Genomic DNA, 57,768 nt, shown 5'->3' with positions numbered 1-57,768 from the left:
TTAAGGTCTGATCAAACGTGACTTTTTATTGGACCAACTGCCTCTGCTAATACTTTTTGCCCGCTTCAGTTATGTTTTTGAGTAATAATGCATCTTCATCTCAATCAACGTGTCTTGAAGTGGATTGAGGCTAAAATTAGTTTTGGTTCAACCTCAATACATATAGATTGTGATATGATTACATTTAAACAAAACATCATCAGTCTACTTCAAAGCCCCGGGCCACGATTTCTTCCACGCTATGCCTAGAGTACCATTACTGCTATGTACGTAAAACTTTAAAGAATTAATACGTATAGCTAACAACAATATCTAGCATCTTCCCAAAGGGAACAAGAGAACACTGTCAACACTGTCCCTGTCGAAAACCTTGGGTGCATCACGCAAAAGCTTGAAGTATCTACTGTACAACTGCTCTTGCTTGCGAGAAGTGAGTGTAGTATAATGCCTTTACTAAGTACATGTACCTTGCATTAAGACGTGTCCACGTGGATACGCAAAAACACCCACCAAGACATTCCACCAATGACAATGAGGCAGCCAAGGTAGGTAGAGCAAGCGGCCAAACGCAGAGCGAGCCTGGGGAAACCGGACTCGGATCTCCTCGACAGCGTGGCCAATCCAAGGTCCACACATCGCCCGGGCCCACACTTGTTTTATGATACTGTTATCCCAAATCGCCCTCTCCAATCTGCTCCGAGCACCATGGCGAGGATCAGGGGCCCGCGCCTCGCCGTCCTGCTCGCTCTCGCCGTCCTCGCCGCCGTGGCCGTGGCCGCGGTCGCCGCGGCGGCGGCGGCAGAGGAGCGCGCGCAGTCCACCTACATCATCCACCTGTCACCAGGCCACCCGGCGCTGTCCGCCGCGCGCGCCAACGGCGGCGGCGAGGCGGTGCTCCGCCGCCTCCTCCCGCGCCGCCTGCGGGCGCCGAGGCCGCGCGTGCTCTACTCCTACCAGCACGCTGCCACGGGCATCGCCGCGCGGCTGACGCCCGAGCAGGCTGCGCACGCCGCGGCTGGGGAGGGCGTCCTGGCCGTGTACCCCGACAAGGTGCGGCAGCTGCACACCACTCACACCCCGTCGTTCCTAGGCCTGACCGAGACCGCCGGGCTCCTCCCAGCCGCGGCGGGAGGCGCGTCGTCTGCCGTCGTCGGCGTTCTCGACACCGGCCTCTACCCCATCGGCCGGGGCTCGTTCGCGGCAACTGCTGGGCTCGGCCCGCCGCCCGCGTCCTTCTCCGGCGGATGCGTCTCCGCGGCCTCCTTCAACGCGTCCGCCTACTGCAACAGCAAGCTCATCGGCGCAAAGTTCTTCTACCAGGGCTACGAGGCTGGTCTCGGCCACCCCATCGATGAGACCAAGGAGTCCAAGTCGCCGCTGGACACTGAGGGCCATGGCACGCACACCGCCTCCACGGCGGCTGGCTCGCCGGTGCCCGGCGCCGGATTCTTCGACTACGCCAAGGGGCAGGCCGTGGGCATGGACCCCGGCGCGCGCATCGCGGTGTACAAGATCTGCTGGGCGTCCGGATGCTACGACTCGGACATTCTCGCCGCCATGGACGAGGCCGTCGCCGACGGCGTCGACGTCATCTCGCTCTCCGTCGGCGCCAACGGGTACGCCCCTCGCTTCTACACCGATTCCATCGCCATCGGCGCTTTCCACGCGGTGCGCAAGGGCATCGTTGTCTCCTGCTCCGCCGGCAACTCCGGCCCCGGCGAGTACACCGCCGTTAACATTGCGCCGTGGATCCTGACCGTCGGCGCGTCCACCATCGACCGCGAGTTCCCCGCCGATGTGGTTCTCGGCGACGGCCGCGTTTTCGGCGGCGTGTCTCTGTACGCCGGCGACCCCCTGGACTCCACCCAGTTGCCGCTGGTGTTCGCCGGGGACTGTGGTTCCCGCCTGTGCCTGATAGGAGAGCTCGACCCGAAGAAGGTGGCCGGCAAGATCGTGCTATGTCTTCGTGGTAACAATGCTCGCGTTGAGAAAGGTGCGGCTGTCAAGCTCGCCGGTGGGGTCGGAATGATCCTCGCCAACACCGAGGAGAGCGGCGAGGAGCTCATCGCCGACTCCCACCTCGTGCCGGCGACTATGGTCGGGCAGAAGTTCGGCGACAAGATCAGGTATTACGTCCAGACGGACCCGTCGCCGACGGCGACCATCATGTTCCGCGGCACGGTCATCGGCAAGTCGCCGTCGGCGCCGCAGGTGGCGGCGTTCTCGAGCCGAGGCCCCAACTACCGCGCGCCGGAGATCCTCAAGCCCGACGTCATCGCCCCCGGCGTCAACATACTCGCGGCGTGGACCGGCGCCGCCTCCCCAACCGATCTGGACATCGACACGAGGCGCGTCGAGTTCAACATCATCTCCGGGACGTCCATGTCCTGCCCGCACGTGAGCGGCCTCGCCGCGCTGCTCCGCCAGGCGCACCCGGAGTGGAGCCCCGCGGCGATCAAGTCGGCGCTCATGACCACGGCGTACAACCTGGACAACTCAGGGGAGACCATCAAGGACCTCGCGACGGGCGTGGAGTCGACGCCGTTCGTCCGTGGCGCCGGCCACGTCGACCCCAACGCCGCCCTCGACCCGGGGCTGGTGTACGACGCCGGCATCGACGACTACGTTGCCTTCCTCTGCACGCTCGGGTACTCTCCGTCGTTGATCTCCATCTTCACACAGGACGGCTCGGTCGCCAACTGCTCGAGGAAATTCGCTCGCTCCGGCGACCTCAACTACCCTGCCTTCGCCGCCGTCTTCTCCTCCTACCAAGACTCGGTCACCTACCACCGGGTGGTGCGCAACGTTGGCAGCAACTCCAGCGCGGTGTACGAGCCCAAGATCGTCAGCCCGTCCGGCGTGGATGTCACGGTGAGCCCGAGCAAGCTCGTGTTCGACGGGAAGCAGCAGAGCCTAGGCTACGAGATCACCATCGCGGTGTCAGGCAACCCGGTGATCGTGGACGTCAGCTACTCGTTCGGGTCCATCACCTGGAGCGACGGTGCGCACGACGTCACCAGCCCCATTGCCGTGACCTGGCCGTCCAACGGTGGAGCAGCAGCCATGTAGACTGATGCTGTTGGCCTGTTGCTACTGGCTACTGCTGTGGGAAGAAGAACAGGGCCATCAGATCCGAGATCTCCACGCATCATGCCTGCCATTGTTTACTCGACTTAACCACGGAATAATTCAGCTGCCCCTACCATGGTTGTGTGGACCAATGGAATAATTCAGTTGGTTGGAGTAGTGTACTTATGTGATTGGCTGCTTGCAACTTGCAAGGCCAGAGAGGGTGACATTATGGCTGATGGCGATTGCATGTATGAACACGTTTATAATGACGCAATGATCATTGTACCATCTTCTTTTAAACTGGCATGTTTATAGCTCTATGCTTTGTGTGTGTCACTTCAGTGTTCCTATCCAACATCTGATTCTTTTGGGCCATCTGATGAAGACTGAAAGTCATGTTATCTTCAACCTCCGGAGGTCCTCTTAGCTCTTCTTGGACAACAAATAGCAGCACTACAAAAGAAACATCCTTTGGAAAGCTCGGTCTCATTCCCTCCATCAGATTCTGGGAGCTTGTCGCGCAACTGCCGAGCTGTGGAGCGTCAGACTTTCTACCAAGAAGAAACGCATTGCTTCGAAATGGTGTGTGCTGTTTGATCAATGATCAGGCTAGAGCAGATTAGTCTCTCACCCCTCCCAACTCTTATGTAACAACCATGTAAAGAATACTACGGGCCGTTTTGGGCCACAATATATAAAAATTCAGGTGGGGAACGCCTCCCCCCGGTGAAAATTCAAAAAAAAAAACTCAATCCGAAGAAAAGTGCAGATTCTTTGCTTGGTATGTGATCCAAAACAAAACTATAATGGCGAAAAACTTAGGCCTCACATCAAAATTTGTGTCCCTATCCTTATAAGTAGAAAAAAATCTCTTCTTTGGTGGCATTGATTCAATTGCCACTATGAAGCCCCTACCCAACTGGTGGTGATCATGCTTAGTGGCATGCCTGCCACCTTGCTTAGGCCTTGTTTGTATGCACATGTATCCATCTGAATCCATATATGTTGAAGTGGATTGAGTAGAATTGGACTAAGTTCGATGCTAATCCAACACATATGGATTAAGCTGAATACACATGCATCCAATGTTTATAGTCGCATATTATTTTCTTTGCCCCTCATTACTCCGTCAAGGCCATAATTTGGTAATGAGTTCTCTTGTAAAATGGAATTGGCTTGCTGTTGTTAGTGTCGATTCTGCAAGTGTGCAAAGGCATAATCAATGGGATTACTAAAAAAACTTCAGATTTAAATAGAATGTTCCTCTTTTTGGTTGATCATCGAAGAAATGTCCTAGTTAGTGAGTCTAGTAGTGTCTTCTATTTTTTTTTTTATCAATTTAGAATAAAATCCATCAAGCTGCAGCTTGAAAAATTCATTATTATCACTGTGCCATCTCTTGTCATGCTTTATTTGGTTGCGGCATTATCATTGGTCCTCCAAAATAAGAGTTGCTTATGACTTGAGGAAAAGAATGTAGGGATAGGATTATAGAAGCTAAGACTGTTTAGCAAGCAGTAGCAGAGGTAGAGCATGTGTGGCGCCAACATGGCACACATGCAGTTGTCATTTAGTTTGCCCCTAATTAATTTCTGTACCTTATGTTTAAGCATAGCCTGATGTTCTGCTGTTATGTTATTGGTCTACCTGTTCTGTACTAGCATCACTTGTTCTGTACTAACGGGCACTACAAATCCTGTCACACAAATTTTGCATTTTGGACAAATTCAAGCCCTTATACAGACTGCTTGGTATGACTAATTCAGGGAATAGTCTAAGTATGTTCTTTTTTTGATTCTGACAACCAAGGCTGAAATCAGGGCTGAGCTAGTGCCAAAATGCATTTAAATCTTACAAACCTATATACAACTAAATTGTAATATATGTTAGGTACAATTTAAATTTGTGATACAGTTAAGTGGCTTCCTTCTTTTGATGTATAGCACATTAGCGCTTTCTATCCGTAGAAGAAGCAAACCTAGTTACCTAGCTACGTTGTGAATCTAAATTTTATATATTATGCTTAAGACCAAAGTCTAGTGGCTGAAACATTTGATTACGAGTTATTAGGATCCATCCTTAAATAAAGCATAAAACAAAGACAACAAAAGTGCAGCTGTGGAAGCTTATTTGATTTTCCTTTTTGAAATAGATTTGCTAACGGACAATCGGTTATTTTGCCCTCATCTGGCAACCGATATTTTTTTTTACCGCTGCTGGACGTGCATATGTTGTTCCGCCGTCGTCGTGTGCGTTCAATTTCATCCCGGGGCGGGCGGCCGCCCGGAGCCCCGGACCGACGCTCGATTTAAAAAAACGTGATCGGAGGAGGAGAGGCCCCACCTCCTCCCACCCATATTTTATTAAAACGAAAGTAATTCTTCACCATCGTGAAAAAACTTTTGAATCCCGACTAGATTTTTATTTACACCCAACCTGAAATTCGCTCTCACACCCAACCTGAAATTCACTCTCAGGGGAATTCACTCTTACGATTGGACCAGAACGCTCTAACCAATTGAGCTACGCTGAAGAAATCATTGTAGTCTATATAGAAAAAATCTAATTGTTGGAATGGGCTAAAATAATGGGTTGTTTGGCCAAACACTTCCTCTTGAAAACTATATGGTCGGATAATAATAAGAGCGGAGTTTGGTAAAACAACTTTCTATCTTGACTTTTTTTAAGTAAAAGAAGAAAAAATCTCCTCTAATAATTTGATAAAAGAGATACTTAAAAATTAAAAATTTGTTATATATCCTCCTTAACTCATAAGTTTGTAAAGTGGAGAGAACTCCTTATCCCTCTAGTAAAAAATATGATCAGCTCTAGTAAACCAAAAAAACAAATAGATATGGACCCTACTATAAATTTTTAATTTTTAGAAAGCTATTATAGGTTACTGTTGGAAAAGAACAAAATTTTTATTAGTTTAGTAAGTAAATTATACCAAACTACCGAAGATGCTCTAATCACGTTCAACTCTCATAATGAACCGCAGGCCCCCTAGCCTAGCACTTAGGTCTTGTTTAGTTCGCGAAAAATTTTAAGTTTTGCTATCGTAGCACTTTCGGCTTTATTTGACAATTATTATTTAATTATAGACTAACTAGGCTAAAAAGATTCGTCTTACAAATTATAAATAAACTGTGTAATTAATTATTTTTTTTATTTATATTTAATGTTTTATGCATATTCGAGGAATCTTGAAAATTTTTGCAACTCAACAAGGCCTTACATCACAAATCGGATTGAACAATGAACGCTACTAGAACAGTAATGTCGTCCGGCTTCCCCCTGCGCAATCGCCTTGATCTTGTTTGTTTTGACCTCTCGTAAGCGACGCCGGCGATGATGTCCGCCATGTTTTTGGGCGAGAAGCTCAACTTGGTGCCCATCTGCACGACGACCTCCAGCTGCTCCTCGAGAATGTTGTCGAACAACCCGTCCGTCCCGACCACCACGACGTCCCCGGCCCTCACCGCGAACTGCCCCGACTTGGCATCGGCGACACTGTCGCTGTTTACGGCCATGGCGCTGAGCTGAAACGTCGGGTCCCTAGAGGAGAAGAGATGTTGTTTCCGCAGGGCATCGGTGGAGGCGAAGCGAAGCAGCTTGGCTCGCGTGGCGAGGGACAGGTGCCGCTGCGGCGTCGACAGGAACACGATCTTGCTGTCCCGGAGGACGACGAAGCCACTGTCGCCGATGTACGCCCAGTCCAGAGCGTTGCCGGCGAGCGACAGGATCACCGCCGTCGACGCCCCCGTCGCACCCGACTCGGCCGTCCCGTCGTATGCCCGCTGCAGCAGCGCGCAGGGGCTGACGTGCGCGCCGGGTTCCAGCCCCGCGACCTCCGCGGAGGCTCTCGTCATGAGACCGCGGGCGAAGGCGCTAGCGTCCACGCCGTCGTCCGCGTACGCGCCGACGCCGTCTGCCACGCCGAAGACGCCGGCTTTGGCGCTCCCGAAGTGCGCGTCGTGGTCGTGCAATGGCACGTAGCATGACGCCAAGTCTATCGTCATCGGCGCCGACGCCGCCGCGGCGTCGGGTTCCGTCCGGCCGCGGTCATCGGCATCGGCATCCGGACCGTCACCGTCCTCCGTCGGCGGCGGCGTCTGCAACAAGGAAGCGGCGAAGTCGGCGACCTCGTCGTACTCGCCGGGAGCTGGCGTGGGGGACACTCGATTGCCGAGCCCCAACGCGACGCGGAGTGCGTCAGGGACGCGGGCGTCAATGTATTGGAGGGTTTGACGGATCTGCTGTAACTTCTCCATCGTCGTTGCCTGGTCCGTTGCCTGGTTTCCGTGATTTACTCGTATATACTAGGTCTTCTTCGTCTCCGTCTCCATCTCCATCTCCATCTCCGATTGCGTCTCCATCTCCGTCTCCGTGTTGTAGGCCAGTACTTTCTCTTTTTTTTTTCTTTTTTTAGCAAATGTGGACCAGTACTTGGAGAATCAAGGAAAGGGAAGGCCATAAAATCTCCAACGAGGCCTTTACTGGGCTTTATAATTACCTTAATTATGATCAGGCCCATTTGTTCTGGTCTGATCCGCTGCTGGTTTGTTGTCTCCGAAACCTGGAAATCGAAAAGGGCTTCTTTATTTTTTTTCTTTGTCTTTGGAAAAAAGTCTACTTTTCCTCCCCCAATTTTCACAAAAGCCCGTTTTTCCTCCTTCAACTTCAAAACCGGGTAAATTATCTCCCTTAGCTTTTCAAACTGTGCATTTTATTTCTCTGGCCGAAGACGGTTTTGCTACAGTAAACAATGGTTTCGCTACCGTGACGGTGGTTTTGTCTTTTCTTTTTTAATTATTTTGGCTGAATTGAAAAATTATAGTAAATCACAGAAAATTATAAAATATAAAATCCAATTTTGTTGGACTCCATATAAGTAGATCCACACAATGAACATATAATATGGTATATTTTAGTACAAATTTTTTGCTATACAGGTTGTGTCTTTTTCTTTTTTATTTATTTTGACTAGACATTTGGAAAATCATAGTAAATTACAGAAAATTCATAAAATATAAAGTATAATTTTGTTATACTCCATATGAGCAAATCTACACAGTAAATATATAATATAGTATGCTTTAGTATAGTTTTTGTTGTAGCTTTAGATATGTGCTTTTCTATAATTCATTGAAATAATTCATAGCTACAACTTCTATAATTATTTTGTCGAACTAAAGCATACGTATACATATATTTTATGTTCGTTGTGTATATATACTCATGTGGAGTCTAAGAAAATTATATTTCCTATTTTATGACTCTTCTATGATTTACTATGATTTTTTAAAGATTCATCCAAATAAATAAAAAGGACAAAACGTTTATAGCAAAAACTTTGTACTAAGCATACTATATTATATGTTTATTATGTAGATCTACTTATGTGGAGTCCAAAAAAATGGATTTTCCATTTTATGATTTTTCTGTGATTTACTATGATTTTTCAAATATCCAGCCGAAACAATTAAAAAAGAAAAAGACAAAACCACCGTCATTGTAGCAAACCACTATCCACTGTAGAAAAACCGCCTTTGAAACTGTTACAGGGAGGTAAAATACATGGTTCAAAAAGTTGAGGGAGGTGGTTTATCCGGTTTTGGAGTTGAGGGAGGAAAAACGGAATTTTGTGAAAATCAGGGGAGGCAAAGTAGATTTTTTTCTTTTTCTTTCTTTTAGGTTTGACTGGGCCGTGTTGCGACAGGGCGATAGTGGCTTAGCAATCGAATGGAATCGATGAATCCCAAAGATGTAGCCCCTCACTGAGTTGCCTAATGGTGACTATCAACATAACATTTTTTTTCCATCCAACTCAATGGTTTCATAACATTTTCCCAATGAAAAAAAAATATTCCATCTAATATAAAAGAATTCTAGATTTATGATAAAAATGTTTTACTTAATAAAATGTTCCTGTTTTGTATGAAAAATGATCCAGCTTAAATATAAAATGATCTCGCTTCACTAAAAAAATTGCCCCAACTTAAATAAAAAAAGTTACAGCTTCACGACTACAATATTCTAGATTAAATAATTTAAAAATATTTAATCAAGTCTACTGAAAATGGTGAAGAAAATTTTGCAAAAGGCTTAATCAAAATTTAAAATGTCAGATATACCTGAAGCAAAAAAAAGTGCTTTTCCCTACCAAGCTGCTGTGGGTCGTGACTGTTTGACAGTCGAATTTTTGTGGACTTCTTGGGCTGTCTTGCAACTGGGCTTCCTGGAGCAGGCGAGCGCCATGTTCCAGATGCACGTGTACACATGTTCGTGATACACGTGTACACATGTTCGAGATGCACGTGTGCCGGGCTGCTGGACGGCGTCTACTTCGGCGGCAGGATCGTTAGCCGGCGTGGCGGCAGCCGGCCGGATCCAGGGAAGAAGTACAGGAACTACGATGTATATTAAGCAAGTGCGTCGGCGTCGCAGCCCGGGCAGCTTCACGTTAGGGGCCCTCTTCTTCTTGGGCCTGGCGACGACATCAGGGAGCCCAGGATGGGGTCTGCTGACACGGAGGATGCAGAGATCGACAAGGCGCAGTGGGCGCGGGATATTGAGTTTGTTCGCTTCTCTTTTAGCTAGCCGTGTTTTTCTCTTAAAATAAATCATCAACAATAATTTTAACTACGTATGTCTTTTCGACTAGCGAACATGCCAGTTCCTGGTCAACCCGAAGTGGGTCAAGACGGCGAGTTTCCGGTGGCGCTGACAGGACGAGCTGAGCTTGCGTTACCGGTGAAATTTTCGAATCTGCTGTAGTGACAACTAACGTCGTGCATTGCTAACCTTTGTGTCTTCGAGAATGAATGCTTCAGATCGTTTGTTGAGGTTTAGTTGTTTCAGCCGAACTTGCATTCAGTCACTTTCAGATGTGCGACCGCAGCACCAAGTTTGAAACTATGAAATCATCTCATCTTGACGCTGTGCACATTCTATTGTCTGTTGCAATGCACTTTTTTTTTGACAAGTGTTGCAATGCATTTAGTTTGACTGAGTTGCACTAATATATATATTGAAATAACCGTCGTCAATGTCCCCAAATAGTGCATAACTAAAGTCGTATTTGTAGGATTTGGACATGGATATCTATTGCTCTACCGACTGATTTCAGCGTTAAGCATTCGATCCAATTGACATTAATCTTAATCAGTAATTTTAACAAAGGATCTAACAGTCTGCAATTCCAATTGAAGCAAGAAAAAAATGTGTCCTAAAATACTGCATAGCAAGGCTACAAAATTACAAAAAAGCACTTTTTTACTACTAGTAGTTTACTCCTATAGAAGAGTTATTACAAATCATCGAAGACTAGTATTCCCTAACAACGGCGACATAGGGTAGTTCTACGGAGCCCATGTACAGCTTTCCGCCATCCCTCTCGACCACCTCCGTCGGCCTCACGCTCTTGGGCCCTTTCATCACCTGGACCACCTGCCCGTCGGCTCCGATCCTCACGGCGAGAAGGTGGCTGTCCGGACCAAACGGCAGCTCCATCTTCTCACGGTGCAGCGCCACCCAAAATCCACCTCTGCCATCGGCTCTCACATTGTCAGGGTATCCCGGCAAGTCGGCGAGGTGCTCAGACGTGCCTGCCTTGGGACCCTTGATCCAGTACCTGAGCAGTTTGCATGGCCCTGTGAGCGCGACCACGAGGTGTGTCCTGTCAGCGCTAATGGCGAGGCCATTGGGGTACGTGACGCCGGCCTGCAGAACGGTGACTTGGCCCGTCTTGGGATCGTACTTCATGAGGCGGCCAGACGAGTCCCCGGTGGCGGTCACCCTCTCGTGCTGTGACCGCGGGTAGTTCATGCTGCTGTCCGTGAAGAACACGTCCCCGGTGACCTGGTCGACGTCGACGCCGTTGGTGAAGCGGAGCGGCACGCCGTCGACCTCCGCAGCCAGCACCGTGGCCTCGCCGCCGCCCGGGCCGACGCGCATCAGTCCCTTGTACGCGTCCGCGATGTAGAGGTTGCCCGACCGGTGGTGGAACCGCAGGCCCAGCGGGCGGCCGCACCTGCTCTCGGTGAGCTCCGCCGGCCGAGTCCTGGACGCGGTGCAGGCCTCGGCGTCGTAGCCCGGGCTGTACGCGTACGTCGACCACCCACGCGCGAACCCGTTCCACTTGAGGACGCGGCCGTCGGAGACGCCGCTGTAAGGACCGGCGCCCGCGCCGTCGAAGGCCACGCTCTCCGGGCCGCGCAGCATCGATCCCCGAAGCGGCAGGTGCTTGCTCCGGCTGCCGTCGATGGTTCTCGTTTCGGAAATGGGGCGAGCCGCGCACGGCAGGAGCAGCAGCAGGACGGCGAGGCACAAGATCGCCAATGTCCGTGCAAGCTTGTGGATCGCCATGGTTTCCTTCGGTTTACACGGGGGCGCAGCGGCAGCCGGCGTTCGTATCGTGGGCTTGGTGGCTTCGAACTTGCGTTGGTTTGCCGAAGGCTTTGCGAACTGTGGTTCTGGTTTGATGGAGAAGCGCAGGGTGCCGTTCCATTTTTATTTGGCCTCGCTGGAGTAGCTTCTTTACGAATCGGGCAGTGGACTCGGACTCGGTGGTTCGGACGTTCTGATGAATCGGACTTGGTTCGATTGCTGCAGTGCTCAGTTCCATACAAATTCCGTTTGCTTGTAAGGGAAAAAAATCGTTTGCTGGCCACGTAGTCCGAAGCGGAGGAGCTTATGTCCACCTACATTGTGCACGTCCCGACGGAGCACGCCCCGCAAACGACCCGGGGCCGCGCGCGCGCTCTCCACCGCGTACCGCTCCTTCCTGCGCGACAACCTCCCCGCGTGCGTCGCGAGCCCGGCGCCGTGGGCTGCTCTACTCGTACGCGCATGCCGCGACGGGGTTCGCGGCGCGGCTGACGGGGGCGCAGGCCTCGCACCTCGCCTCGCGGTCGCGCCCGACGTGACGCAGCAGCTGCACACCACGCAGACGCCGTCGTTCCTGCGCCTCTCAGAGTCGTCGGGGCTGCTCCAGGCGTCCGGCGGGGAGGTTGACGAGACGGACTCCATATCACCGCTCGACACTAACGGCCACGGCACGCACACCTCGTCCACGGCCCGTGGCCAACGCCGCCTTCTTTGATTACGGTAAAGGTACAGGAACCGGTATGGCGCCACGCGCTCGCATTGCTGCCTACAAGGTGTGCTATACAGGGGGGGGGGGGGGGGGTGTGACATCCTCAAGGCATTCGACGAGGCCATCAAGGACAGGGTCAACGTCATCTCCGTCTCGCTCGGCTTCGCCGGCGAGTCGCCCCGGTTTCACAGTGACAACATTGCCGTGGGAGCGTTCAGCGCCGTCCGCAAAGGGTCATCACCTTGCACAGCGACCTGTTACGCCTAAGTGTGGCCTATTTTTATGTAGATTTGACCGAAGTTAGAAACAGTTTGATCTTAAACGAAGCTAGAACAACATACTTCATGCGTAGAGAGTGCATAGTTCTATTACCAACTTTGAACTTTCAAGTGATGCCGGTGGTGTGTTTTCCTGCTGGTTAACGATAGAATGTAATTGTAGCGCGAACTAATCATAGACCAATTGGTTAAATTTCCTGTTGTGGAACATGCCCACCCAAATTTAATTTGTCGACTTGACATGTGTGCTCGCATTTTTCTGGTTTTGCTCTAGGATTTGATGACTTTATGAAACTTCAGATGTGCTCGTAGGGACATGTTCTACGTACGTTTGTTTATATACCGTGTAATTTTATAAAAACCCGACTGTGAGCTGGCAAGCCAACGCAAAAGAGACCAGCGACTGTAGCATCCTGAACCAAGTATATAGTAACGATTGAAAGCAGTTGGGTAAAATATGCTACATATTTTGTTTATAACAAATTATTAGCTACAAGTTGTTGTAAGTATGGATCAGTGCTGAAAGAGTGCAACTTATCTTGTAATGCAACTTGCAACAGAAAAATAAACACAAGCGTACACATGGCAGCTCGACGTCGACCGGATCACATCTCTGCTGCTTGGCTCGCCAGCCAGATGACGGAAATGGGGCTCGTCACCTTGTGCTCCCCGTCGCTCCACACGATGGACCCGAACGTGTACTTCTCTGTCACGCTTCCCTGCTCCCGCGCGAAGGTGATGGCGTACTCCTGCGTCTGCTGCGTCGCGCTGAACTTCAGCGTCGGAGGCTCCACCGTGACGCGCACGCCGGCCGGGCTGGCGACGCTGGCCGTGTACGTGGCCCTGACGTTGCTCCCGACGTTTCGCACGATGCGGTGCTGCGTGACCTCGTCGCCGCCGGAGCCGAACAGTACCGAGAAGGCCGGGTAGTTGAGGTCGCCCACGGAGCCCGAGCGAGTCGAGCAGTCGGTGGTCGAGCCGTCCCTCGTCAGGACGGCGATCTGCCTGGCGGTGTAGCCGAGCGCGCACAGGAAAGAGACGTAGTCGTCGGTGCCGACGTCGTAGACCAGGCCTGGGTTGAGGGCGCGGTTGGGGTCCACATGGCCGGCCCCGCGCACGAACGGCGTGGACGCCGTGCCGGTGGACATGTCCTTGATGATGTCCCCGGCGTTGTCGACGTTGTACGCGGTGGTCATCAGCGCGGACTTGATCGCGGCGGGGCTCCAGTCCGGCCACGCCTGCCGGAGCAGCGCGGCGATGCCGCTCACGTGAGGGCACGACATGGACGTGCCGGAGATAATGTTGAACTTCACCCGCCTCGTGTCGCTATCGAGCTCCGTCGGCGAGTTCTCGCCAGTCCATGCGGCCAGGATGTCCACTCCGGGGGCAGTCACGTCCGGCTTGAGGATCTCCGGCGCGAGGAGGTTTGGACCACGGCTGGAAAAGGATGCCATTCTTGGGGAAGATGGCGTCCCGCCGACGACGGTGCCGATGAACACGATCGTCGCGACGGGGGACGCGCTGGTTCTGATGTACTTCTTGATCTTCTCGGCAGCGGCGAACGACACGCCCGTCGCGGGGTGGATGTGCGGGGTGGTGAGGGCCTCCTCGCCGAACGCCTTGGAGCTGACGACGATCGCTCCAGCTCCTCCGGCAAGCTTTACGGCTTCTCCTTTAGCTGCTCCACCGATCACGCCAGGGTCGCAGACGACGATCTTGCCGGCGACCCTGCTGGCGATCAGCTTGCCAGCTTCACAGACGCTTGAGCCTACGCTGCCTCCATAGACTAGCGGTAGCTTGCTTGGACCGAGCGGCGTGCCGGCATAGAGGGAAGTGCCGGTGAAGGTATCGCCGCTGCCGAGAACGACGTTCGCTGGGAACTGGCGGTTGAGGGTTGACGCGCCCACCGTCAGGATCCATGGCGCGACGTTGACGGCGGTGAACTCGCCGGGGCCAGAGTTTCCCGCGGAGGCAGAGACGACGATGCCGTTGCGGACGGCGCTGAACGCACCCACCGCCGTGCTGTCGCTGTAAAACGGGGGCGCCTGGCCGACGGCGCCGAGTGAGACGGAGATGACGTTGACCCCGTCCTTGATAGCCTCGTCGAATGCCTTGAGGATATCAGAGGACGCGCACCCCCTCGCCCAGCACGCCTTGTAGGTAGCAATGCGGGCGCGTGGCGCCATTCCAGTGGCTGTACCTTTGCCATAGTCGAAGAAGGCGGCGTTCGCCACGGCAGAGCCTGCTGCCGTGGACGAGGTGTGCGTGCCGTGGCCGTTGGTGTCTAGCGGCGATCTGGAGTCCGTCTCACCAACCTCCCCGCCGTGCGCGGCCTCGTACCCCAGGCCGAAGAACTTGGCGCCGACGAGCTTGTTGTTGCAGTACGCGGAGGCGTTGAACGCCGACGTCGAGACGCAGCGGCCGCGGAACGTGCTGGGCGGCGGCGGCAGCGACGGGTCCGCGTCGAAGGACGCGCGGTCCTTGGGGTACACGCCGGTGTCGATGAGGCCGATCACGACGTCCGTGGCGCCGCCAGACGCCTGGAGCAGCCCCGACGACTCCGAGAGGCGCAGGAACGAGGGCGTCAGCGTGGTGTGCAGCTGCTGCGTCGCGTCGGGCACGACGGCCAGCACGGCGGAGCGCTGCGAGGCGAGGTGCGCGGCCTGCGCCCCCGTCAGCCGCGCCGCGAACGCCGTCGCGGCGTGCGCGTACGAGTAGAGCAGCCTCGGCGCCGGGCGCGCGACGCGCGCGGGGAGGTGGTCGCGCAGGAAGGAGCGGTACGCGCCCGAGAGCGCGCGGGGGCGGGACAGCCGCGGCGCGTGCGCCGGTGCGACGTGCACAATGTAGGTGGACACAGGCTCCACCGCTTCAGACTCCGTGGCCACCGCCGCGGGGACAGCGACGGCGGCGGCGAGCAGGACGCACAGCGCGCTGGCGAGCCTTGCCATTGGTGGGGTGCACGGTGACCGTAAGAGATGGATGTGTTGGGGACTCGTGGTGGAGTCGAGGGACGGAGGCGCCGCGCCAATAAGTAGGCGAGCTGATCGGACTGCTCATGTGCCGGCTTTGTTGTTGTCTGCACCTCACGGAGGTTGGGGTCAGACCATCGAACTGGATCATCTGAGCGTCTAGTCGTTCTCATTTCTCAATATTGTAAGAGAAAGAACCAGTTGTCTTAGCTGTTGGATTACCGAAGTGGCCAATAGGACACCCTATACTTGGCATTGGCACGTTGCTATCAGTGAAGCACGACCTGCGCTCGATGCTTTACAAGGATTATTATGCTTTTTCTTGTTAAGGTGTCTGAAAAAAAAATCTTAAACATTTGCGCATGTATTTTAGTCTACTCGGTACATCAATGACCAATCCATGTTTCTGCGCTACCTACTGATCTTTAGGGATACCAATGTCATAAGGACAAAGGTAGTAGATAATTCTTTACAAGAAGTCAACCTCATTCAAGAAAGAATGCAATTCTCGTTTAACAACAAGTCAAATAATTTTAAATTTGATCAAAATTATATTATGATACTAAATAAGTATAATTAGATTAGTTAAAAAAAGTTCACAATAAACCTATTTGGATGCATTAATAATGATAATGTTTTTTCTATAATTTTAGTTAAACTTAGAAATATGACGTGCTTAAACTGAGCTCGTATTATTCAGCGAACAAGTACGTCACGAAGGCTCAGTGGTTAGGAGTAAATGGCTCGATCCAAATCATATATTAGGCTCAGCTAAGGGATTTATTCATTTTTAACTAAAGTAACTCAGAAGCAGCCCTCTTGGCTCTTACATCACTACGGCCGCCTAATAACATTTTCTTCGAAGTCACAACACGCAAGGCTCAGGACAGAAGCAAATGCATCCTGGTTGGTTGTTGCTGCACTCTTTGATTAAGAAAATTTAGGGCATGGAAACATCAAATTTGTAGCGGACAAGATAAACTATTAAGGGCACTATTAATATTAATGGTGGGCCTGACTGACAGGACCATCTACCAAATTCAAGAGTTGAAACTTGCACGAAGAGTGGAGACTGCAGAGAACCCAAGCTAAGAAGAAATGTAAATTAAAGAAGAATGAAGATCCTTTTATCCTACTCATACAAGTTGTGTTTCAGGTTCAAATTTAATTGGGGGAAAAGATTAGTTGACATAAGGCGGGCCATGCCCACTTATCGTGCATATTGACATGATGAGCTAGTCTCTCCTTTGCCTTAGTTGGTTGTCCTTTGCCCCGACTGCCCATGGTGTGCAGCAGGCATGGGGAGATGCTCACTGTAGGTTTGAAAATCTTTCACCTAAAATTATATTATTACAATTTGGTTTTTGTTGTTCTCGACTTTCAAGGTTCTTCCAAAAGAGGGTAATGAAAGCATACAAGTGTGCAGAACTATGCAACAAAGAGGCGTCTGCCTCCTCTTCTTGTGGTATTTGATTCCTATGTCTTGAACTCACCACACTCATTATTTACTTAATGGAATTTGTTTGTATTTAATTCAAAGTATGTGTTGTTCCCCAGTTTCGTTATTTATATTCATGCCACTAGAACTTGTGTGTGCAACACTGCCCTCAGCTTTCGGTATCACACACACTATACACACAAATTTTGGCCAACACACATATTTTTCCTTTATCTTTTTCATATACAGAAATGACACTTAATCATATTTATTTTTTGTTTCATTGTGCAGGCTGATGGTGTGGTCTTGACCAACTTCCCCCAAATCCTCCTAGGGATCTCCATCCTAATAGCTTCACTGCAACCCATTGCATCCGGTGGCGTGCGTGACAAAAGGGAGAAGGGGAGCCAAGCCTCGGAACCCCTCGCACTCTCCACTTCTCTCTCGCTCTCGCTCTTCAATCCACTTCTCTCTCGCTCTCGCACTCGATCACTCTTGCTATCTGCTACCTTCCTGCCATGGCCTTCAGCTCCAACACCTCAGACAGTGAATTTTTCCCACAACAGTTATGTATCGTTCGCCACTGCCTAAGCCCAAGCAAGAAGCCACGACCAAACGCAGATCAGGAAAGTGCTGATGCTGGATATGACCTTCCCTACCAAATATATGGGGTAAATGATGATTTGCGACTGTATGACTAAACTCGTGACAACAGATCTTCCTAAAGACTAGTTTAGAAATGGCGTCAGTAACTAGTTTATAAATGGCGTCAGTAACCCTACACTAAGTTGTTTATTTTGAATCCATATTGGTTCACACGCTAGAAGGTGAAAAAGCCTTCTCATTATGCACAAGAAGTGGAGGATACTACCATTTGTTCCAATTGAAGATAGAACTAGAAGAGTCAAACAAATGGCTTCTGTAGTGCCAGAGCGAGACGAAACTGCACCAAGATCTCAAACCACCCTCATTGCATTTGCAACTTCCTATAAATAAATGTGTCCATGAGCGAGATGCAGCCATAGAAAGGCCAACCAAAACCAAGGGAAGGAACCAAACCAACACACACAAAAGCTCTGGTTGCCTACCAAGTTGAGATGGGGTTCCTTCTGATTCTCATCGAACTGATGAAGGACACATGCCACGTGCTGATGGGCCCATGCTCGCGAATCAACTGTGCACATTGACATGATGAGCTAGTCTCTCTTGTGCCATAGTTGGTTGTCCTTTGCCTTGACTACCCACAGCGTGCGGTAGCATTGGGAGGTGCTCGTTGTAGGTTTGATCTTTCACCTAAAGTTATGTTATTACCATTTGGTTTTTTTTGTTTTGACTTTCAAAGTTGTTCCCAAAGAGGATAAAGAAACCATAAAGTTGTGCAGAACCATGCAACAAAGGACAACCACTCACAATTATTTACCTCTTCTTGTGGTCTTTGACTCTTGTGTCTTGAACTCACCACTCACATTTATTTACTTATTGGAATTTGTATGTATTTAACTTAGAGTTTGTGTTGCTCCCCATTTTGCAATTTGTGTGCATGCCACTAGAATAAGTGTGTGCAACACTGCCCTTAGCTTTTAGGTATCACACACACTATACACACAAATTGTGGCCTACACACACTTTTTCCTTTACATTTCTTGTTTCACTGTGTAGTGCGATGGGGTGGTCTCTACCAAGTGCCCCCAAATCCTCCGAGAGATCCATTTCTCTCTCGCTCTTGCTCTCTGATCCATTTATCTCTCGCTCTCACTAGATGTGGCATGCCTGCCATGGGCTTTGGCTTTGACACCTCCAACAATGAATTCTCCCCATGATAGTTCTGTGTCGTTCACCACTAACTAAGCCCAAGCAAGAAGCAGTGACTAGACACAGATCAGGAAGGTGCCAATGTCAGATATGACCTTCTGATGATTGCGACTGTATGATGACACTCATGACAACATATCCTTCCCAAATAATAGTTTATAAATGACACACTAAGTTGTTTATTTTGAATCGATAAAGGTTCATATGCAGAAGATGAAGAAAACGTTCTCATTATGCACAAATTGGGGCCAACACACACATATTCCTTTACCTTTTTAATATTTGGAAATGACACTTAATCATATCTATTTCTTGTTTCACTATGCAGGGTGAGGGTGGTCTTCACTGAGTTTCCCCAAATCCTCCTAGGGATCCATCCTAGTAGCTTCATTGCAACGCATCACACTCTCCACTTCTCTCCCACTCTTGCTCTTTGATTCATTTCTCTCTCGCTCTTGCTCTCGATCGCTCTCACTACCTACTGCCTTCCTGCCATGGGCTCTGGCACTAACACCTCCGACGATGATTTCTCCCTCACACTAGTTCCATATCATTTGCCACTACCCAAGCCCAGCAAGAAGCCACGACCAGACACAGATCAGTAAGGTGCTGATGCTAGATATGACCTTTCCCCGCTAAAGATCGGGGCAAATGATTTTTGTGGTTGTATGACGACGCTTGTGACAGCAGATCCTTCCTAAAGACTAGTTTATAAATGGCACACTAAGTTGTTTATTTTGAATCCATATAGGTTTAGATGCTAGAAGGTGAAGAAAGTCTTCTCATTATGCACAAGAGGAGGATACTGCCATTTGTTCCAATTGAATATGGAACTAGAAGATTCAAACAAATGGCTTCTTTAGTGTTGGAGAGAGATAAAACTGCACCAAGATTTCAAACTACCCTCATTGCATTCATAGCTTCCCATAAATCAATGCATCCATGAGCAAGATGCAACCAAAACCAAGGGAAGGAACCAAACCAACACACACAAGCTCTTGTTGCCTACGAAGTTGAGATGGGGTTCCTTCCCATTCTCATCAAACTAACGGAGGACATAGGCCACGTGCTGATGGGGCCATGCCCACACATCAGACGTGCATATTGACATGATGAGCTAGTCTCAGTTGTGCCTTAGCTGGTTGTCCTTTCCCTCGTTTCCTTATGGCGTGCGGCAACATGGGGAGGTGCTCCATGTAGGTTTGAAAATCTTTCATTTGAAATTATGTTATTACCATTTCATGTTTTGTTATTCTCGACTTTCAAGGTTCTTCCCAAAGAGAGTAAAGAAATCATAGAGCTATGCAGAACCATGCAACAAAGAGACGTCTACCCTCCTATTCTTGTGGTTTTTGATTCTATGTCTTGAACACACCACACTTATAGTTATTTACTTATTGGAATTTGTCTGTATTTGATTTAGACTTTGTATTGCTCATCGGTTTTTCTATTTGTGTGCATGCCACTAGAACTTGTGTGTGTGTGACACTGCCCTTAGCTTTCCGGTGTCACACACACACATTGTGATCTACATACACGTACTTTTTCCATTACCTTTTTAATATATGGAAATGACACTTAGTCATATCTATTTCTTGTTTCACTTTGTAGGCTGAAGGGGTGGTCTCGACTGAGTTCCCCCAAATCCTCCAAGGGGTCCATCCTAGTAGCTTCACAGCAACCTATCGCATCCGTCAGCACGCGTGACACAAAAGGGAGAAGGGGAGCCAAGCCTCAGAACCCCTCACACTCTCCACTTCTCTCTCACTCTCGCTGCATACGACCTACCTGCCATGGGCACCGGCTCCAATACCTCCGAAGATGAATTCTCCCCATGATAGTTCTATATCATTTGCCACTACCCAAGTCCAAGCAAGAAGCCACGCCCAGACGCACATCACAAAGGTTACGATGTCGGATATGACCTTCGCCGCTGAATATATGTGGCAAATGATGATTGTGATTGTATGACAATGCTGGTGATAGTAGATCCTTCCCAAAGACTAGTTTATAAATAGCATCAATAACCCCACACTAAGTTGTTTATTTTGAATCTCTCATTATGCACAAGAAGAGGACAATAGTGCCATTTGTTCCAATTGAAGATGGAACTAGAAAGGTCAAACAAATGGCTTCTCTAGTGCTAGAGCGAGACAAACTTGCACCAAGATCTCAAACGATCCTCATTGGATTTACAACTTTCCACAAATAAATATGTCCATGAGCGAGATGCAGCCATACAAAGGCCAACCAAAACCAAGGGAAGGAACTAAATCAACACACACAAGAGCTCTGGTTGCCAACCAAGTTGAGATGGGGCTCGTTCCGATTCTCATTGAACTGACGAAGGACACCAGCCACGTGCTGATGGGGCCATGCCCACACATTATGCATATTGACATGATGAGATAGTCTTTCTTGTGCCTTAGCTGGTTGTCCTTTGCCCCCACTGCCCATGGCGTACGACAACATAGGAAGATGCTCACTGTAGGTTTGAAAATCTTTCATCTAAAATTATGTTATTACCATTTCGTGTTTTATTATTCTCGACTTTCAAGGTTCTTCCCAAAGAGGGTAAAGAAACCATAGAGTTGTGTAGAACCATGCAACAAAGAGGTGTCTGCCCTCCTATTCTTGTAGTCTTTGATTCATATGTCTTGAACTCACTAGAGTCACAGTTATTTACTTATTGGAATTTGTTTGTATTTAATTCAGAGTTTGTGTTCCTCCCCAAATTCTCTATTTGTGTGCATGCCACTGGAACTTGTGTGTGCAACACTGCCTTCAGTTTTTCGGTGTCACACAATATACACATAAATTGTGGCCTACACACACATTTTCCTTTACCTTTTTTAATATACAAAAATGAAACTTAATCATATCTATTTCTTGTTTCATTGTGCAAGTTGATGGGGGTTTTCTCGACCAAGTTCCCTCAAATCCTCCTAGGGATCCATTTTAGTAGCTTCACTGTAACCCATCGTAGCCGTCAGCGTGTGACTCAAAAGGGAGAAGAGGAGCCAAGCCTTGGAACCCCTCGCACTCTCCGCTTCTCTCTCTCTCTTCCTCTTCGATCCATTTCACTCTTGCCCTTGCTACCCGTTGCCTGCCTGCTATGAGCTACCTGCATGTGAGAGAAAACACTGCTGAATGACTGACACATAAGCTTAAGTGAACAGTCTCAATTTACGCCAGCCTTTCATAACTACTACTCATAGCTCCGGTTCCATTAGGGAAGAGGACCAGAATTCAGGCAAACCGGATAGCTAAAACTACCGAAATGACAACGATTAGCACTGAATTTTACAACTTGATCAAGCAATGGAAGGGTGGTGGTGAGATGAGGCAGCCATGCACAGAGGCACTAGCAGCTTATACTATGCCTTATTCAGACGTAGCTAGGCAGCTCGCATCACATCACAATCACATCGCCGCCACTTGTCTCACCGTCGCTGGCCAGGTGATGGCGATGGGGCTGGCCACCTTATGCTTGCCGTCGCTCCACACGATGGACCCGAACGTGTACTTTTCGGTCACGCTAACCACGCCTCGCGCCGCGAAGGTGATCTCGTACTCTTGCGTCTTCTGCGTCACGCTGAACCGTAGCTTCCGTGGGTTCACCGTCACGCGCACGCCGGCCGGGCTGGTGAAGCTGGCCCTGTACGTGGCCCTGGCGCTGCTCCCGACGTTGCGCACGACGCGGCGCTGCGTGACGGCGTCCCTGGTAGAGTTGAGTACCACGGAGAAGGCCGGGTAGTTGTGGTCGCCGACGGAGGCCGTGCGCGTCGAACAGTCCACCACCGGGTCGTCTTTCGTCCTGAACACGGCGATCTGCTCGGCGGTGTAACCGATCGCGCACAGGAAGGAGAAGTAGGCGTCGGCGCCGGCGTCGTACACGAGGCCCGGGTCGACCGCGCGGTTCGGGTCCACGTGGCCGGCCCCGCGCACGAACGGCGTCGACGCCTTGCCAGTCGACATGTCCTTGATGATATCCCCGGCGCTGTCGACGTTGTACGCGGTGGTCATCAGCGCGGACTTGATCGCGGCGGGGCTCCATTCCGGCCTAGCCTGCCGGAGCAGCGCGGCGATGCCGCTCACGTGAGGGCACGACATGGACGTGCCGGAGATGATGTTGTACTTCACCCGCCTCGGGTCGCTGTCGAGCTGCGACGGCGAGTTCTCGCCGGTCCACGCGGCTAGGATGTCGACACCAGGGGCGGTCACGTCCGGCTTGAGGATCTCCGGCGCCAAGAGGTTCGGGCCCCTGCTCGAAAACGACGCCATTCTTGATGACGAATGCGTCCGGCCGACGACGGTGCCATGGAACTCGATCGTCGCGACAGGGGGTGAGGGTGACGTATTCGATCTTATGTACTTCTTGATTCTCTCGGCGTCGGCAAACTTGACGGCTGTTGCAGGGAGGATGTGGGCAGTAGTCAGGGCCTGCTCGCCAAACCCTTCGTCCTGACCGTACACTAGCGGTATCTTGGCTTTGCCAAGCGGCGCGCCGGCGTAGATCGAAGTGCCGGTGAATGTCTCGCCGTTGCCGAGGACGACGCTCGCTGGGAACCGGCGGTTGATGGTTGACGCGCCAACCGTCAAGAACCAGGGCGCGACGTTGACGGTGGTGAACTCTCCTGGGCCGAAGTTTCCCGAAGATACAGAGACGGTGATGCCGTTGCGGACGGCGCTGAACGAACCTCTGGCGATGCCATCTACGTAGAACTCTTTCGGCTTGGGCTTGGAGGCGCCGAGCGAGACGGAGATGACATCGACCCCGTCAGCGATGGCCGCCTCAAACGCCATGAGGATGTCGGAGCCCGAGCATCCGTGCTTCCAGCATGCTTTGTAGGCGGCAATGCGCGCGCCCGGAGCCACGCCGATGGCCTTTCCCTTGCCGTAGTTGAAGAAGGAAGCGTCCACTCCGGCAGAGCCGGCAGCGGTGGAGGCAGTGTGCGAGCCGTGGCCATTGGTGTCCAGCGGCGACAAGGACTCCTCCGCTTCACTAAAGGCGGCGACGCCCATGCGCTGCTTCATGCCCTCGTAGAAGAATCTGGCGCCGACGAGCTTGTTGTTGCAGTACGCGGAGCCGTTGAAGGACGGCGTGGAGACGCAGGTACCCCGGAACTTGCTGGGCGGCAGCGGCAGCGACGCGTCCGCGGCGAATGACGGGCGGTCCATGGGGTAGATGCCGCTGTCGATGACGCCTATGACGACGTCCGCGGCGCCATTGGACCTCGGGAGGAGCCCCGACGACGGCGAGAGACCGAGGAAGGACGGCGTCAGCGTGGTGTGCGGCTGCATCGTCTCGTCAGGGACGACGGCGAGGACGGGGCGCTGGGACGCGAGGTGCGCTGCCTGGCGCTCCGTGAGCCGCGCCGCGAAGCCCGTCGCGGCGTGCGCGTACGCGTAGAACACCTGCGGCGCCGGGCGCAGCATGTGCGCCGGCAGGTTGTCGTGCAGGAAAGAGGTGTATGAGCGGGAGAGCAAGCGCGGACGCGTCGACCGTGGCGCGTGCTCTGCCGCGACGTGCACGATGTAGGAGGACAGGGACTCCGCCTCGGCCGCCGCCGCCGCCGCGGTGACAGCACTGGCAGCGAGGAGAAGGCACACCACGCCGGCTAGCCCGGCCATTGTATCACGGTGAGAGTGGGAATGAGAGTGAGCGTGTCGTCGGCTCGTCGCGGTGGCGCCGATAAGTATTGGGTTTGTGGTGGCATTGCATTGCACGGCGCCTAGCGCATTGGGATCTGATCACCACGGCAGCCATGGGCCATGGCGCGGTGCCAACCATGTGCGAGATCCAAATCTGGGAAACGGAATTTTTGATCATGCGACTCCTTCTGATTATTGAACTCTGCTCATGGGAGACGTTCTGAGTATTGTGTGAGAGAAGGCCTGGTGCCCTGCTGCATGTTGCCAATAGACCAAGCTCGATCCCGTGCCGGTTTATCCTCTGCTTTCTCTTGACGTCGTTGCCTACCTCTACCTGTACTCTGGAATCACCACGTGATTTGTCTCTGAAAAGGCGAAGCAACGTGAGCTAATACTTTCTAATCGTGACACATGCGCTAGATGCAGTCTTTGTGAAATACACACACACACACAAAAAAAAAAAAGCTAAATGTCATCTACTGGTCTTGCACGTATTTTTAACTCGTCAGCTCTTGAAGAGCATCTCCATCTCTAGAGATTCTTTTTAAAATTCACTATCCAAAACATTATTTGGCGAGCGATTTGAATAAAAAGTGTTCTCTATATCTTTTTACTTTATAACAAGTTTTCTACATCGTCTTGTACATAGTTTGTAGAGTCGATCATGCTCTCCATCTTTGACTAGTGAATAATTCAAAAACAAATATTTTTAATATTTAGGGATCTAGTTAAAGAAGCTGTTATAGAGCAATTTTTCTTCAAAATCTCTATTTTTAGCCATAAGAAAGATTATAAAGAGACTCTTGGAGTTGCTCCTGAGAGCATCTCCAATTGTTTGGAAAAATCAACTTGGAAAAATTTGTCATTTGGCAACTTGCTAAACCTTTTGGCAAGTGAGTTTTTCTTGTATCTCCAATTGTTTGGTAAATTGGGCTTGATAAACATAGAAAAGTAGGCCCACATATACCTGTCCAACAGAAAACCTACGACCATTCTCCTCCGGGTCGCGGCGACCCTGAGGCATCGCTGCCCTGCCGCACGGCGCCCTGCGCCCCTGCTTCCTTTGGGCGTCAATAAGTGACAGAAGTTCAAAGCATTCTTCAGTGATCGCTGGATCGGTCGATTTGGCGACAACCTCGGCGACTAGGGGCACGGTGGAAACGACCCCCTCGTCGGCCGCAACCTCCGGGACGCACGCAAGCCCCGCGAGCACGGTGACGGCGAGCCACAGGTATGCCTCCCGCTCCTCCTTCCCGCCCTCCACTTTCCCCAACCCCATCCCAGTGTTGAGGAGGCGTCGGAGGAAGCCGGGCCCAACGGCACGGTAGACCTTGGCGACGGCGTCGGTGTTGCCCGCGCGGCAGATGTTGGCGGCGACGAGCAGGCCCGCCAGCTTCTGCTCGTCGCGCTCGCTGCGGAGGAGGCGGAGGCAGTCTTCGAGCGGCGGGCCGGAGGCCGCCATCAACGCAGCGGCAGCGGCCGATGTCGAGGATGAAGAATCCTCACCGTTCTGCAGCGCACCAAGCCTCTCCGCCGCCGATCTCGACCGTCCTCGCTCGCACCGTCTTCACCTCCTGCCCGGCGCGCCCTTGACCCAGATCCGTTCGTCATGGAACCGTGCTTTGAACTTCTGTCACTTATTGCAATAGCCTCTGTAGGGCACCCGCGCGGCCAGTCGATGAAGGCCGACACAGGATGGCGGAGGTGATCACGAAGGAGGCGACGAAGGATTACTGGACGGAACTTTCACGATCGACGCGGGAGAACTGGCGGCGTGGGGAAAACTCACTCGCGGCCCAGGATAGCAAGCCACGCCGAGCGCGGATAGATACGCGCGCGACCCCTGCGTTTTCCAACTTGCAAAACTTTAGCAAGTCCTATTCCAATCTGTTGGAGAAGGATTTTTCATCTTTTTCCAAATAAACAAGGATAGCAAGTCATTTTTCCAAACAATTGGAGATGCTCTGAGGTTTTGTTTTGAAAGCTAAATACCGTGAGAGGCATGGTATTTTTCTTCAAAGTGTTTGTTGTAGGAAATATCATTTCACTTTGTCATATGCTTAAAATCAATTTTAAAAAGCACTCCATTTATATTTTTTCTATATGCAGTTCATGTATAGTATATGTAGAATGCATGCCCGTGCCTCATTTGTTTGTTGAATTTACTACTGTTTCTTTCGATATGAAGTGCGAGCTAGAGCAGATACGCCTAAGTACATGCCCGTGCCTCTCCCCAGTCATGTTGGTTCCAATTGAAGACTAGCAACAAAAGAAAAATACAGCTCAATAGCATATAATCCTGACATCAAATTAGGCCTGTTTCAGAACGACGAGCAAAACAAAGATCAGTACGAGCAACATGGTTGAATTAGCATAGAAAAGCAGAATCCAGCATTTACAAGTCAAACAGTAACCAATGCACTGCCCACTGATTTACTCCTTACATCAGTTTGCCTAGTTCATCTGTATCTTTCTCAATTCTCATTACATCAGGTATAAGGAGAATCCCAGCTATATCCACACGAGTTCATTCGATCTCGCTAAGCATGGAGCCTAGCAAGCATGTAGGCATCAGCCATTGGGTTCTGCTGTCTAAAATGGACACCGGCGTTTGGGCTGACACCAAGGTTCAGGTTTCGCCAAATCTTCAAGTGCTTGTCCCCCTTAGACTAACCAAGATTCAGCTCTTGCTAGTTCTTCATGCGCTTGTCCCTGATACTATTCAACTTTTGCTAATTCTTCATGCGCTTGTCCCTGGGAGTGACCATGGCGGTTGAGTCTGTCACATCCTGCAGATCAAGCATTGACTGAGATCTCATGAGAGCTGAGAACTGCTGGGGTGGACGAGGTGCAGGCGGAGAAGCAAAAACACCCATGGCATTGCTGGGCCTTCTGTGTGGGCGACGGGAAGACAGCTTCTGGGAGTGGTTATGTTCGTCATCGCTGCCACTGTTGCTTCCTGAGCTGCTTGTGGCAACAGGCGATATAGTCATCCTCCTGCAGTTTGTGGGGCTCCTGATTGCATCATCTTCGAGGAATACCTCTTTATTCTGCGGTTTGCCCCATTTGAAACTGAACGGAAGAAGACCTTTGCGCTTCCTAGGGGATGGTGTTTCTGGCTTTGGAAGGTCTTTCAGCAGAGAAGGTATTACAGAATCTTGAAGCTTTGCAAGAGATCCAGACTTTCCATTGTAGAACTTGCATACCCCTTTCCTGACATATTTAAGAATAATGATCAACAAAATGGAAGACTGGTATGATTTTGAAAGATAATTTCTCATAACCAAGATAAAGCTGGTATAACAAAGGACTGAACAGAGAGATTCCCCAGGCTGCTCACAATGGATAAACAGACAAATTAAGTTGCCAGCTCCAAAACAAAGACAAGTAACTACATATTTTTATGGATAACAAACTAAGCTAGTAACTAACAAATTCATGTGGACTAAGAACATCCTCTCTGTTTGATCTTGTGTTTGGGTTAATCCATGTTGTCCCGATAACAAATTAAGCTAGTACTCCCTCCGTCCCAAACTATAAGACGTTTTGGCATTTCTAGATTCATAGCTTTGACTATGAATCTAGACATAACATATATCTAGATGCATACCAAAAGTTATGAATATAGAAAAGCCAAAACTTATAATTTGGAACGGAGGGAGTAGCTAATAAACTAAGTTGCCAACTCCAAAACAAAGACAAGTAACTAGTAACTACTTTTAATTTCATATGATCAAGAGCATATGCTCCAATAGACAATAGTGGTAAATAGATAATCAAATATGTCCAACAATATGCTCAAAGAGATGAATGCATTCATGTGATTCCACACAAACCATGAAACAGTTTTTTTTTTTTTCAAAATCACATAGTTTAACAAAGACAACAAAGGATCACTTGCCAAAGATTACATGCATCTGCCAATCCCAAAGGTTACAACCTTACACAGACCCTATCTAACTATCAGTCAGTAAGGTCACTGAACCAGGAACAAACAAGTTATACCAGATTTCCAATAGATATTGATCTATTTGACCTGCTATGATGAGTATGCAAAATGGATGGATTGCTACTTCCTTTGTAATGTGTACCAGCTGCTCTAGTGTCTAACAGAAGAAATTTCATCATTTATGGACATATGCTTTAAGCACATAAAAGCTTTGATAATACGAGGAGTCTATGGGATACAATCCTGCCATGTAGCTTATTATTTGGATTGAATAAATACTAGGATTGAAGACAGTTTCCACTGAACTAGTAGGACTGAATAGGCTTGGCAACAGTTTGCCAACTACAGCAGCATTTTGTAAAATCACAGTAACATGTACTCCAGGAGTAATACCAATGAAAATAATACCACAAAAATTATAGTGTTTTGCACCTAGTCCAAAGTACTGCTCCAATCATACATTCATATATGATAGTAACTAACTATAAGGAACTCTACAAACAGTTGGCACACGATCTTTCCATCTTAGATAGAAAGAAACAAAACTGTATAAAGAATAAGCTTAGCAATTAGGCTTTATAGGAGAAAACAGAAATACTAGAGTAATTGCTGCATGCTTTTCTCATTGATAGTTTGATACCTAATTTTACTCTCCTTGGAAGGCCTAATCAAAACTTATCATTGCGCAGTCAAGTGGATCGCAGACTATTTGAAGGACTAGATCAGAGTTTGGTATTCTTCAATTATTGCAGGCCCCCCTGAGCAACTAGCACCAAAACATACACAGAAGTATCCAGTGCTTCCACTAAATTATTCCACCCCAACTTATCTTACATAAAAATACCTTACAAGCAACACAAAGAGATTCACAGACTTAAAACATAAGAACGCTGGATACCTGTCGATGTCAACGAGTTCAGGGAACAAAAATTTCAAAGATCAAAGAATCCACATTATGAGGTGACGTTTGTATAATGACCTGTACAATACAAATGCGTAATCTCCAAAACCCCGGTGAATGCAAAGCACCTTAGAGAATCGCATATAACTATATAAGAACCCTAAATTGCAACAATTTTGTCCTATCACTCCAGACTCAGAGACACCTGTTGAAGTTAAGCTATTAAGGATTTAAGGGGACTAAATTTTTCCAAGTCCAACGAATCCACATTATGAGGTGACGTTTGATTGTGAAGAGTACGAATGCCTAAATAATCCCCCCAACCGCAGTGAATGCAAGACACCACAAAGAATTGACTAGAAACGCAAATCGCAACAGTTTCCCATCTGATCACTCTGAACGAGACAAGAATGTGAAGAACACCTTCGATTTCCCCAACAGAAGAAACAATCAATGGACCAAAAACCAAACTAATCCGCTCGAATCGCTCCAAGACCTCCCCTGCTTCAATAGAGAATCAGGAATCTGCGTATGTAACGCACATTCCCCAACTGACACCGATCAAGAACCAATCCCTTGGAATGCGTTAGTCAACCAACGCAAGAAATCTCCAAAATTTCCTGGGAGAAACGAGATCAGCGGGACAAAGAAGAACCGGCTGTACCCACATTTACCCCGAATCCCCCAGAGGAGCCGCGCGAATAAGCCGACAAGGCCGATCAAGATCCGTTCCCCGTGGCGAAATGGGCGGGCGCTCACCTGAAGGGCAGGGCCTCCTGGAGCGCGTCCATGGTCTCGAAGGGGGAGCCCTTGTACGAGCTCTGCACCTCGCCGTCGCCGCCCTCGACCTCCTCGCCGTCCCACTCCCACTGCGCCGCCGCCGCGGGGCTGTCGCTGTCCCGCCCCGCCGAAGACGAGCCGCCACGCCCGGCCGACGCCGGCGGCGAAGCCGCGTAGCCGCAGCGGGCGACGCGGCCGAACCGAGGGGCGCCGCCCAGCCCGCGCCCGCTCTCCAGTGCGATCGACATGGCCCGCGCTCCTCTCGCGGCCTCGCCTCACATGCAACGGAAGCGGAAGCAGCAGCCGCCGCCGCCTCTTGTTTCTTTCGCTCTCGCTCACTCGACTCGCCTTCACACGCGCACGCGCACGGGTACCGAAAGAGCAGTAGCGGCGAGCAACTAGCGTGGCGACTAGGACTGGTTTTTTAATTAAGAAGGCACACAGGCTGGGTTCGCGTGGTATTTATCTTTCTTGGAAAAAACAAAAGAGGGCAGCTTTTGAAGATTTTCTTTTTTTTTCCATTTCACCTTTTTTCTTTTAACATTTTCCTTTTCTTCTTGATATTATAATTCGTACGGGTGAAGAATAAAATGGGTATGCTATAGATGTTGGTGTATTTCACTATAAACCTATAAAGCTATAAATGTTGATCTATATAACAAAGTTAAAAGTACACAATTATTTAGAATAAAGTGAGTACTACCTAAACAAGAATACTACTCTCTCTCTCCATTTTCAAAATACAAGACATAAATATATATCTAGACGCATAGCAGAATCTATGCATCTAAAAATATCAAAACATCTTATACATTAAAAATAGAGGAAATACTAACAAAAGAAGAAACAAACCATTGCTAAGGTGAATTCATCAAACAGAAATTCCTACATTTAAACTGTGGTTCATATTTTCTATTTCTCCATTGGTCTCGAGAATCCCTTCGTTTGTCATCGTTTTGCAAGAAGTTAAGCATTTTCAACTTTGACTATATATACAAGATATATTATTAAATTTTATAGTGCATAATAAATATCATTGGATTAATCGCTGAATATATTTTTTATAATAAACTTATTTAGAGACATAAATTTTAATAATATTTTATATAAATCTAGTTAACTTTAAGAAAAATTAACACGAAGAGAACTCTAGATAATCTTTTTTCGGATGGAGCGAGTAGTCGATTTTTCAATCCTATCAGAGTCGGCATTTGCCAAGTAGGACAAAGTGACTAAACACATAGCACTACATTGGCATGTGTAGTCAGAAGATTCAATGGTGATGGACATTAGATGGCATGAAAGATGGGGCACAAAGGCGAGCATAGGAGGATTGTAGCCAAGAGAAGGCATTCAACACCGAGAGGCAAGATGGGCACAGATAGTAGCAATAGTGGGTGGATGCGCTCGGTGTTCATTAGCAAACCAACGGAGCCTACACCTAGGCCAGGCCCCAACACGGCAACAACACAAAGTGACAAAAAGTTCTAGACAGCGAGAAGCAAGTTAATAAACAATCTCAGTCTATACCTAATCCGAGCTATTTATTTTTTTTATGTGTAAAATGGACAGTCCGTCAAGGCTCGAGCACGATCTAAAACACAGAGACATGACTTTATTCATCCTACTCATTTTTTTCTCATCCGGCAAAGGCTCAAGTCTAGCACGTGCATAACCTGTTTGAATATGTTTGGAATGCAAGAGTTTTACAAAAAAAAAAATCAGTTACATTTTATAGAAAAAACATAGGAACATGAATGTTTTTCCTGTTCCAAACAGACCCTAAGTAGAAGGATAGGGTAGTGGCGTCCTGCAACAAACGTGATGGAAGCAAGTTCTATGTAAGGCGCGGCCGTAGTTATATATATTGCAATCAAGCAAGTTCTATATAAAGGCATAGCATAGTTATATACTCCAACAATGTGCCATTTATTTGATACATTTCACCTATACAGGATAGCCGTAGTAAGTACTCCTACTTTTGACTTCGAATCTAAAAACATCGAATCATGAAAATCATTATACAGTCACAATATAGATATAAGCTTTGTTATTACGTATAACATCTTGACCTGTTGCAAATTAAGTTCATTATTCCGGTTAAAAAGCTGAGGTCGGTACAATATACAACACACACACACACGAGCGAGCATCCGTACGTGTACATGCGCGCGGATCGCAAAAGGTGTGTGGTCCACGGCTCCACGCACGCACGTCCCCGATCGAACGGCCGAACCAACACGCCACGACCGGCCGGCTCCGGTGGAAGCAGCACGTACGCCAGCCTAACAGCCAACAGAGACCTACCCCAACAAACCTTTGCGCCGAGAGCATTATTGTGCGCCTGTGCCTGTGCATGCAGGATCAAATCCGGCCGGCCCGAAAGCACCGACCGACCGATCCATCACGGAACGGATTCATCACATCTATCCATATAGCACACGTAGGCAACAATCTCAGCTGCATGCGGATATTGGAGACCAAAATGAAGTGAAAAACTGTCGAACCGTTTTCCCTATATATGCAATCTCGATCGATCAACATCCAAGTAAGAAATGTAGTGAAAAAGTTTTTTTCCCATGCATCCATAAAGCAGCCGGCCATAGATTTAATCTGTTCATTATCATTTTTAATATAGTCTTCGACACGTACGTACAGAACACAGAATGAGAGATTTGGATCCGCACATACACCTCATATATATCATCAGCAGTGGTACGGGGGTGCGCAATCGATGGATCATGGATCAGTAGAAATGAACGAAGGAAGAAACAGCCGCGACACCATGCATGCATGCATGCATAGAGCTAGCCACGGGGGATTGATCGATCGATCAGGATGCACGCACGCATGCATCATCAGTGCGTTGCGACGAGCTGCGCGCCGCGGACGGCGAGCGCGGCGAGCGGGCCGATTGCGAGCGAGTTGATGTAGGTGCATGGCTCGGTGTAGGAGGAGTTGCCGCGCTTGTCCACGAAGCCGTCGTTCTTGTCGGGCCCGCCGACGATGGCGCCGGTGAGCTCGTTGGGGTTGGGCCTGTCGGGCGCCATCCACTCCCCGAAGCTGAGCCCGCAGTTGACGTCGGTGCCGGGTGGCAGCACGGGCGTCGACGCCCCGCGGTGGTGCGGCTGCGTGGGCGAGTTGGCGCCGAAGCCCACGACGTAGGAGCTGTGCCGCGGGTTGGCGCCCAGCAGGTAGTCCATCTGCTGCCGCGCGAACTCCCGCAGCCGCGCCGGCGCCACGGGCTGGTTCCCGCACATCACCGACTGCCCCGTCCGCAGCAGCAGGTCGGAGTAGACCACGAACAGGAACGACGTGCTCGTCACGTACTGCGTGTTGGCGCCGTCCCGGAGGTGGATCACGCCGCCCGGGGTGATGAACACCTGGTGGAACGGCGTGTCCGGGAGCACCGCGCACACGAAGTTGTCCGCCTGCACCTTGAAGTTCTGCGCGCCGCCGCCGGACGTCATGTTGAACTCGGCCAGGAGCACCTGCGCGCCGGGGAACTTGAGGTCCCAGCTGAATTCGGCCACGCTCGACGAGATGGCCTCGTGGGTGATGAAGTCCGCGTACACCTGACGCTTCGTCGCCAGGTAAAGCCACGTCGCAGCCCACAGCAGCTCGTCCTGCATGCAGGACCCTCATGCTATGCATGCATGCATGCAACACACAGACAAGATCGACTTGATGACTCTACACTGCGAATTACAACGTACGTTGTAGCCCGAGTAGGAGCAGTAGAAGGGGCACTCGCCGTCGTAGCTGCCCTGGTGAGCCTTGGCGAACAGGAACAGCTGTTGCATGCATTGGGACGGACAAAACCGATGAGATGATATATGTGCATGGGTCTGCATGCTGGATTCTTGATTGAATGGGTGTACAGAGATACAAAAGAAAGAGCCTGCATGCTAACCAGCTTGGCCTTGTTGAGGAGCGCGCGCGAGTACTTCTTGTCGTTGCGGAACACCATGGAGGAGGCGGCGAAGGCGGCGGCCGTCTCGGCGGCGATCTCCGTCCCGGGCGTCTTCTCGTCGATCTCGTACAGCGTCCGCGGCGCCTTCATGTTCTCCGGCCGCACCCAGCACTGGTGGTCCAAGTTGGGGTCGCCGACCTGAATATAAAAGATGGAGGATGGTTTTCCGTCGTCGAACTCACGATCGATTCAACACGCACGCACGGGCCGGGGCGGGACGCCGGCGGCTCACCTGCACCCACAGCTTGTTCTTCCTGGCGGCGCATTTGAGCAGGTAGTCGGTGCCCCACCTGATGGCCTCGTGCACGTGCTCCAGCTCCTTGGTCTGCTCCAGCTCGGGCTTGAACGCCAGCACCGTCCATGCGAGCGTGGTCACCGTGAACGCCAGCGGCAGCCCGTACTTGACGTTGTCGCCGGCGTCGTAGTACCCGCCGGTGAGATCCACCTGCTCGATCGATCGATCGGGCACACGTACATTAAGAGCTTTGTTAGTGCCAGACCGCTAAATATGGCAGGATATATGAATGAGGAGATACAGTAAATCTTGTTGTATCTTTTTTATCCGTTGGGACGGAACTGAGCATTTCGATCACATTATATATATATATATATATATATATATATATATATATATATATATATATATATATATATATATATATATATATATATATATATATATATATATATATATATATATATCAGTTTCGCATGCATCAGCATCCATGAAGGGATCAAACCAATGTCGAAGAAGGAAATGGAGAACGAAGAAGACGACGACGATGGACACGCGTCATATCATCGTACATTGGCGAGCTTGCCGTCGTCGAGCGCGGAGTCGCCGCGCCACTTGACGCGGTTGTTGGGCGGCAGCTTCCCGGAGCGCTGCGCCTCGAGGAATATGATGGTCTTGCTGAGGGCATCCTTGTAGTCGAAGCCGGCGGCGGCCAGCGACGGGTGCAGGGCGTCGCCGGCCAGCACCAGCGCCGCGAGGGCCAGGGCGACGTGGGCGCGCATGCTGCTGCCGTGGCTCAGTGCGCGCATGGCGGAACGACGCGGGAGGCGAGCACCGGGCGCCTGGGGGATATGGGGCACGCCAACTGCTGGGAGGCGACGGAGAAAAGGAAGGGACGCGCTTGGATTCAGGAGGAGGAGCAGCCACCACCCAGGCGGTTTGCGAGGTGTTCGGCCCACAACGTTTCGGCTACACCACACTAGCAGGCTATAACAGCTCTCTGCTCAGCCCGTCATGGAATGGTGGAATGGAAGTGGTGGGTCTTGGTTGTGTTGTGTGTGTGATGCCGTTGAGGAATGAGGAAGGTGTTTCCAGATGCAGGTGACCGTTGTTTTGCTCCTAAATCGTGATGGTTAATGCAGCAGTAGAACCTTTCTTTGCATGCTGTCAAATTGCCAGAATGAGATGACCTCCTAATCAAATGCACTAAATTTGCCAGCAAAATCATTTGTGTTGCGCATCTCGATCGGGTGCTCCAACACAAATAGTAAGTACTAGTAGTACTATTACTATGGTGCCAAACACACTCATAAAGGGCAAATCAATGTAATCGCCTGGGGTAATAATTCAGTGGTTATTAAGAGCCCCGCGAGCTGTTAACTTGCTGAGATTTCCTTGTATACCTAGCTTGCTGTTCTCAACTTCTAGTCAGAGAAGACGTGAAGATACAAGCACGGAAGCACCCTACTCACTAGGAGACGTCGAGACGAATATCAGCGACTTACAGACACACGTGTAATCTATACCCAGCTTTGTCAAATACTCCGTCATTAAAAAAAAGGATAACCATCCATCTGTAGGAGCAAAGCTGAACCCCGTCATTTTTGACTTGGGGTAGAGAAACATCCTCTTGTTGTACAACTTGTTACTGTATGTATCATTTATTTGTACATGACACAGTGCGCCAGCCGGCCAGGAAATGGCAAGATGCCAAACCACATGAAAAGCATGGAGGCATTTGCCAAGGATGCTAGGCCTCTGTTTGTTGAAACTTTTTGCCTGTTTATAGCTTACAAACTGACTGTCTACCACTATAAATACAATAGGTCCTCTCCTGGCTTCCTTTCTATTTATATCTCCTCTCCTTGTATAGATGAATGAATTAATTCCACGTTCTTCGATCTAGGTTTCTGGTTTTCCTAGCATCTTCTTATGAGTCCAGCCACATTTTGCGCAATGTCTTGTTTGGTCTCCACTGAAACAGGGGGGTCACCAATATACATATCGAAGAAGGCTCCTGTTCATAAATACATGATTTAATAATCATTAATGATTTGAAAATCTCAATAAATGCATAAATGTCCAGTATCTTTGACACTCTGACTTACTGCAAAGATCCTTGCTCTGGACAGTGCCAATTTGTTTGCCATCAACTGCACACAGATGTCCTTAGTCAAAACATTGAAGTGGAGGCAAGAAACTAAAGCATGCTGAAAGAAATACGCTATGTATGGTACTGACTTTCAGTTATTAGCTGGCCATCAGATGTTTGCCGGAAGTCTATCTTTGTACCCTGCAGTTGCATTGACTTTTAACATCTCACACCAAATGTACTAAGTTCCCAGATATAGCATAGAAACTTACAGCAGGTATACGAATGTCTTCACTAAAACAAGAACCAAATGTCTTCAAGCAATTATAATCAGTATTAGGATTCATCTGGTTCAATAAAGTATACACAAAAAACTCACTTAGGCCTATTGGTTAGTAAAGGATCAAATAATTGCTAACAAACAGCAAATACCTTTTGTAACCGGAAGCCAAGAGACTTCTCAAATGCACTGGAAACCATGTTGAGACAAATGATTAAATTCAACTTGCACAGATACTAACATATTCGAACCAAATATAAAGAAAAGAATGCTTACTCTCGAACTGTGCCAATGCTGAGGCCATTGTAGCTTACTACTAGCCTAACAGTCATATCAATATTTTCCCTGGAAAAGATTGAAAGTTTGTTAGCATCAAAGGCAACTAGGATGCACATAAGGGAAAAAATGGCAGGAAAATTTGCAGTGTCAGATCCTATACAGCATCAGAAGCTCACAAAACAAATAGTACTATAAATGATTAACTCGTTATCAAACAATTGCAGGTCTGGAGAAGTGCTCCTATACATAACACCCTGTTTCTTTTTAATGATACCAACATTTCCTAGCAATTTTTAAAATGTGTGCCTAAGCTTACAAGATTGTTTAGTACGTGTAAAGGGCTGACTAGCTAGGTAATGGCCAGAATTTTGGGAAGGTACTTAATAACAGAATTCACGAAGACAACATAAATGATCAATAGGCATTGCACACCTCAGAAGATCTTCATAGAAATCTGGGTGATCCTTCAACTCAGCATCTGGAATACAGGCGTACTTTGGACCAAGCTTCTTGCAAACAGAATCAGGTTGTATATCTAAGAATATATCAATATAACATAATAAGTAACCAAAAGATAATAATTAAGCAGTAACTACCTGTTAGCAAATCATAAATCATAAAAAAAACAGTAAACACGAAAAATATTACTTACATAATCCAAAGGCATAAAGATTCAGATTTTTGACCCTCATTATTCGCATGCTTCTGAAACCCATTCCAACAAGGACCTGCCAATTTAACCATCAGATGCATGTATCAAGTGGGGGCAGTGTACCTAGAAAGCATCAACATTATAGATATTCTGTAGAGCATTGTGATGTTGGTATGCAAATATGGGAAAAGATATTGGCCCATAAAACAAAAATTCACAGAAGCAAGCTTGAAAAAGGACCTCTGTAGTCAGATTGGAATTGTCTTCGAGTAGAGTGGGGAACTTGATGCCAGTTTTTGGTTCCGTTAAATCTTCTGGTAAGAGTACTCTTGGTACAGCAACACAAGCACAACCTGGACGGTTTTCCTCTGAATAAGACTGTTCAGCAGGTTCTTGGATGTGTCCACCATCTTTTCTTAGTGCCATTGACTCAGCCAGCATCTTTGGCGATCTTGTCCACAGATAAAAAATAAATTAACAACAAAAAATTAAAAGAATAAATGGCGAAAGCAAGTTGTGACAGCTCAGAAAATAGCATGTGGTGAACTCATACATGTTTTCAAATGGTGGTATTACAGTAGCAGCAGCCAGCATAAGGATGTTGCAGGCATGTCGCTCCTCCACCTCCGTCCACAGGCGTCCAAAGGTTGCGCTTGCAAGCCTCGCTAAAAGCATCTGTACAGCGTGCTCTTCTCTTAATTGTGAACCAAACTGCAATCCAGGTAAATGCTGCAAGCATGAGGTCACTTGCTTTATGTGTGACCGGCAAGCTCTTGAACTTGAGCCTGCGGCAGCTGATAGCCTTTGGAATAACTTAGGATTCGATGCTCTAGAAAACCAGAAATAGAAAGCTCCAGCAAACTTGTTGAAACTGCTGAATGCTTCCTGAACTGCTCCACTCCCCGTAGCACATATATGCCTTGGATGTTGAAATGAACACTCAACTAAGTTCCCAACTTGTGATATCAATCCTAACCCAATATCATGAGATACTGGAGAGTCTATTGGGAACTTCGGGAGGTAAGCTCCGTTATGATCAAGTTTGGAGAAAATAGACCAGTCTTTCATAATGAATTAACTTGCTTCCTCAGACAAAGTCGGGGAGTTTAATATGAGAAACTGTGCTGAATCTGTCAATTGGAGCAACAGAAGTGAATCAGGAAATAGAAGATAGTAATATGTAAATTGTATGCATGCTTACAGGGAACTCTTTCATGCACACAAACAACTGTTCTACAGCAGCATTTGCTCGTAGACCTCAAGAGCACTATTTAATCGTCTCGAAAACATTCAGATCAATACATATCAAACGAAACTAAACAAAAATCGCATCAAAACTGCAACTAGATGTCCTTAAACCATTTTGTAAAATAAAAGTAGAGCTTCTCAAACTAGATCCTAAAATACTCTTCTCAAAGTATCTCCTGAAAAAATCAAATGGACAACCCAAAGCAAAACAGTGATGTTCTATCTGGATCAAAATTAATAACTTGCAGAGACGAGCCTGACAGGGCACCCAAAACCTCACACCGTTTTACAGAAAATCAGCAAAGGCCCAAGTCCCTGATCCAAACATCCCAAATTAACACCAGAACGCCACAACTTCGCTATTGCCCGCAGGATTCACATTCACCCAGGGGCCACCAGTCGTAACGCCGCAGCCCAGCCTCACCGCGCGGTACCAGCCAGCCAAATGCCCAAATCCCAAAACAAACCCCACCTTCCCCACACGCGCCCGCAACAGATCCCGCATTCGCTGCTCAAACCGTGATTCCACAAACCAATAGCGCCGAACCTGACCTGTCCGTCCCCCGGGATCACGCGGTGGCGGGATGGTGACCGTCGTGCTCGTGCCGGCTGCGGCGGGGCTGGAGACGAGGCCTAGCGCTCCGCGCCTCCCTTCCCCCGGCGGCGTGGCGTGGCGTGGCGTGGAGTGCCGGGCGCTTCCTTCCTCGCCGGATTCGGGAGCAAATCCAATTCCAAGGGAACGGGGGAGGTGAAACTAGGCCGGAAGCAAGCGGTTTGGTGGCGGTTTCGTATTAAAAACTCGGGCCGCGCCGCTGCCTGCCACCGTCGCCACTTCGGCGCTTTCCGCCCGTGACCGTCAGAGAGGGAGGGCAACCAAACCAACAATACGTTACACGTGCGCGCCTCTCCTTTATGCCTGCCGGGGCTCCACTCTGATTTCCGGCTTAAGGCCTTGTTCGTGAAAGAAAAAATTTTGTGATACTATAATATTTTTATTTATTTGTGATAATTATTGTCTAACTATAGATTAACTAGACTCAAAACATTTGTCTCGTAAATTTCGACCAAATTGTGCAATTAGTTTTTATTTTTGTTTATATTTAATATTCCATGCATACGTCTAAAGATTTGATGTGACGAGAAATCTTGAAAAATTTTGGGTTTTAGAGTGGAAGTAAACAAGACCTAAAGGGAGTGGAGTGTGAAAAAAAAACATCCTTGCCAGTCTTATAGTTTAGTTTTGTTGGGGAGAGTAATAGAGAATTTGCTATTTTTTCTGACTTTGTTTTGCTGATAAATGCTATAGTATCACTTTGTTTTAAAATATATAACCCTTTGTCTCTAGAAATTCATTTTGTTTTGTCATAAGTCAAAACGTCTCACATATAACCCATTGCAGCCAGCTTAGAAACTAAATGGTTTCTAGAAACCAAGGCCCAAGGCAGTAGCGTTTATTAGGATAAACTGATGAGTTCAAGATGTCGTATATACATTAGCTGGAAGTATTTAGTGACTCTAATGAGACATATTTTCGATATTGATCATGTAATGAACCTACCATATGGGATTTCGGTTGCCACAACCAACCATAAAATGATGAATTACCAATGAATTGGACGTAGTTTAGATCGTTATATGTTTTAGGACCTCCCTAGTCTCTACCTAGCTAGAAAGTGAGTGCTTGTATTTTTTTAGTTTTATTCTAAGATTAATTACTGTTATCATTTTAATAAGTAGATGGTATGCCCATCGATTACGAGATCTCTTTAATCACATCTTCGATATTCCTATCTGTCGGCTCAGACAATTGGAAGAGGTACGTCGTATCTACGTGTCCATGTTTATACAGGAGTAAAGTATGTGTGTATGCATTTGATCATTTGTACCGTGACTCGTGGAGGAAAAAAAACCAAATTAGCACTAAAAATAAAATGTAAACACACATCCATATATACCCCCGAAATCCCGAATATGGAGAATGTTTGGTGACCTGGGTGGTGGGTGCAAATAGTCCCAATTGTCGGGAGAAGAGACGAAGGAATCAGGACCGGGGGAATCGCTGGATATGCTGCCGAGAGCGACGGGCACCGAGACGGCGAGACCCCGCCGGCGCATCCTTCTCGCGTGGAGCGGCTGCTGGCCGCCGATCCTGATGCTTTCGTCGCGGCCCCACGGGCGTTGCGCGACGTTGACGCACACTGCCGGCGCCCGGGCCCGGCGGCCAACCAAGCTTTTAACCGTCTCGCTTGACGTTTCCGGCCGGCGCCAAATTAAACACAACACGTCGACTACTAACCAGAGTCCAGAGCACACGTCAACCCATGACACCGGCAGAAAGGTACTGTACCACTAGTAGTAGGATTAGCAAGCATGGCAAACACGTTGGAGGAGACATTGTCATGACTTTGCCTTTGCGGAAAAGTTGGGCACGATTTCCTACAGAGACGCGCATGGTGGAGTTGGACCAGGCCATGACTCGCCGGCGGCAATCCAGAAGAGTCTCTCCACATGTGGCACCGCCAAAATGAACAGAACGGGATGGATACGCACCCCAGCTCACCCAACAGTGGGCAGTGGGCACCGGTCATCGGCTGACTCCGCGGAAATACTTCTCGTGGCCGCAGCGTGTGAACCGCCGATTCTTCACGGGCCGACCGACGGGGAGCTCTCGATGGGTTTCACGGCCTGGGCGGCGCGCGTCGGCAGGGGGCCGGCCAGCTGCATGCTAGTAGTATGCTATGTACCGACCAAACGCTATATAATTAACGGTCTAGCACTGGAGCTTCTGGTGTGAGAGTGATGGCTCTCCCTCTCCATCTGCCGGTTTGGTTGCCGCACATGGAGTGCTTGCTTACCGTCTTGCAGCACCCACATGCCTACAAGCTTAGCAAAAGGCTACGTGCGAAATACGCATATATGATTATGATGATGATAATAATGATATGATGGATCAGAGTGGCCTACTGGCCTCTCTTTAGTCTTTTTAGGATCAGGATTATAGGATGGAATACACATGAAGGGATCTCAGTGTTACTCCAGTGCACAAGGGATTTCACTGGTGGTCCAGTGTACAGTTTTTTTCCCCCTTTTTTGGCCTGGGATTTCAGTTGTAGAGGAAAGAAAGTAGTGGTATATACTTGTGAAGTGTGGACCATTCATTTTCATTCAGCCATATACTTTGGACGTCGTTGAAGAGGGGCCCAAGACTTGTATCGTTTTCTTCTCAAATTGGAAGGCGCAACATTCATTGAACCTGGCCCAAAGGCCTCAAAAGCGGGAAGGAGGAAGGGGAGCTCTCACAAATGGTGCAAAACAGTCAGATTCCATCAGATGTGCTGGTGTGATTTTTTTGAGCGACGCCTTCGCCCTCAGAAGAGAGAAGAGAACATGCCTACATCCAATTAACCTTATACTATTTCCGTCCAAAAAAAATGTAGATATATTCAACTTAAAGTGTCTAAAGTTTGATCAAATATATAGATAAAACAATTACTGTTTACGACATCAGTATATATTACTGCGTATATAAAAGTATGTTTCATGACAAATGTAATAATACCTATTTAGTACGATAAATATTAATATCTATCTAAATTAGGTTAAATTTGACACACTAAAACATAGCACTATTTCAGAATTACATCCTTTTGAGACCGAGAAAGTACAATAGGAATCTGACAAAAGTTCGGTGCAATGAATATATTTCAACGCATAAAGAATATGACAGCAGTTTTACACTTTCAATAAAACAAGAAACCTGGTGGAATGGCACAAGGTCTCATCAGTGCGTAAAGTAAAATTACACAATGGTACAACACAACATCAAAGGATACATAAACAACACAGTGGTAAAATGTTACTCTAGCAGGACCACTGGGAATCAGATCTACTTATTGCTGGTAACAAATCGAATTGCCTACTGATATGCTGGTAGCTCATATGAGCCAAAACTTTTGTTCTATATTAAAGGGTTCATAATCACAGATATGTTTGTGTGGTGCCTGCAAAAAAATATTAAGATTACATGAGAATCCCACTTATGGTGGCAAGAACCAGATGAAATCATTTAGGCCAGGCACAATATAGAGGGTATACCTATGACACCATGTATCACCTTTATCATGTCCCTTAGATTGCTCTATTCAGCCTGGTAGAGAAGAAAACGATGTGATGAGTGAGTAGATTTGTACTAGTATTTTAGTCATGCAAACATAGGGGGAAAATTGAAGTTTTTAAAGGTGAACATAATTCAATGTTTGTAGACATACATTCAAAGATGGATAACAACATATTCAGTGCAATGCTAAGGCAAACATGAGATTAAAGATCCATCTGGAAATGCTACATTTGCAAAAGAATACACAAAGAACAAGTGAAACCTAATTACCTTTGAAGAAAATGGGGCAAAAATGGCTTTGACGTCTTCAAACACCTCAGGAATTGGTTTTGCAGCATCAATCTGATAAAATGAAAAGTTACTATAGGGGGCTAAAGTGAAAACATTGCAAAAGAAAAGGCCATCAACTAATTGAAATGTGGACTGGAATACACACACGATAGATCTAAAATATCCTTCTAACCTCACTTATTTATTCTAATGTGCATCTTACTCTGGCTTTATTTCTACGGTATAATACATCACATATTTGCATCATCGGATCGGAGTGCAATAGGAGTACCCCTGGAAAGATAAAAGTTCATCAATACCTTTTTAACCTTGTCCCTTGAGTTGTAATGCTCAATGACAGGCAGACTTGATTCAACAAAGGTTTTAAACCTTTTTTTGATAGTTTCAATGTTATCATCAACTCTTCCCTGCAAAGACAGTAAGAAATATTGGAAACAAGAATTTCATGATTAAAAAACACAATTGGTCAACGATGAAGGAAACCTGATTGCGGCCCAAGAGACGTCTCTCCATCTCTTCCTCAGAACAGTCAAAGAATAGCACAAACGCAGGAGAAATTTTGGTCTGAAGGAATGAGAAAGAATTAATAGTGCAAAAATTCATTTATAAATAACTAAAAGAACGGAACAATAATTTCTTAAACTGGCATGAGAACCGGACAAATTTTGTGTACAAAAAAGAGGGACTTACAACATTCTCAAACGCTGCACGATTCTCCTCGTTCCTTGGAAATCCATCAATCAGGAATTTGTCATTTTCATTTTTTATCATTGCCTCCTGCAACAGCTTTATAGTCACCTCCGATGGAACAATCTTTCCCTCCTTTATCATGTTCTCGATCATGGTTCTGTGAAACATCAAGGAGCACCATAGATAGAGAATGCACAAATGTCAAATTTGCAGCTCGACATGACTGATCCTGTGTTTTCTCTAAGAAAAAGTCTGTTCAGAAGGAAAAATAATTGAAAAGGATAAGTTAGCTTTCGTATAGAGGGAAAAACATACCCGTTCTCAGAGCCAGATTTAATTTCTGCACGCAAAAGATCTCCAGCACTAAGATGGGTGAATCCAAAGTGCTCCACAATGTTGGCACATTGTGTGCCCTTTCCACTTCCAGGACCACCTATGTGTAAATTCTTGGTCAGATGCAAAACGAAATCATCTATTTAAAGTGCACATAGTAGCCCCATATAACACATGAACTCATTTAAGTTCAAAGCTGTTATAAGCTCTTTCTCTTCTATGCTAGGACACAAATAACCAAAAATGCTCTTCTATGGTAGATTGGTAGGACACAAATAACTGAAAATAGAACATATACCTAGAACAAATACAACTGTAACTTTCTTGCCACCCAACATGTTCTCAGTGACCTGCAGATAGAGCACATTTCTAAGATGAACCATAGCTTATGAATAGCACAAGTCATGAGATGATGAGGACATTTCAAGAAGCATGAATCAGACAGGAAAATAAGCAAGGCATACTATACTAACAAAATCAGCTGTAATTTAGTTATAAAAATGCATGTCAAGGGCACCAACTGTTGATGTAATAGAAATTTAGAAACTTAGAAATGCCTGACCTTTAAACTAAAGGGTTCAGCAATCTCAATTATATTTTGTTAATGAAAAGGTAAGATGCTGAACATCCTCAATGAACCTAGTGCTTTGCAGCAGAGCCAATTTATTGAATACATAGGGAATAAGGAACTCCAAGTAGATGAGTAATGCAAAGTACCTCCTCAGCCACAACAGCTGGAGCGGCATCCACAACTGTGCCCATGGCTCAAATTACCCTGCAGTTTCAATACAATTGGTATTGCATCTTAGTACAACAAAAGTCCAAACTTGCACATATCAAATGCAAAAAAAGGGACCATTTCATAACAAGGGCAAAGCAAGTAAGCAACCACTTTTGTTTACCGAGAAATACAATGTTACATGATTGGGACACCAGATAAATTATATCAACTAGGTTGTAACGACAGATTAGCTTATGCGGATTGTCTCATGTTTGCAGCATTAGAAGTCAATCAGCCAAAATATTGATTCGCCGCCAAGCAATTCAAGCACAACCCATTCCATGCATTCTATTGGGCACTAGACTCTTAGGGGCACAAGGTGCTGGCGCTGGGTGCTGGCTTTATGAACTGAGAAAAATTATACAGTGCCTCAATGAAGAAGGCATCCTAGGTAGGATACGACAATGTTCTACCTATATACCAACAGATGCACTGGTTCAAGTAATTAACAAACAGATGATCAAATAGTCATGTCATAACCTGATCTGAACTACCCTGATCTCGTGGCACCAATTCTTTTTGTATTATTCTGACAAACTCCCGCCAATAACCCGGTCCCAGCTTCACAAGGCGACAAAGATCACACAGCAAGAGCACCTGACGCACCCTTCTAGTCTATAAGCAGAAAATCACGGGGCCTCCCTATACTGTCATAAGCTCAAGGCGAAACCACCCCTAGATCTGGCTCCAAACGCCCCATCTCTTGATTCCTACTCGCCAGATACCTAAACTGCGAAATCAAGTCATTCCAACCGAGATCCCCCTCCCCTCGCCACCCGAAAACCGCAGATCGCACCCACGAGACTCGACGAAATGAAAACCCACAGATCAATCAACCAGCCAACGATCCATGGACGGAGAAGGTCGGACGCCATAAGCATTAGCAAAAAATGGTGGCGGGATCCGCGTCCGTACCTTGCGGGAGGCGCGCGAGATCTGGGAGCGCGGACGAGGTGGGGCGTGGAACGAATCTGTGTGCTGGTCCGTCGCTAGGTGCGTGCGCTTCCCTCGGCCTTCGGGGGAGCGAGGTGGCCGTTATTAATACGGGCGCGCGCGGGTTCTCGGGTCCGGGCGGAGGTGGGCTGGGCTGACTGCTTCGAGGATCCGGCAACGCCAACGCGGCAAATGGTCGGTGGGGGTGGTGGCGACTGGAGACTGGAGAGGCGTCGGCGCGGAGGGTGGAGGGTGGAGACTGGAGAGGGAGGTCGGACCGTCGGAGGGAGGGAGGCGGGAGAACGGGGGAGGAAGGCGTGAAAGGAAAGCGACAACGTTCCGTTCCGTTGCGTGACACTTACGGTTGAGGGTAGCCAGGTGCCAGGTGGGCCCGTCTAGATTTTTTTTTCCCACCAGAAAAATGCAGGGCAGTTTTTTCATTCGAAATTTATACTGTCACTTCAAAATTTCAAATTCAAAGCAGTGGCATTGGATGTTTATTTGTGCCACCACGACAAGTGCCTCGTGCTTTTGGGTTTTGGCGGTTTGGCCTTTTGGGGGGAGAAGGACGTGTGCTTGGTTTTAAGCATAGACAAAATCCGCTTCGTGGTCTTCTGCCAGATTTTAGGCACCAGTTGACTAGTCTTGCTGCTGCCGTCAACTTTCTCTGAAATTTGACTTTGCTAATGTTGATATTAAAATGTTGTGAGAGAAAAAATATTGTTTCTTCGCTAAAAAGTATAGTTAAAATAATGTTGAAAACAGAGCATGAATTCCTTCGAGCAAAGAAGGCAATTGGTCACCATCACCAGGCTACAGATGGGACCCCACGTTATGTGATGTTCTACCACACAAATTATTGCAAGTCCATTAACAAAGAAATGGTGGGAGGATATTTTTACCAAAATATTCCCATGGAGATTCCTTAGTTGCTGTAAATGATCGATCAGTAGCGTTGGCTTTACGCCTCCACCTGACACCTGTGTTGTGTGGGAATGTGAGAAACAATTGGCAAAGTATCTATTCTCCCAGCACCGAAACTGTAGCAGCCACAAGCCACAAAACGGTGACTTCGGCCTTGTTTAGATGCAAAAAGTTTCTAGATTTTGACATTGTAGTACTTTCGTTTTTATTTGACAAACATTGTTACGAGACGAATATTTTAAGCCTAGTTGATCTATGATTAGACAATGTTTGTCAAATAAAAACGAAAGTGCTATAATATCAAAAATAAAAAAAATTCGGATCTAAATAAGGCCTTCGTCTTCGTCTTCACTTCCTGTTCCCTGGAATCGAATTCTGTCCGTGCTTAAATTGTCCGAACGTGCAGTCCACTGTCCACATCATTTATTCATCTCTAGACCAAGGTTCATGGGCATACAAAGACGCGTGATCTCTTCCAAACATCTCCATGTCGACGTGTCCATTCTATACTATCGATGCAAATTCATCGCTGTCCATTGTAAGTAAACGCAACAACATAACCACTCGCCAGTCTTTAACTAGAGGAATGAGGTTTCATTAGAATTTTATGAATATTTAATATGCTAATATGGCATCGTATTAATGCAGAGAGAGAGGTAATAAGAGTTTTATGGAAGCGGAGAGAGTTTTATAGAGATAAAACTCTTCTATATTGTTTCGAATATGTTGAAAAATAAACCATAAAACCTGCACTGAGATGGCCTAATATGTAACAAGCTATATAGAGTAGAAGAAAGAGTCTGACAGAATAGGAAAACACAAACAAATCCGAAAAAGAAAACTATGGTGCCAAACTGGCAACTGGGTTCAGGCGCGAGTGATCCATGAGCCATGAGGCCCAACTGGGTCTGTAGTTGGAGGGGCGGTCACTGCATTGCGTATTTGAGCTGGGTGCATTCACTGCGTTGCGTATTTGAGCTGGAGTTGGACGGGCGATCTTGTTCTTGTTCGTGTAAGATTCTTTCCTAGCTGCCTCTTCAGTTTAGTGCAAAATCCCATCTGCAGCAGAGCTCCAAGAATGGCAAGAGCGTGCAAAGCAGACACTACCATGCTCATGATACTCAGCAGTCTTCAATAACAGGAATATCATACTCTATTTTTTTTTTTATGACGAGGCATACCATACTCTACATGATCAAACCTACGAACATATGTACATCAAACTACGCATATGCATCATCGAACAATCATGTGCCAATCTCGTAATCAATCTCAGTTCGAATGGATCCAGACCGAGATGCTCTTCTCTATCAAAAATTTGTGTCGGTCGTCTGGAATTCTACAATTCCCCGAGATGACTGCCTTTGGTCAGTTGTCTTCTTAGGTAAAATTACGGAACCAGTTATCATACACCGAAGATGTACAAGTTTCTCAAACACGGGAAAATCAGGCCTCCTGCTCTTTGTACAAATGACCTCTAAACTTTGCAATGTTTTTCCGCAATTCGATGTTTGACGCCCGCTCTGCCTCCAACGCACGTTCAAGCTGTTAAACATACTCAAAATATATGATAACGAGAACAAGGGCAAATGCCATAAATACACAATAGAACTGCACCAAGAGTACCTTTGCTGCTCGAGCACTCCATTCACCGAGAATAGCTCTGAGCCTATCATTTTCTTCAACATACTGCATTGAACGTGTTTATGGTAAAATAATCAGTGCTTTTCAAGCAAATGCGAGATAAAATCAATCTGTCAGCACTCTATGGTAGACCCTTGAATTCTTGATTGCTAAACAACATACCTGGTTGTTGCTCAGACGGATACGCTGGATCTCCGAGTCCTTTTCATCTATCAAACCACGGGCAAGTTGAAGTTCGGAGTGCACTTGATCCATCTGCACAGTCAGCGCTGAATTACTGATTTATACTCCTATCAACAATTTTCGTTTTTTACATTCTCGCTCATCATCTAGTCATCTAATGCATATCAGTTCACTTTTCACACTATGGCCTTGTTTAGTTCACCCCAAAAAACAAAAACTTTTCAAGATTCCCCATCACATCGAATCTCGGCACATGCATGGAGCATTAAATATAGATGAAAACAAAAACTAATTGCACAGTTTGCCTGTAAATCGCGAGACGAATCTTTTAAGCCTAGTTACTCCATGATTGGACAATGTTTGTCAAATAAAAACGAAAATGCTACAGTGTCAAAATTCAAAAACTTTTTGGATCTAAACAAGGCCTGTATAACATAGTAATAATAATTCAGTAAACATAGTTACCTCAGCAGTGAGTGCTCGAAGTTCTTGATCACGAGTTGCTAAAAGATGGGCAAGATCAACCTGAAGATTAAAAGAAAAGCCACCACCTGAAACAGTTAGGGAGTTCCTTCTGTCTAGATCTGGAACCATCAGACTACTAGTCAATGAGATACAGCAGGCAACATCATTGTGCAATGCACAGAGACAGAACCTGAGGAGTGGTTCCAGCAGTTCTCTGGTATTTGCTTAAGCATTCTTGCAAGCGGAGGACCTTGCAAGAAAAGAAACGAATTGTTAATCAACAAAAGGATTCAGCATGATGGAGAAGGCAAAACAATACTTAAATTCCTTTCATGAAAATTTTCATTATTGCTGCTTGGAAAATTTCAAACAAAGAAACAATCTAATAATCTTTTTAGAACAAGCAGCCAAGCTACATGTCCTGAAAAACAGTTTTATCAATATCACTCTCCTACAAGCTCATAGAGTAAAAGAATTTGCAAGACCTTCCATGTAAGCTTCGGTACAAACCCTTCATTAATTTCTGTCTATTAACCTCTCCCTGTATAGTTTCTTGTGGGTTAATATACAAAACCGGGCTTAACCCCATCCTCTAGAAAAGAAATATTATGAAAGTTGCAATCTTATGTACTATAAAGATGGTGTACATAACAAATGTGACCTTAAGTTTATTAGTATATTTGACTATCACAGCCTTCATCATCACATCATGTCTGTCCTATCCATAAAATCCTAAGACTTAATTATGTACTTGTCATGCCTTGCCTACTAGTTAAATAATTTGCATGCCTAAATAATGTTTTTGCAATGTAAGAAATCAAATTTAAATGCATGTAGTACAAATACTTATGTAAAGTTATTATTACAGAAATAAGTGAAATAGAAATTTGGCGGGGCTCCTATCAACTATTCTGCATGAAACTTCCATGTACCTCCTCACTCAGATAATGAATATTCTCCCTTTGGTACTGAAGTAACGCCATTTGCTGATCAGAAAGACGGGCATCATGATATCTAGAGAGAGAGAAATATCAGCTAGCCAATCTCTGTGGCTTTCGCAGTATGTTAAGAGAAAGAGAACTATTCAGCAATACATGTTTATGGCTGTGATACTTTGGACTCATATTTGTTAGACATGAGTTGAAGACCATTTTCAAATAATTCTAATGGACATGGCTATGCAGGTTCAATACTACTAGCATTTTCCAATGTTAGAAAATAAGCCACAAAGTGCACAAATAAAGCATTCCTTGGGTGTGCTGAGACAAGAGTAAGCTTGGCATTTCTCAAATGTTCAAATATAGAAACTTGTCGGATAACATGAAAAACTCAGTATATTTTTTGTGCCTGATGCAATCGTACCTTCGATCTTCCAAAGTACAAGATGGCTGGAGTGCAGAATATAATGACCGCAAAATATCAGGCTGCCCATCCAAAGAGTTGTATTTGTGGATGTGCCCTACGAAACATGCCACCGATGTTACAAAATCTTCTGGGATTCAAAGCGTGCATTTTAAGGGCAACAGACAGAAATCAGATACATAACAGTACGTGCAACTGAAAAATTAAGCCCCCTGTATATTCTTGAATATAAAGATAAATATTAAGAACTCAACTCACATATGTATAAGCCCATAAAACATCCAGCACACGTGACTTCAACTACGATGGCAATCCTGCATTATAGGAAAAGGTCTTAACTGCAATGTTCTAGACATACACAGATTCCCATGTGTTGCGTGCAAGCTAATGTAAACATACTACCATCAGAAGAAGGTTTTGTTGTCGAGTTTATCCAACAATCCAACCTACTGACTTAAAAGTAGAGCAGGGACAGATTGTAGGAGACAAGCAAAATGGGAACCCATTATCCGCCTAGATGAAGATCCCAAGCCATAATTCCAAGCAAAATGGGAACCCAGTTTCCTTGTAAGGTTTATGTTGCAGACACATCACAGGTCTAAATATGGCTTATGTGAACAGTCACAAGCATATAAGCTTAAAAAAGAGCATCATCGAAATTAACAGAAACTTCACAATACAAACAAAAAAAGTAGAGGTACTAGAACTAGAACATTATTATCTTAAGAAATCAAAATGCATTCTTTATTTCCTTCCCTGATGAATATGTCCACTCCTATTTATAGAGCAATGCATAGACAAATTCAAACAATTTACTAAAGTTATATAAGATAGCAAGGTGCACCTTAGAAGCAGTGAAACTGATAGTATTTTTAAAAGAGGTTGCCAGACCATGATTAAGAGCATCAAAGCAGTCCCTGCAAAAAAATAGAGACCATTACCACTTACCCAGTGGCCATTTTGACTGCCAGGTAACAAGTGTGAAAATCAAAAACAGAAATGAATACTTTGTTCTAGTATAAATCAGTTCTCCTAACATGTTCTTAAATGAGCGACAGCTAGATAAAACTTAGAAACACACCATATACACATAATTCTCCAGGGATAAAAGCAATAAAGTGAAAAATGAATAATGAAGAAGATCATCCTAATACCTTGTCAACAAAAGGAAGTGGCTGATGTTTGTAATAAGCTAAAGAAAATAATGATAAATGCTAGCACTAGAGCATCACATAGATTAGTTGGTGATTCTCACCACAAGCAATAGTAGCAAATGGAAGTCGAGCAATACGCTTCAGTTTCTGGCTAAAATCATAATAGCCCTGCATGTAAAAGTAGAACACATTAATTAATTTGAAAATATATTCTTCACCAAAATGCATATACTGAATCTGATAAAATCAATTATATTACAACTAATACATCGACTCCATTGCATGAGATATGATTGAAACAAAACAAAGTCAAACACCCGTACACCCTTTTGAGTGGCAATACCTGCAATCTCACTTTCCTGACCTGGTGAACCCAATATTGTTGAAAAATGCCTGCATTGAATTCATGTGAACCATTCTTCACAGCCAGAAACATAATGTGAAACAAATAAATAGTTCATAGAATACCCAAAGGAAGCAGGTATAGAAAAAGAAAACCTGTAAGAACAAGAAGGATAGCATTGGAGCTGCATAGCAATGGAGAGATCATATCTGGCGCGAAGAGAAATATCCATGGAGCTGAAATGGCAACAGCAGCAAAACCTACCTACAGAAAGATAAATAAAATGCAGCTATCATATAAAATGAATATAGGAGTAAAGCAATGTCTTGTCAATATCCAACAACAGCCACATGGAGATGACAAAATGCACAATGTTTTGGTTCTGTATAATTCAGGAAACAGAATTATTTATCTGAAATGATCTTCTGTTAGGCACGATATAACATGGGTAAGAAACTTCCACTTACCAATAAGATACAGTACAAGGTCCCACCAACTATGCTTCTAGGCTCCCGGTGACCCGACAGGGGTGCTTCATGTAGTAAATCAATAAACCTAGATAACAGAAGAATTTCCCTTCCAAATTAGCTTGCCCATTTGCTTTAACGCAAATTTAGCAAATAAATGCATTAGTATAGAACGTCTATAGTCCACAAAGTTCCTGGGTTCAAGGAACCTGGTAGAGGGTTTTACACGGTCAAAAATGACCCTGTGTAGCAGGGCCGGGACAACATTCCCAGGTCAGGGTCGATGCAGCAACCCTTTCAGGGACCATGCTTCAGTCAAACTAGAGGTTATGGGTATGAATTAAATAAAACGGCCAAAATCGTACAATATTTTCAAAAATGACACACCAAACAACCAAACCGTAGCATGCTTGCAGCTAGAACAGTAATCCCCTGCCTTCTTTCACATGACGAAGTTAACCTGACAGAACTTAGCCGAACATCCCAAAAACTGTAGTGCAGATAACACAACCAGCCACCACTCATCTTAGTAATAACCGCAAATCTCACAAGCAGGCCGCTCTGATCCCATGTCAACTCTGCTCTCGCATTCACCACACTCGTATGGAATCCCGCAGCCCAAATCGCGGGAGCATGCGGCATGAACACGCCAAAGCCCCAGCGAGACACCAAACTTCCGATCCCGCCCCGCGCAAAGACCAGACATCACGAAAATCCTAATCATCCAACGACCTGGACCAAAATTGTGATGCCATTTGCCACGGGCTTCAGATCAAAGGTCACCAAATGCACACTCGCAGCGTCCGGTGGCATGCCTACTAAGACCTTAGGGTTAGCAGACTCACAGCGCGTCTTCCTCGGAGGTTGGAGCCGCGGCGTGGGTGGATGCGGCGGCGCCCCGCTCGTGCGCCATCGCCACCCCCGCTGCCGGCCAGCAGGGGAGACCCTGCAACCCTCGCCTCCGCGCCCTCCTCCAACTTCCGGATCCGAAGGGCAGGAGGGCCTGTTTGGTAGCGCCAAACTCCTAGCCGCTCTAGCTTCAACTCCCAGCCGCTCTGCCTCCGTAATTTTCTGCTCTCCTCGCGACGTTGAAACTCGCGGATCAAGTCGCGTCGATTCCGGCGAGGAGCTGATGGGGGAGGAGGCGCTTTGGCAGCGCTCCTCGGATTCTCGCGTGGAGCAGAACCGGTGTTTCTACCGTTTTCAATTCCGACTCCTCTCCACTCCACGCGGAAGGAAGAAGACGACGCGGCGCGGTGGAATGCGGTGCCTCTCGTAATATCCCCGTGGTTAACTGGCTAGGAATGGCCCCACCTCGTAAAGGCTTGATGTGACTCTGCAGGTGGGGCCATCTCCTCTTGGCGTGCCGTTGGGATTTTCTCACGAAATCTATAGCGATTATGATAACTGAATGTACTAGAACGCGAGAAAAAATTTTCACGTTCTGCGTTTTTCTTGTGAATCTACAGCGATTATGATAACCGAAAAGGATGGGCTCTGAAAACAGTGGAAAAGTTATCAAGACATTTTCTATGCTAAGATGTAATTTTATTTTATGAACTGCTAGACTGTTATCATAGTTGTTTTGCAAGAGTGCTTTGTTTGAGAGGGGGTTGCCGTGGGCACTTTTGAATCCTTTACTTGTAAGCTCGTTTTGTCAGCAAAATACTATGTTTTCTATAAAGCGGGATCAATCGATTTTTGATAAAAAAATATATGATAACTGAATGTACAGATATTCCGACTTCTTCGTTCTGCTCATTTCTCTTGATTAATTTTGGTCGTGTCTGACAAGAACAACTCCACACAAGTATTGATAATATGGGCGAAGCATGCCAATGGGCCACTCAAGCAGGCCAAGATCCATAAACAAACGTCAAGCAATTGCATGTTGAGCCGAAACAAACAAAGGACAGGGTAGGCAGTTTCGGTCCAGAATTCCCAACGATTGGAAGCGCTAGAAGATCTATCAAAGCTAGACACACACACACCATTTTTTTTTTGAGAAGCATTTATAAACACAAACACTCACATACACGAGCGCATACTCACCCTTGTAAACGCGAAAACACAAATACTCATGTTTCCACATTATAAAATAATACCCCAAGTTCTCACTCCCGTTCTGAAAACGGGGACAGGAACATGGTTCCAAAAACGAGGACAGGAAGATGGCTGTTATGGCCCGAACATGGGAGCTCGGTTCGGTGGATCCCCCACCGGTCGGTTTGATGAAGATCAATGTCGACACTGCTCTGGCCAAGAATTCGGGAGTCGTTATGCCCAAATCTTAACTTATAGTGTCTATGATGAACTTGGTGAACATATTTGGTTTGTATCTCCGCCAAATGGCGTTTGTACTTCTTATGAAGCTCAATAAAGGTCTTGCTTCCCCTCAAAAAAAAAGAGAGCAAAAGAACACCACGACTAACTTCACGGATCAACCAAAATGGCTAGGCTAGCTAAACTTCTTCGAACCCTAAAAAAAACGAGCTAAACTAATTCGACCTAAAAGATTAACCTTCCAAAGATAAACTTACACAACACCGGTGAATCAAATAATCAAAAGTTGTTTTTAGAAAAGAATCGTTGATTTCTTCACCATTTGCAAAAAATTACAAGGACGTGCTCGGGAAATTCAACGGGGTAAACACAATGTAAAAGTACCCGACAGAATTATATGCATTTGGCACTAAGCACGGCTGCACAAATTAGCTCACTCGCTGGGTTGGACATTGCCTCCTGCTCCTGCTGTTATGTCGTCGAAATCGTCGAAGCTCAAGCTTAGTGTTTGCAGTTTGAACCCAGCTCCCTGGATAGCTTCCACTAGGTTCGAGGCTACTCCAGTAGCTTGCACGGTTGTCTCCTTTGTTAACTGAAAAAGACCCGATAACAAGAATGTACGTCAAGCACATTAGACAATCGTTGTAAATGTGACATAAAATTGATTGGAGATATTACAGAGGAGAACGCCATCTACTGTTTGTAGAGAATATTCATAATTCATTTTGTTGAAACACTGAAGCAGTTAGCAGTACATCAACTTACTTGTTGTTACCCATGATCTAGGTGGTGCCTACACAAACTGCGGGTTTCATGCCCTTTCTATTCGTCAGAGCTCATATATATTCTTCACACAGGAATCAAACACAACAGCCTGAAAACTCCTTATGAAATAAAATAGCCAAGAAATCATGTCACTTGAGAAGTTCCAGGTAAGTTTTACTCAGTGATTACTATTTCTTCAATGTCTACAGGTTTTGCTGCTACAGTTTGTGTATTGGCAGTCAGCAGTCAAAAGCTAGGGTCCATTTTAGTTATATTTGATTTTTGCATCTATGGCTGCTGTATCTTGACGATGTGTTAAAACAATAGTCAAATGCCTTACATGGATAAATGTTTGTCTTGTTGTTTCCCATCCTCATAAAATCAATGAAGTATACAGCCATCCAACCAAACAAATCCAATTTTCGAGCAACATAACAAATGAATGCCAGAGAAATTCTAATACGTATAAATTTGTGTGCGTCTTGCAAAATGATTACGTAGAATACATAAAGTTGTTCAATTACTTCATTTGCAAGAAGATTGAAGTGATTTAGTTTTTTTACTTGAACAAGGTTCTATACGCAGAACATGATTTAAAATCTGGTTCAGAGATCTTGCTTAGAATATCTAAACCTAAAAATAGGCTTTGAACAACTAGCAATGTTAAAACTCAAAGATTCTAGTGTCTATTTATTTTCTTTTTTCACTTAACCTTGGAGGCTCCAATAGAAGCTTCTTCTTTACAGGTGATTGTTTCTTCCTATATACATTCAAGTTTCTGGAAAACTGTGCTCCACCTCTAACTACGGATTATAAACTCTTTCTCACGAAGTGAGGAGAAAATATCAAACTATATCTCGACATGGTTGCAGGTCAGTTTGAGCTGAACTGCCGCAATATGTGCAACGGAAAACCAATGCACAAAGATGAAGTGCACTAACTAGTGCCTAGTGGGAGCAGAGCACTAATCAAACGAGTGGCAGACTGGCAGGCAGCAGGAAAACCTGACGTACCACAACACTCGCGATGCCTTCTTCAATGAGCACCTCTAGGTCCTTGACTCCTTCCATACCCTTCAATAAAGAAGATATATTTCTTCATTTATGATTTAGTATTTAAGTTCTGCAAACAAATTTGCAGGAAAATGGTGATTAGCAGTAAAATAGGAGGAAAAAGAGCGAAGCCAGACCTGAAGAGACTCGGTGATCTTGGGAATGGCCCTCTCCTCCATGGTGCCCTCCGCCTTGAAGTAGAGGACGAGGGAGTCGGAGGTGTAGGCGGGCGCCGCCGCCTCCGCGGTGGCCGCGGCCATGCTGCGGCTTCTTCTCCTCCATCCAGGGGCAGCTCCACCGCTGGCGCCGAAGGAGACGCAGCGAGGGAGGAGGGATACCGCGGCGACGGCGGCGGAGGGGAACAGGTGGCTAAACGCCGTCGACGACATTATCTTGCTCTTATCTCCGTTTGGCCGCGTCGGTCGTAGGCTCTCTGTTTAGCTACTCCTTTCGCTCGCTTGGCCAGTTGGCCGGTTCGTTTGTAGGGGAAGAAGATGGGGATTTCTTAGCCGTTTCGTTTTGGATAAGGTTTTCTTTTATCAAACACCTCCATGGTAACAATAAAACAGTCCAACCAAAATTTTCTAATTTCTCTAATCAAAATTAAAAGTTAAACATCTTCATATGCCCTAGTGTATCCATGCACAAGTCATGTCCGCATGGCAATCGCGTACAGAAGCTTGGCATATAAGTATAAGCTGATCTTCAACGGAGGTAAACTTCCTAGTCTCTGAAATTCCTACGTTCCAAAAAGGCCCAACAATCAACAAGAAATTTCCTGCACAAGTACATCGCCAGCTCTGCTACAATTGATGGGGATAGGCAAATGCTTTGCTTCATGACGATCATGAAAGAAAACAGGTGAGCATAAGCATGTGATTTGAGCTGTTTTTTCAACACAGAATGGAAAGGAGAGCATCACAATGTAGGTTTTGTCATCATATCTTGAGATTTGCGTGCGTAACATTGTTGTTAGAGTAAAGTCCACTACCGGTCCCTAAACTTGTGCTGTCGTGTCATCCCGGTCCCTAAACTCACAAATCGATTGTTTAGGTCCTTCAACTTGTTCATCTGTGTCATCTCGGCCCCTAAACTTGTTCAATTATGTCATCCCGGTCCCTAAACTTAGAAATCATCCGTTTAGATCCTCAAAGTTGTTCAGTTGTGTCATCTCGGTCCCTAAGCTTGGTTTTGAATCTCATCTGGGTCAAAACAAAGCGATCTAACAACTCTATATCAAAAAATAATTCATAACTTTTTCATATGAA

At 46.8% G+C, this 57,768-nt stretch overlaps 11 protein-coding genes across 12 annotated transcripts; 1 reads left to right on the top strand and 10 right to left on the bottom strand.

The window, feature by feature from the left end:
- Positions 541-3,408, top strand: LOC8082685 (subtilisin-like protease SBT1.4). Its single transcript, XM_002454611.2, has one exon. The coding sequence runs from the start codon at positions 706-708 to the stop codon at positions 3,067-3,069; it is 2,364 nt and encodes a 787-aa protein (XP_002454656.1). The 5' UTR covers positions 541-705; the 3' UTR covers positions 3,070-3,408.
- On the bottom strand, positions 6,268-7,438 carry LOC8082684 (putative protein phosphatase 2C 24). Its single transcript, XM_021460468.1, has one exon. It carries the CDS (start codon positions 7,344-7,346, stop codon positions 6,312-6,314), a length of 1,035 nt encoding a protein of 344 aa, XP_021316143.1. The 5' UTR covers positions 7,347-7,438; the 3' UTR covers positions 6,268-6,311.
- On the bottom strand, positions 10,402-11,442 carry LOC8081940 (protein STRICTOSIDINE SYNTHASE-LIKE 10). The gene has a single exon (XM_002452874.1). The coding sequence runs from the start codon at positions 11,440-11,442 to the stop codon at positions 10,402-10,404; it is 1,041 nt and encodes a 346-aa protein (XP_002452919.1).
- On the bottom strand, positions 12,897-15,441 carry LOC8082682 (subtilisin-like protease SBT1.4). Its single transcript, XM_002452873.2, has one exon. It carries the CDS (start codon positions 15,396-15,398, stop codon positions 13,056-13,058), a length of 2,343 nt encoding a protein of 780 aa, XP_002452918.1. The 5' UTR covers positions 15,399-15,441; the 3' UTR covers positions 12,897-13,055.
- LOC8082681 (subtilisin-like protease SBT1.4) lies at positions 21,855-24,376 on the bottom strand. Its single transcript, XM_002452872.2, has one exon. The coding sequence runs from the start codon at positions 24,301-24,303 to the stop codon at positions 22,093-22,095; it is 2,211 nt and encodes a 736-aa protein (XP_002452917.1). The 5' UTR covers positions 24,304-24,376; the 3' UTR covers positions 21,855-22,092.
- On the bottom strand, positions 26,666-30,354 carry LOC8082679. The gene is made up of 2 exons (XM_002452870.2): positions 29,934-30,354; positions 26,666-27,537 (listed from the first exon to the last, which is right to left on the bottom strand). Exons 1-2 carry the CDS (start codon positions 30,200-30,202, stop codon positions 27,057-27,059), a joined length of 750 nt encoding a protein of 249 aa, XP_002452915.1. The 5' UTR covers positions 30,203-30,354; the 3' UTR covers positions 26,666-27,056.
- Positions 32,539-35,088, bottom strand: LOC8082678 (endoglucanase 8). The gene is made up of 5 exons (XM_002452869.2): positions 34,735-35,088; positions 34,160-34,372; positions 33,868-34,065; positions 33,671-33,748; positions 32,539-33,580 (listed from the first exon to the last, which is right to left on the bottom strand). The coding sequence occupies exons 1-5, from the start codon at positions 34,969-34,971 to the stop codon at positions 32,813-32,815; spliced, it is 1,494 nt and encodes a 497-aa protein (XP_002452914.1). The 5' UTR covers positions 34,972-35,088; the 3' UTR covers positions 32,539-32,812.
- LOC8082677 (fatty-acid-binding protein 2) lies at positions 35,694-39,571 on the bottom strand. Of its 2 annotated transcripts, none has more exons than XM_021458218.1 (11): positions 39,261-39,571; positions 38,019-38,595; positions 37,706-37,916; positions 37,466-37,541; positions 37,246-37,348; positions 36,811-36,879; positions 36,687-36,723; positions 36,527-36,601; positions 36,404-36,455; positions 36,271-36,315; positions 35,694-36,179 (listed from the first exon to the last, which is right to left on the bottom strand). In XM_021458218.1, the coding sequence occupies exons 2-11, from the start codon at positions 38,531-38,533 to the stop codon at positions 36,082-36,084; spliced, it is 1,281 nt and encodes a 426-aa protein (XP_021313893.1). In that variant the 5' UTR covers positions 38,534-38,595; positions 39,261-39,571; the 3' UTR covers positions 35,694-36,081. The 2 variants fall into 2 exon arrangements, with proteins under 2 accessions (XP_021313893.1, XP_002452913.1); XM_002452868.2 differs by having other exon boundaries at positions 39,266-39,570.
- LOC8082676 (UMP-CMP kinase 3) lies at positions 42,389-46,130 on the bottom strand. Its single transcript, XM_002452867.2, has 10 exons — positions 45,841-46,130; positions 44,862-44,919; positions 44,443-44,494; positions 44,127-44,244; positions 43,812-43,968; positions 43,605-43,685; positions 43,421-43,528; positions 43,101-43,172; positions 42,809-42,860; positions 42,389-42,714 (listed from the first exon to the last, which is right to left on the bottom strand). Exons 2-9 carry the CDS (start codon positions 44,904-44,906, stop codon positions 42,852-42,854), a joined length of 642 nt encoding a protein of 213 aa, XP_002452912.1. The 5' UTR covers positions 44,907-44,919; positions 45,841-46,130; the 3' UTR covers positions 42,389-42,714; positions 42,809-42,851.
- On the bottom strand, positions 47,541-53,665 carry LOC8082675. The gene is made up of 14 exons (XM_002452866.2): positions 53,246-53,665; positions 52,401-52,488; positions 52,089-52,197; positions 51,934-51,983; positions 51,692-51,758; positions 51,281-51,353; positions 50,695-50,750; positions 50,437-50,533; positions 50,007-50,088; positions 49,265-49,324; positions 49,075-49,134; positions 48,589-48,681; positions 48,409-48,471; positions 47,541-48,327 (listed from the first exon to the last, which is right to left on the bottom strand). Exons 1-14 carry the CDS (start codon positions 53,311-53,313, stop codon positions 48,229-48,231), a joined length of 1,065 nt encoding a protein of 354 aa, XP_002452911.1. The 5' UTR covers positions 53,314-53,665; the 3' UTR covers positions 47,541-48,228.
- On the bottom strand, positions 54,951-57,002 carry LOC8082674. The gene is made up of 3 exons (XM_002452865.2): positions 56,638-57,002; positions 56,462-56,521; positions 54,951-55,275 (listed from the first exon to the last, which is right to left on the bottom strand). Exons 1-3 carry the CDS (start codon positions 56,887-56,889, stop codon positions 55,117-55,119), a joined length of 471 nt encoding a protein of 156 aa, XP_002452910.1. The 5' UTR covers positions 56,890-57,002; the 3' UTR covers positions 54,951-55,116.

The sequence above is a fragment of the Sorghum bicolor genome, chromosome 4 (genome assembly GCF_000003195.3).
Source record: "Sorghum bicolor cultivar BTx623 chromosome 4, Sorghum_bicolor_NCBIv3, whole genome shotgun sequence".
Lineage (NCBI taxonomy): Eukaryota > Viridiplantae > Streptophyta > Magnoliopsida > Poales > Poaceae > Sorghum > Sorghum bicolor.
This window is presented reverse-complemented; position numbering and strand designations above follow the sequence as displayed.

Coding starts and splice junctions, on each gene's coding strand:
- LOC8082682 (XM_002452873.2), bottom strand. CDS start 15,398: ATGGCAAGGCTCGCCAGCGCGCTGTGCGTCCTGCTCGCCGCCGCCGTC.
- LOC8081940 (XM_002452874.1), bottom strand. CDS start 11,442: ATGGCGATCCACAAGCTTGCACGGACATTGGCGATCTTGTGCCTCGCC.
- LOC8082678 (XM_002452869.2), bottom strand. CDS start 34,971: ATGCGCGCACTGAGCCACGGCAGCAGCATGCGCGCCCACGTCGCCCTG. Junction 33,749..33,867: donor TCCTCAACAAGGCCAAGCTG/GTTAGCATGCAG, acceptor TGCATGCAACAG/CTGTTCCTGTTCGCCAAGGC. Junction 33,581..33,670: donor GCTCCTACTCGGGCTACAAC/GTACGTTGTAAT, acceptor TCCTGCATGCAG/GACGAGCTGCTGTGGGCTGC.
- LOC8082685 (XM_002454611.2), top strand. CDS start 706: ATGGCGAGGATCAGGGGCCCGCGCCTCGCCGTCCTGCTCGCTCTCGCC.
- LOC8082676 (XM_002452867.2), bottom strand. CDS start 44,906: ATGGGCACAGTTGTGGATGCCGCTCCAGCTGTTGTGGCTGAGGAG. Junction 43,969..44,126: donor AAATCTGGCTCTGAGAACGG/GTATGTTTTTCC, acceptor GATGTTTCACAG/AACCATGATCGAGAACATGA. Junction 43,173..43,420: donor CAAGGGACAAGGTTAAAAAG/GTATTGATGAAC, acceptor TCATTTTATCAG/ATTGATGCTGCAAAACCAAT.
- LOC8082674 (XM_002452865.2), bottom strand. CDS start 56,889: ATGTCGTCGACGGCGTTTAGCCACCTGTTCCCCTCCGCCGCCGTCGCC. Junction 56,522..56,637: donor AGATCACCGAGTCTCTTCAG/GTCTGGCTTCGC, acceptor TCTTTATTGAAG/GGTATGGAAGGAGTCAAGGA. Junction 55,276..56,461: donor AAGGCATCGCGAGTGTTGTG/GTACGTCAGGTT, acceptor GGTCTTTTTCAG/TTAACAAAGGAGACAACCGT.
- LOC8082679 (XM_002452870.2), bottom strand. CDS start 30,202: ATGTCGATCGCACTGGAGAGCGGGCGCGGGCTGGGCGGCGCCCCTCGG. Junction 27,538..29,933: donor CAGGAGGCCCTGCCCTTCAG/GTGAGCGCCCGC, acceptor TAAATATGTCAG/GAAAGGGGTATGCAAGTTCT.
- LOC8082677 (XM_021458218.1), bottom strand. CDS start 38,533: ATGAAAGACTGGTCTATTTTCTCCAAACTTGATCATAACGGAGCTTAC. Junction 36,602..36,686: donor TTGGCTTCCGGTTACAAAAG/GTATTTGCTGTT, acceptor TTATTGAACCAG/ATGAATCCTAATACTGATTA. Junction 36,316..36,403: donor TGGCCAGCTAATAACTGAAA/GTCAGTACCATA, acceptor ATCTGTGTGCAG/TTGATGGCAAACAAATTGGC.
- LOC8082684 (XM_021460468.1), bottom strand. CDS start 7,346: ATGGAGAAGTTACAGCAGATCCGTCAAACCCTCCAATACATTGACGCC.
- LOC8082675 (XM_002452866.2), bottom strand. CDS start 53,313: ATGGCGCACGAGCGGGGCGCCGCCGCATCCACCCACGCCGCGGCTCCA. Junction 49,325..50,006: donor TTCATTATCTGAGTGAGGAG/GTACATGGAAGT, acceptor TTTTCTTGCAAG/GTCCTCCGCTTGCAAGAATG. Junction 48,682..49,074: donor TTCGAGCACTCACTGCTGAG/GTAACTATGTTT, acceptor CTGACTGTGCAG/ATGGATCAAGTGCACTCCGA.
- LOC8082681 (XM_002452872.2), bottom strand. CDS start 24,303: ATGGCCGGGCTAGCCGGCGTGGTGTGCCTTCTCCTCGCTGCCAGTGCT.